At 40.2% G+C, this 70,205-nt stretch overlaps 6 protein-coding genes across 11 annotated transcripts in view; 3 read left to right on the top strand and 3 right to left on the bottom strand.

Annotated features, from left to right (window-relative positions):
* Positions 1–9,636: 9,636 nt before the first annotated feature.
* Positions 9,637–13,375, top strand: LOC111219404 (cysteine and glycine-rich protein 1-like). Of its 2 annotated transcripts, none has more exons than XM_022742067.1 (6): positions 9,637–9,752; positions 10,538–10,839; positions 11,307–11,475; positions 11,672–11,801; positions 11,911–12,004; positions 12,779–13,375. In XM_022742067.1, the coding sequence occupies exons 2-6, from the start codon at positions 10,731–10,733 to the stop codon at positions 12,853–12,855; spliced, it is 579 nt and encodes a 192-aa protein (XP_022597788.1). In that variant the 5' UTR covers positions 9,637–9,752; positions 10,538–10,730; the 3' UTR covers positions 12,856–13,375. The 2 variants fall into 2 exon arrangements, with proteins under 2 accessions (XP_022597788.1, XP_022597787.1); XM_022742066.1 differs by having other exon boundaries at positions 9,638–9,752; positions 10,730–10,839.
* A 3,642-nt stretch (positions 13,376–17,017) lies between these two features.
* Positions 17,018–20,131, top strand: tnni1 (troponin I1, slow skeletal type). Its single transcript, XM_022742090.1, has 8 exons — positions 17,018–17,039; positions 18,510–18,543; positions 18,760–18,766; positions 18,884–18,925; positions 19,021–19,152; positions 19,290–19,379; positions 19,575–19,751; positions 20,026–20,131. Exons 2-8 carry the CDS (start codon positions 18,530–18,532, stop codon positions 20,128–20,130), a joined length of 567 nt encoding a protein of 188 aa, XP_022597811.1. The 5' UTR covers positions 17,018–17,039; positions 18,510–18,529; the 3' UTR covers position 20,131.
* Positions 20,132–24,978: 4,847 nt separating this feature from the next.
* Positions 24,979–35,113, top strand: LOC111219408 (plakophilin-1-like). The gene is made up of 13 exons (XM_022742073.1): positions 24,979–25,268; positions 26,213–26,307; positions 27,390–27,808; positions 27,943–28,087; positions 28,304–28,511; positions 28,638–28,797; positions 30,009–30,126; positions 30,699–30,875; positions 32,800–32,970; positions 33,087–33,240; positions 33,590–33,776; positions 33,937–34,021; positions 34,386–35,113. The coding sequence occupies exons 1-13, from the start codon at positions 25,079–25,081 to the stop codon at positions 34,458–34,460; spliced, it is 2,184 nt and encodes a 727-aa protein (XP_022597794.1). The 5' UTR covers positions 24,979–25,078; the 3' UTR covers positions 34,461–35,113.
* Positions 35,114–35,951: 838 nt separating this feature from the next.
* On the bottom strand, positions 35,952–42,958 carry LOC111219356 (troponin T, cardiac muscle isoforms-like). Its single transcript, XM_022741989.1, has 13 exons — positions 42,927–42,958; positions 42,809–42,816; positions 41,178–41,246; positions 40,520–40,537; positions 39,996–40,017; positions 39,829–39,892; positions 39,606–39,722; positions 39,389–39,466; positions 39,012–39,113; positions 38,796–38,905; positions 38,578–38,668; positions 37,410–37,450; positions 35,952–36,230 (listed from the first exon to the last, which is right to left on the bottom strand). The coding sequence occupies exons 1-13, from the start codon at positions 42,956–42,958 to the stop codon at positions 36,191–36,193; spliced, it is 792 nt and encodes a 263-aa protein (XP_022597710.1). The 3' UTR covers positions 35,952–36,190.
* Positions 42,959–50,041: 7,083 nt separating this feature from the next.
* smpd2 (sphingomyelin phosphodiesterase 2) lies at positions 50,042–58,816 on the bottom strand. The gene is made up of 11 exons (XM_022742236.1): positions 58,523–58,816; positions 56,414–56,534; positions 56,213–56,309; positions 55,962–56,038; positions 55,358–55,451; positions 54,218–54,307; positions 54,038–54,120; positions 53,690–53,822; positions 53,082–53,186; positions 52,773–52,950; positions 50,042–51,664 (listed from the first exon to the last, which is right to left on the bottom strand). The coding sequence occupies exons 2-11, from the start codon at positions 56,455–56,457 to the stop codon at positions 51,240–51,242; spliced, it is 1,326 nt and encodes a 441-aa protein (XP_022597957.1). The 5' UTR covers positions 56,458–56,534; positions 58,523–58,816; the 3' UTR covers positions 50,042–51,239.
* Positions 58,817–62,322: 3,506 nt separating this feature from the next.
* tead3 (TEA domain transcription factor 3) overlaps positions 62,323–70,205 on the bottom strand; it is a 34,298-nt gene continuing 26,415 nt past the window's right edge. For 2 of the 5 annotated variants that reach the window (XM_022742137.1, XM_022742135.1), the window contains exons 4-15: positions 69,834–69,898; positions 69,201–69,263; positions 66,787–66,798; positions 65,625–65,750; positions 65,472–65,515; positions 65,245–65,301; positions 64,727–64,791; positions 64,460–64,605; positions 64,071–64,244; positions 63,304–63,447; positions 63,026–63,178; positions 62,323–62,618 (exon numbers count right to left, since the gene is read on the bottom strand). In XM_022742137.1, the coding sequence (XP_022597858.1) occupies positions 62,505–62,618; positions 63,026–63,178; positions 63,304–63,447; positions 64,071–64,244; positions 64,460–64,605; positions 64,727–64,791; positions 65,245–65,301; positions 65,472–65,515; positions 65,625–65,750; positions 66,787–66,798; positions 69,201–69,263; positions 69,834–69,898 (1,163 nt within the window). In that variant the 3' untranslated portion in view covers positions 62,323–62,504. Of the gene's footprint in view, positions 62,619–63,025; positions 63,179–63,303; positions 63,448–64,070; positions 64,245–64,459; positions 64,606–64,726; positions 64,792–65,244; positions 65,302–65,471; positions 65,516–65,624; positions 65,751–66,786; positions 66,799–68,993; positions 69,057–69,200; positions 69,264–69,833; positions 69,899–70,205 lie in introns of all 5 variants that reach the window. The other 3 variants (XM_022742139.1, XM_022742138.1, XM_022742140.1) reach the window with 3 other exon arrangements.

Here is a 70,205-nt window from a genome sequence, read left to right as displayed (position 1 = left end):
GGCCAGGATGTAACTCTGGATAAGAATCACCTGCTGTGATCTTAATCTTCAAATAAACCCTCACTCAGCATTTTCCCTGCCTCCTGGAGGTTTGAGCGAGTGCACTGGGTTTACACTAAAAAAAAAGTTGGATTTAATTCAACAGAGCACAAGTCAAGACTAAGACACAGTTCAGACTAAATGGCCTGGAAACTTGGAACTTGGTGAAACAGCCATTAAAGCCAGTGAAATGTTGGTATCATGGCTTAAACTACAAAAAGACCAGACTTACTGGAGTTTTCACCGGCAACTAAACGTTTCACATTAAGCGCAACAAAAGGAAATAGGTGCGTCAGTTAAATGTTGGAGGTTTCGTGTGAGCGCTACTGTCCACATCTGGGTTTCAGAGTTTACGTTCATCTCCTGGAAACTGGTGAGACTGTTTAACTTAAAACACAGTGAGCTGTCTCAGCCACATGTCCGACAGCAGAGCTCACACCATCTGCTGGGCGAGATCTATAAAAAAAAAAAAAATCTCTGAAACAACATATTGTCAATCTGTGGGGCTCAACAGCTTCTCTAAAAGGATTCAAATACAGTTCATCTACACTGCATTATCACCAACAGCTTCCTGTGCTCCTCCATCAGTGTCAGCTCAGCGTCTCTTCACTGGCGGGCAAGCTCCACTGAAGTGTCAGTTCTCCGGGGAGACGCAGTGGTTGCGACATGTCACTCAACAACTGACAAGATGTTCACAGTGACAGAATCTGTCACCTGCAGACTGAAGAAACACACTTCATTAGGTTTCTGAAGTTCAAGTCAAATGATTTATGTAATTTTATCTGACTCTACTCCAAGCAAATACTAATTTTTATATATAAATCAAAGAAGACACACAACACCTTACGCCACATTTCATTTGTGTCTGAACTGGACAACTGGACCAGAGACAAGCCACAGTGTAAAGACCAGCCCCCGACATTCTCACCCAACACTGTTCATGTTTGACATCCTTGCCTCTGGCAGCCATCACAGACTCTGCATCAAAGATAGAAGAAGTCAGACATCTTCTCCTCTTGTCGCATCTTGTATCAGATCTCTGACGAAGCTTTAATCTGAACACTCTGATATTGTATAACAGGTCTATATGGAACAACTAAAATATGTATCAGGTTTTCCAGGGGCCGGCACATGTGTCATTTTGGGTTAGCTAAGGTGGAACATGTCTGCCACTGGAGCGTGTCTGTAGACAAGACTTTCCAAACCACACACACACACGCACACACACACACACAGTTGGATTCAGGACACACTGAGACGTGGCATTTACGGGGGAACAAAAATCCCCCTTTGAACATGACGCTCTCCAGTATTTGAAACATCCTATCATAACATCACTGTGCATGCATGCGCTGCAATATTATAATCACGGTAATTATTTTGATGATATGTGTAATTTGAAATCAGCTATGGGTTTACTGTGCAGTAGCTCAATGTGACCACAATGCTTGCAGTGCACTGATGAAAACGACGCAACAGAGAAGCTGCTGTAGCTACGAATGCAGCGGCTCTGAAAGTGTCTTGGACATGAAGCCGGCTGTTGGGAAGAGACTAAATTATGCCCTTTGCAGCATTTTTCACCACCGTAATAGACGCTGTCTTACCACAGGACACTATTTCTGTGTTGTTATACCATAATCCAGAGTGACACTGAAATTAGTAAAGTTCAAAAGTGCAGCAAGTTGCACACACATGATAGATCTGTTTTATTGGCAGTGACATCACCCACCATTAGTGGTATTCCCAGGGCCATGCATGGACTCCCTATGTAGAATTGAATTACTTCATGGTCTGTGTTGTGTGCATTAGTGCATGCTCAGGGTGGTATGGAGCCTCGTTTTTTTTTTTTTTTGGTACTGACCAGAACGTGTCAGTAAGGACGCACAGAGTAAATGACAGCGAACGCCTGATCAGGTTCCGACTCTTCTTTACGTATTAATCCTGTGAAATGTCCAGTGAATATCTCAACATCTGTTACACGGATTGGCAGACATGCACGGTTCCCAGAGGATACACCCTACTGACTTTGATGATCCTCTCACTCGTCCTCTAGTATTTTAAGTACTGCATAAACTGATGACATTCCCACCGGACTCAGCTGTACTGCTAATGTGAACATTGGCATTGTGACTATGTTGCATGTTGATGTTAGCATTTAGCACAATCCACTGCGGTGTTTAAGTACGGCCACATAGAGCCATTAGCAAGGCTGTGTCTTAGTCTTGTCTGAGCTGACAATGTTTTTGTGTGGCTGCATGTGTTTAGATAAAATTTAACATTTGAAAACATTTTCTGAAATCCGCAGTAAAGTTGTAAGGGGAAACTGTGTTAGCAGACATTTGTTTAGTCATGCATGCAGCAGCATTAGCACTGATCTGGAGCCATGTGTCTAGCTATGAATGTTCATCTCTCCTTTTAGCTCGCTTTTTTGGTCTCCACCAACTCCTAAGAGAAACGTTTGGCTCTTTAACTGCTAAATGCTCATGAACTGTGTCCGTGAGGTAGTCGCTACGTAGGGCGGGTAGCATACAGTCAGTTTATCACAGGTTTTTATCTAAAAGGACAAACACAAAAAAAGAGTAAGAATGAACTAAAACAGTAAAGTCGTGTGCTATAAAACTAAAACACTAAGCTGAAAGACACTAAAATGCTCTGTAGAGCTGGTTGATATAAAAATAATGATTAGTGCAGCTTTAAATTGGGGGAAAAATGTTTTAGAGAAAAATGGGTTTAAAGTTAGTTATCAAAAGAAAAGTATTTTTTTGTATCAGCGCTGAAACTCAGGTATCATATTTGAATTAGTATCGAAATATTTCAAACGATATCCAAACATTTTTAAGAACAAACGTCACTGAAACTTCATATTTCAAAGGATTTCATTGCTCCGAGCGCTGATAGAAAAACTCATGTTGATTCAGTCTTTGATCAGGACATCAAACACCAGTGCATGAACGACCGCACTACTGCGTGTCAGTCTCAATGTACATGAGTAGTGTGAGTGTGAGCCTGATGCAGTGGTAGCCTGTAGCACACACTGGTATGAGTCAGCAGCACATCTCAGACAATTAGTGGGCACATGACTCCCCGTCCCAGGCAGGATAATAAAAGTCTAGCGCGGGACCACTAAGTCTTTGCAGGAATTAGTTCAGCAGCCTGACTGTGTGCTGTTCCCTTTAGGCCTTTTCTGTGCAGACGTTCACATGATAGAAATATCTCACTCAACCACAAGACACTGTTGCTGTTGTTGTTGTTGTTGTACAGGACAGTGTCTGCCAGCTGCTCACATGCTCAACAAATACTACAGTGTAACGCGCTTATAGTGCTATAGTTGTTTATCTGAGCTGTTTCGAAAAAACAAGGTCACCGGGGAGAATGGAAAGTTAAGATCAATAAAATGATTTCAAATCCAGTTCAACTGGAAAACAAACTGCAGTAGGGAACTCAAACTTACCTAGAAGAAACTTACAGGCGCAAGGGAAGCTGAGACCATTTAGAGATGAGTGCCAAGCTGAGTGATGAGCTTTTTCTTCAGGTGTCCATCACTCCATCCCTCTTATGATCTAACTCTGCAGAGCGGCTGCTCCGAGCCCTGTGCTACTCTACTGTCCGATGGGACAGCAAACAGCCGCCTCCAGCTCAAACAGCACTGAGGACCGAAGCATCCCTGCCTCCGTCCGACGCCTGGATCAAAGTGGGAATGCTCCGTTCCTGCTTGCATAACAATACTCTAGACAGATCCTCTGCTGCAGTTGGTGCCTGTGGATCCGACTACTTAGCCGACAGGCGCTCGCTCTGACTTGCAAATGGACCTGGCGCCGTTCCAGTCTGAGTCTCTCTGAACAAAAGTGCTGAGCTAAAACCAGGCCGTACACCTGGTGAAATACTCATAACCTGCCTCTTTCCTCGTCTCTATCTCTCTTTATCTGTCACAGCCCAGCGTGGCAGGTTGCGTATGCATCTTTTCCGCCTGGCGCTCAATGTCCTGAGTCACAGCCAGAGCCAGTGGACTGGACTGATTTGAATTGTCACTGCATGTTTGTAGTTGGCTGCCTACAGGGCACAGGCTCCCTCAGCACGACCCTCAGTGGGAAATCTGGGCCAAAGGAACTCGAGAGGTGTCAGCTCAGGAGAAAAAGAATGACAGCAGCGATGATATGGTGACAGCATGGGCTCACGCACACTTTTTCTCATATAATCCCCAACATTTACAAACTGTGACCAAGACAACCCCCCTTTGTGATGTGGGGCCAAATATCGGAAAAATGACTCACACAATCATCTTACGAGGCAGAATATGTGCTGGCCAAGGACATGTGCCGGATCCTGACCAAATTTAGTGTTCGCCCGGAGCAATGAAACAACAGGAATACTGGTGTGAAGACACAAGGCAACGGGTGGCGGGATGGTGGGTTATGTTATATTCCCTCCCTCTTGCACATTTGAGAAAACTGCCTCCTCATGAAGTCAAAGCTCACTGCAGGAAGACTAAAGTTCACGAGGAGAGATTATAGACTTGAGGCAGTTTGGAAATTAGAGCCCTACATCCTCTGTGTTGAGGCGCAGACAGGAGATAAGTGAGGATTACAGTCAAAGATGAGGGGGGGGGGGACTGCTCAGAAATGTGTAATTAATCTGCATACACACAGAGAGGCACTGTACACATACACCAGCTGACCTTGAGAGATACAAATTGCTATCTACATTATTAGATCGCTTGCACGAGGCTGAACGTAATCGCAGCTTAATTAAAAGGTGCCTAGATAAAGAAGCAGAGGGTTCACAGGCAGGTACAAACAGCCTGAGTGACACGAACTGATAGCAAAGTCCTTCATCCCTCACCCTACTCTCACAGCTTATTAATTGTGCACTTCACACTCCATTGCGTTCACATTCTGCTAAGATGATAAACCGTGTCACCTCTTTTTTTTTTTCTTTTTTTTTGCCTCAGTTCGGCTGACGGGCGAGTGGTCCACACCAAAAAAAGACAGCAAGAGAGAGGAATCAGGGTGTGTCTCTCAACCTCACTCGAATATAATCTTTGCCTATATGTGACCTCTGCTGACTAATTTATGAAACTGCATCTCTTCGCCTCTCATTATGGCCACAGTGCGTGCCGCAGAGCAGGAGTCAGCAGAGAGCACATTAGACTCAGCCTAACTGCTGCTTGTTGAATCAGACTGAGGGTCGTCCAGCTCAGACATCCAGCCAAACCCCCACCGACCTAAACACAATTATTCCATTTCCCCGGCTCAAATGTACCGAATCATGTTTACTGAATGAATGAGGGCTTTATTTTTGTATCCTTAACCATACTAATGACATTATATGAAAAATTACCAACACTTTTGGCTGCTCATGTTTGAACAGCTTGCTTTTGATTCCCCATACAGGCTTGGAAAGGACTCCAGTGTTTATAGCTAAAAAGTTAATTTTAGGCGGATTAGTCTCTTGATTACTTACGTCCCTGAATACTGTGGAGAAAAAGGCATTTAGTTAAATTAAACTAAATTAAAGTTTAATTTGGGTCACCGTTGACTAAATAATACAATAATGAAATCAGTAAAACGGTAGTGTTGCATTTAAAGGTGCAAGATAATCTACAGATCTTTCTGTAGGTTATTTTCTCAATTCATCGGTTCATCCTTTAGTCTGTAAAATACACACATTAAACGTCTTGTTTTGTCAGACCATGAGTCTAAAACCCAAATATATATGATTTCATATCAGAGTAGATCAAGAAAACAAACCAATATTCACATCACAGAAGCTGGAACCTGTAAATTCTTGGCAATTTTGCCTTGAACGATTAAGCAGTTATTTAAAATAGCTGCCAAGTAATTAATAGTTAATAGACTGATCTTTCAGCTCCACAGTAAAGTTAAAACACATTTACAAAAACATGCACTTGGAAACAGCAAGAATGAGGCTGCATGAGATTTATTTTTTTGCACAACAACAACAACATGCACCAAGGCATGGACAACCGCCACAGTGGATTCAACACTAAACACCAGCGCGCACAAAAGCCAAACACACTAAACACACTGGCGGCTAGTTGCTATGCAAACACATTCTCAGTCGTCTCACCTCCTCCAGCTCTTCTTCCTCACCTGACAACTTGGCAAAGCTTCTGTGGAAAACGCTGCCAAAAGGAGACCATTACCATGGGAGGAGTCCTGGCTTCAAGTCAGGTCAAATGCAAAAAGAGACTGTGCTGAATTCCTCCATGAGACTCCAGTGAGCGATCACCACTCCTCCGTACAGTGATGGATGGACTACAGCCCAGCCCAGTCCCTGCCTCTTATCTTGCTTTGCCTCTTATCCTCTCCTCTGCCTCTGGATTAAATCCATTGAGTCTCTGTCACTCCACTCCCCTCTTCCTCTCTTCTCCCTCCCTGTCATGAGCATAATCACATGTACACATACTACACACCCATCCAAGGCGGATGTCCACAGAGCAGAAACAGAGGGCTAGTGTTGGCCAATCGCCGGCTATAAATAGGCTTCCTGAGTTCATCATTGTCTCTTCCTATGATGGTGAAGAGCCTAGAGGGCTTGGAGAGAGGGAGGAAGGCAGACCAAGCAGCATCACTCTCTTCTGGCTTTTACTTCCCCTCCTTGTATCGACTACCGGCTCCGTATCAGTTTCACCTTTCCTGATCCTCCTCTTCTGTAGGGAGATAAGTGAGCCATGCTGGGAGTGCTAACGTCCGTGTTTTTCACTGAATGGTGAAACACAATAAGGAATACATGAGATTGCGCCTTATTTTGGTGAACAGCAGGATGACTTTATAGCTACACTGACCATCCGTCCGTCTACAGTAATGGAAAGGTCACATGTGTGATGTGCTCTAATAAAGTGTGAGAGACAGGGAGCCCGGACCTGCGTTATTGTTGAATGTCACAGGGCACAAGATCACCAGAAAAATGCCAACTGTGCCCTTAATGTTAGCAGTAGTATAAGTAGCTGTCGTAGTAAAGTGCCAACAAAAATACTGTCACAGTGGAAAAAGAACTTAACTTCTATAACAACATCACACTGAAGAACAAAATTGTGAAAATGAACCAATAAAATACCATGCACATACATTCACACATATTCACATTCACATAACATTCTCATTTTATAATCATCCAACTACAAGCTGTAGCCCATAAAAATCATACAGAGAGCGCAATAAAACCTCCTAGATCGCATAAACACAAAGTCTTTCCAATTTAGGGAGAAGGTTAAAACTACCTGTTTCCATATAGAACGTAGAACCTTATGAGGCCTCACAGGCCTCTGTGTGCACGGATAACTTTGCCTTTCTGTTCAATTCTGCTAAAAAAAAAAAAAAAAAAAAGTGCTCAGACATTATACTGACAGCTGTATTGAAAAACATTAAATAAAAATCATTCAAAATCACTAGTCCAGGTGTCCATGCAAAATGTCCCAATCAGAGGTCATGTATTATAGTAGTGTGTAGTGTATGTGAAGTATATTCTGGTGCAGTATATGAAAACGTATTATCTATCAACTATTCAAATGTTGACTTTAGTATTGTCAGAATCTGTTACCTGATTACCACTAGGTCAGGCACATGCAAAATGTGTGTCAGGTAAACAGTTTCCGGTTGACCCGCTGCTCTCTGAGTCACACACCTCAATTAAACGCACCAGCAATTCCCAGAGCAAGACAGGACATCCAAGTCTTTCAGTAGAAACACCTTGTAAGGCAGCGGCCACAGAGGTTCTCCTTAGGCTGGACAGATTTATCAGCAGGAAATTCGAGATATCAATGCTCATACTTTCTCCTTTATTTATGGTTGCTGGAGACAGAGGAGCATCAGCAGGGAGCGAATGCACCATACACACAAAGTCAGGGAGTCATTTCATGAGGACATGAAGTACCTATCCCCCCCCACCCCCACCCCCGGAGACAAACAGAGAATACACTGCAGGAAATATCATGAGAAAATGTCATATGTGGTTGAGAGCGGACATCACTCACAAACACTTATCAGGCTCATTGGCGTCTAGCTTAACAAAACATGGTGATTAATGTTTCTATAGTCTCACGTTCAGCTACAGCCATAAATACAAGGACGACTCCAGAACGCTAGGTTTGAAATGAAACAATAACTTTGAAGTTCGAGTGCCACATTTCAGCTTCAAGAGTGTTTGCAGCCATATTTGGTGAACTGTGTCGGAGTCAATTTGTCTTCACAGATGCCCAATTTCACAAACATACCATCACCAAACATACAGAGCAGCAAAGGAGGGTTTTTAATGGCAGACCGTGGAACGCTCCTGAACAGTCAAATCAGTCATCCGACCTCAGTCCAACAGATCATGTTTCACTTGCTAAAGACCAGACAGGTGGAGAAAAGAAAAGAAAACTCCCCGAAAACAAAAGGAAAGATGGCTGCAGTACAGGTCTGCCAGAGCAACACCTGGCGCCTGTTGACAGCTGTGGATCATAGGATTTGCATTCAAACCGGCATTAACTGATTTTTTTTTTTTTTGGCCACATGGGGGCAGCACAAAAAAAAACAGCTTTCAACATGACACCTTTTGGGTTGATAGAATTCATGTGGAGTAGTGTTTTCACCCATTTGATGAATTTAAATCCAATATTTACTTTCCTCTTTGCTCTGATTTGATCTCCACCAACTCCTGAGGGAATTGTCCGGCTCTTTAGCTGCTAAATGTGCCACTGTGTTCACCAGGTAGTCGCTAACCAACCAACACCCCTTTACGTGACACTAAGTCATGTGATCTCGTTAATATAAAAGTTTTGATTAGAGCAGCTTCAAGTTCTATTAACTTGCAGAATTCATTTGTTTTCCCTAAAATCAGACGACTACTTTTGGTATAGTTCCTACACTGTTCATGTAATGTGGATGTATACACCTTCAAATAAAGATAAAAGTCAATGCTTAAACCACATCATCATGGTTACATCTCAAATCCAGTGTACTAGATTACAGAGGCAACACAAAAAAGTACTGCTTTCCTAATACTTTCTCATTTCACTGTAACATGAAGCTGCATGTGGTGATGAAGTCTTCATTTTCCAAACTGCTGCAAAGGAGAAAGACTGTTGCATTGTTGTTTCCAGAACTAATTCATAATTTAAATGAAACATGAAACTTTAAAACATAATGGAAGACTCCTCAGCACAAAGAAAATCCTGACACCCTCACATTTACTATGCACTTTCCCTGCACTTCTTTGCCTGATCTCCTTGCACTTATTGAATAGAGGTAGTACTTGTACTTGTACTATAAATGGATTAATCATTCGAGGATTCACTGCTCTTATTCTTGGCATTATAACGTCCTCAAAACTCTAAACAGTTACCTCTTGTTACCATTCAGGGTCGCCGGCGTGCAGAACTTCAACAGTGTGGGCTCCTCTACAGCACTGACAAGTTACTGTTCATCTGCTGCTCACATTTAATTCTGGCAGGTTGTTTTGTTATTTCACCAAGTAGGGCAGTTTCAGATACATGAAGGGCAAAATAATAGCTCATAATATCCGTCTCTTTCAGTCTCCTGCCCTCCCACTCTCACCATCTTCCTCCTTTTCCTCCCGACTCCTCCCTCACTTCTCCACTCAGCCTCCCTCACTTCTCTTCATCAGACAAGTGTCTCCTCTCGACTCACTCGTCTCCCCCGTTATCACTGAACGGCCAAAAGAGAGAGGAGCAGCTCTTCATCTCAGTTCAGGTAAGAGACGGGTTTAAATTGTAGTTTGCGAGGACACAGGAAACCATGACGTAAAACATTGATCACATTGGTCTTTTCCAAAGTGAAATAACATAAAAAAAAAAACAAACAAAAAAAAAAAAAACAGCAGTTTGTGCTGAAGTTCTGGGTTTGACAGTCAGAAACAAAGTTACTTTCAGTCTATTACCTGAACTGTGTTGCTGGTTAACATGCAGTTAAGAGGCCTTTTCTTCAAAGTTGGAAAATATCCTGTTATTGTCTTGGATCGCAGGAAAGGAGTCAGATAGGAAACAACACTGCTCTGCCAAGAATATGTTTTGTATAAAAAAAATTAAAAAAAACACCTTCAAGTAAACTTTTCTGTCACCACGCTCCACACTGTCACCACAGTCCTGAAAACAAGCTTATTTTAGGACTGTTTAAGGACCCACAGTCATAAAACTTTTTCGGATCTGCCCCACAGCCTGTTGGTTTATCTGAGGTCAGGACTGTTCAAATGTGATTACAAAATAAAATGCAGGGAATTTCCTGTTTATCCAGAGCGATCTAGTAGATTACTAACTGTGTGTGTTTGTGTGTGTGTTTTTGTGTGTGTGTGTGTGTGTGGATGACAGCTACCAGCTGACGTATCTCAAACATTACATGAGCTGTTGCCATAAAAAGTCATTTAACTTTAGAAACGCAGACACTAGTGTGGTGTCCATACAGAGTGTATTCTGATGTCATTTTCCCTGTGTGAGGTGGTTCAGTCATATCTAAGCAGGTACTTTGCATTTTATAATCAGGTCCTTCAGATATCCACTGATGCCAGCGCACTGGGACAAGAGGAGGCAAAGGAATAGCAGTGTGTCACAGCAAACTGGTGCCTCTCCTTTTATAGGTTTTGTTGTTCGTAGCCTCAAGTGCTGCAGATGGTCTCTGTCCACGGAGCAACACTGAACGTTATATACACAAGTCGCTCTCCTGTATGCTCACAGGATGCCTTTCGGAGGAGGAAACAAGTGCGGCTGCTGCCAGAAAACCGTCTACTTCGCTGAGGAAGTGCAGTGCGAGGGGAAGAGCTGGCATAAATCCTGTTTTCTGTGCAGTAAGTATTTCAGTTCTCAGGTAATCTGCTTCATTTGTCCACTGACTCCTGCAATAACTCGTAAAATCACGAGAAGTGCCAGCGAGGAATGCGGAGTATTTGGCATCAGGGAAGGAAAGTAAGCATCCGCAGGTTTTCGCTCAGACATCTTAGCCCTTATTTGGATCCAGCAGAAACGTGACAAAGGCTTGGTCTTCCTTATATGGCAGAGGAAGGTAGACACCCCCCCCCCAGCACAGAAAAGTACTTATCTGAACCAGCTAAGCGCACAGTGAGCAAGCCGTTTTCCTAAACCGTCATGCATAGTTTGTGGTAAAGTCAAAGCTAAACATCTGTGAGGAAATGTCCAGGATTATTTCTGAGTGTCTGTTTTGTTTATTTTGCAGCACTGTAGATACTGATGGCCTAAATAGGAAAAGGGATTAACCATATTTGTACATTTTTTTCTCCCTTCTCTCTGTTGTAAGTGGTCTGCAAGAAGAACTTAGACAGCACAACAGTGGCTGTTCATGTGGATGAGATCTACTGTAAATCGTGTTATGGCAAGAAATACGGGCCAAAAGGCTACGGCTTCGGAGGAGGAGCCGGCACTCTGAGTATGGATACGGGAGAGGGCCTTGGAATCAAGCCTGAAATGTGAGCAACACATCTCTTCCTCCTGTTAAATTAACTGTTGTGAACAGTATAAAGACATACACTGTTGATCCAGGTCAAATGTACATTCTTTATAATGTTTGCATTTACAAAACCGCTTTAAATGAAGGATGAAACGTGGGGATCCACATATCTCTATTACCGCCATATTAAAAAGCTCTGATTTTTTTGCGTACAGACAAGCTCCTCATCGCCCCACAAACAATCCCAACGCCTCCAAGTTTGCCCAGCAAGCAGGGGGCTCCGATGTGTGTCCTCGATGTGGCAGAACAGTATACGCAGCGGAGAAGGTTATCGGAGGAGGCAACGTAAGAAAGGGCCAACTCATTTTCCTCTAAATTAAGAATAAACGTGGGTGATTTATCAGTTCTTTGTATACTTTTGAACTGAACCTAACTCTTTGCTCTCTCTCCTCAGTCCTGGCATAAGGGATGCTTTCGTTGTGCCAAATGTGGCAAAGGACTTGAGTCCACGACCGTCGCTGATCGAGACGGGGAGATCTACTGTAAAGGTCTGTGTCAATCAACCAGGGCTGATACGATTAACGGATTAGATGATGGACAGAAAATGAAGTATTTTGATAATCGGTTATTCATTCTTCCTGCAAAAATGCCAAACCTTCCCTAAATCCAACTTCTAACATTCGAGGATGTGTTCATTTTCTTTTGTCTTATATGACAGTAAATTCAATATCTTTGGGTTTTGGACTGTAAATAACAGCAGTTTGAGCTTTATGAAACTGTAATGAGTATTTTTCACTAGTGATATGTCCGAAGTTCACTCATGCATTAAATCATTAGTTGCAAACCTCATATCAAAACTAGACAAAACAGCCTCCTCATAAAACACATGCATCCTGTTGAATTAAACTGAATTATTGCAATAATGCAATATTTAGCAGTGCAGTACTCACAGTAGCTGTGCCACATGCAGCTTTATTTACTTGCATGATACATTTCAGAAGTCGCTGGTTGAGCATTACCTCAGTTGGCAGAGCAGAACCAGCTCTAAATTACTGAAGACAGAGGCCAACAGCTCAGAAGCCGCTCTGACCTTCTGCCAATTCCTTTATTTGAATTTGAACATCACAGAGTAGAAGCACACATCAAAGTAAACACAAAAGTCTTCTCTATGTACGAGTCGTGTTTCAATGAGCCTACTGGCAACAGTCACTCTCCTGATTCTGTGGATCTGCGACTGAAGGTTAACCTCTGCACAAACTCTTTTTCTCTCTCAGGATTGACTTATCCACAGTGTTTCTCATTTGCTGTCATTTCATGCACAGGTTGCTACGCAAAGAACTTTGGTCCCAAGGGGTTTGGCTTCGGTCAGGGTGCAGGAGCTCTGGCTCACTCCCAGTAAAGCCCGAAGCCTCGGCCCACGTGAGACCGATATCTGGTGCGCTCCGATAACATCGCTTCCAGGATCCTTCAGTCACTATCTTATTTTACTCTGCTCTCTCACTTCAGCTACAGGCGACGAGGAACGACAGAAGCACACAGCTTTTTGTTTTTTAATGTGTTGCATTAGAATCTAGTGTATAATTTTCTAGGTTCAAAAAGATTTCATGCTAAACATTTAAAACATACCGAAAGCTAACTCTGTTTGGATGTGCATATTGTGTATCTTTAAACCCAGTAGTTCACAGCGAGCATTTTAGAGGAAAAGGGTAAAGAATAAAACACTCAAATTGTAATAACAGAACTGAGCAAGTGCTGAAACAGTCCGTGTCGGTGAGTGGGAACAAAATAAGATCAACGTGTTTCAAGACTGACAGCTATGAAGCCCTCCTTACCTCCTTACATGCCAAATGTTGTAAATACCGTCTTAAAATATGCATTATCGCTGAGACACACAATAAATATCACAACAACAAAAAACAGTGGAATTTTTCTTCTTATGCCCCTGTGATGCAACACTTGGCACGCTTTAAACAACTGTGATTGTTCCTTTTTTGTCCCTCTGATCTGATGAAATCAGTTTGAGTGTGTTCATGTGGTCTTGGGTGTGTTTGTTATTGCTTCTAATCATCCTCGCGCAGAGCAAAGTGCCAGCTGTTGTGGTGAACAACGGAGTCGCAGTGCTCGGCCCCGTCTCCGCCTGAGCCCAGGAGTTGGCACACTGACCGGAGTGTCAGGCAGCTGTGGTGGTGGTGGTGGTGTGGGGGTGGGGGTGGTGTGTGTGTGTGGTGGGTGGGGGGGGGCAGCTGTTTGCTTTGGCGCTGACTAAAACATGTGAGAGTCACATCAGCAGCACAACGAGGTCTGAAATCCAGGATGAAAAGATGAAAGTATTACTACACTAAAGACCTCGGATCTTGTTCCAGAGCTTTCAAGTGGTTAGACTGATTAATGTGTTTCATCTCTGACCTTGTAGACATCCTCAACTGGACGTAATGTTTGACTCTTTATGTCCTGCTATTTACAGTATGTGAAAACACCCAGCACAGATTACTGCAAGTCTTTTAAGCTCTTTACCCACCAGAGGGCAGCAGAGAGGCCTGATTGTTGAGGACATGATGATTTTCCAAAACAATAAAAAATACATTGTGTTTGACCTATCTAACATAAGCTGTAAACGCTGACATGTCCGGCTCCCTGTCTTACTCCCCGACAGTCGCAACCCAGCGTTACTTCCAATAAGCATTTCATACTACCACATCATGAACATCCACTGTGTAGCATTACCCCACTGTGTGGACACATGTCCTGGATGCTGCTGCGTCAGGGTCGATGGTAATGTAAGCAGCTCTGACCTGCCAGTAATGGTTTTGAAGATTGTTAGCTGTAATAGCTTTATTAGCGCTATAGCTACAGCTAATACAAGAGGCACTTAATCAATTATGTCCTGCCATGATATCCATGACAAAACAACATGTATGTTCACAGTACAAGTAGTTTCTATTAAAATAAAAACTCATTAATATGCAAATAGATGCAGCAAGACAAAATAATCAGATCATCTGCATATGTTTTATCTGTGGTGTCAGTATCAGGTTTTCTACTATGCAGGCCTACTGTTCTTATGTTGACAAGACAAATCTGTTCCTCCTAATTAAGCCAATTCGCTCATTAATTAGCAAAGATATTTTTAATACTACCATGTTTGTATTCACATGCTACATATCTGACATGAATTCGAACTTGTTACCTTAAAGTGTCGAGGAAATCAGTGTCTCCTGATTCATATGCAAATGTATGCAGACAAACTGATCAGACCTCCCTCCTCCATATGGAGCAGGCTATCTGTGGTGCAAGTATGAAGTTTCTGCTGTGTGGCGTTCTTTAAGTATCCTGAATGCGTCTACAGAGACACAGGCGGCAGCGAGACGACATCATGTCCCACACACCAGGTGCTATACATCTACGAGAAGCCTGCTTTTGTCTGAAATCAGGGACACGACGCTTCTGATGTTGCTACGTATTTCGGGTGTCACATATGAACAAGTACACAATTTACTTTTTTTGTGACTTCCATAATTCACTTTACAGCAAAGTCTCACATGTGAAAACTACTGTACTGCAAACTGCTATATAATCCCCTGGCATCTGTATGTACGAGTCAGCGCTCAGTTTCCTAGAGACAGTCCAGCAAACACCCGCAGCACTTTGTTAATCCTGCTGCCATATATACTGTGGAATTATAACCAGCTGCCGTTAGCCAACAGCCTGGATCTCAGAGTCATAAATCGAATCAGCAGCACAGAGTTTAAAGTCCTGACTCAGCGAGAGCAAAAAGAACAGTCCTGCAAAATTTAACAATCTAACTCCACTAATAAAAAAAAAGAAACAAGAAAAAAAGAATAATCACTTTTGCTCAAACGGTGCAGCAGTGATTATCTTAGACATCCACAGATTGATTTCACTACAGAGACTGATTCTTCAGCAGCAGTATTTCCCACGGTAGAGTCCCATTCTTGATGCAAAGCTGAATAGTGACTCTCGATAAATATGAACCTGTAATAAATAGCAGGGTTGGTGGCCCTGAGTCACTATGCTCTCATGAGGCTGATAGCTCGCTAGTTATCCCACTGTCCACTGACAGCAGGAGACGCTGCAGCAGCCACACACGTTACCAATATAATGCATGTGTTTAATATGAGTTAATGATATTGTAATTTTCACTTAGTGTGCAATATACAGAGGAGTGACAGCTTAGAGTAAAACCATGAAACTGGACTCACGTAGCGCTTTTCTAGTCTTATCAGCCACTGAAAGCACTTTCACCTTCACACATACTTTTCCCCTACACAGCAGTATAGCGCTTTTTTTTAACCACACACGCACATTCACACAGCCATGATACATCATTGGGGCAATTTTGGGGTTCAATATCTTGTCCAGTCCAAGGACACTTCGAAATCAAACCAGAGACTTTCCGGTTAGTGGACGACCCCCTCCGTCTCCTGAGCCACAGTGGTGGCAGGTTGGTTTTCTCTGCCCCCCGGGTTTCAACCCAATCAAACATCTATGGGAGATTTTAGACTGATGTCTCTGTCAGATAGCCACCATTATCAAAAACACCCGGTCGGGCAACTGCTTTTGTTACCTTGGAGATCAAAGCTGCTGTGTCATTAAGAAGTGTTTCTATGTATATGAGCGACTTTCAAACTCGGCTTCTAAGTCCATGCCACTGCTGCAAAAAACTAAATCTGTAAGACAAACACAGGCCAGACACACAAGTGACTTCATGGATTAATTTAAGGATTTATTGTCTTTGCATGAGTGAACTGAGCACTTAGGCGTGTTCACACAGACCGGCGCATGCATGTGTTTACATCTTATTCCACAGACACAAGCGAAAACAAACCCCGATATGAAGGGAGCGCGCACACATCCAAGCCGCTATCAAAGAGTGGCAGCATCACATGTTGCTGCAATTTGTCTAAGTTTAGTTGTGAGGCCTTAGACAAATGTACACTGGAAACTGCATTCCTGCCTTAAAACCACGGCTTAACATTGTCTGCAGCTATTATCCTAATCAGACCAAGGGGGCCCTGCAGTCTCGGTGTGGGGTGGGTGGGGGGGTTTCCAGCATAGCTCTCGGTAGCCAAGAGAAAATCTCAGAAAATCATCCACAGTGACAGGACTAACTATTTGGCTGTGGGAAAAACAAAAGGGGGCTTTAGCAGTCCGTGAGAAAGGAGAAGCGATCCTACCAAGGGTTTTAAATAATTCAGCCACGCAAGAGAGGAAGAACAGATTAACAACTGACTGAAAACTGGTGAAGTGAGAGTTGACAAGGATGATGTTCATCCCGTCCTGGCACACATCAGACTTCACTAACTTTATTATAAAAGAAGCAGAGAGCAGCGATCTGTCAACACAACACGAGCATCACAATCACTGCTATCCTAAGACCACCCCCCTCTCGTGTGCGTGTGTGTGTGTATATGTGTGTGTGTGTGTGTGTGTGTGTGTGTGTGTCTATTTAAGTCTCCTTGTGATAGAGAGGAGGGACAAAGGGGAACAGGAGATAAATATCCTGCTGTGTTCTTCTCTGCATCACTTTGTGTCTGTCTGCATCCACAGCATCATCACAGACAGGTAAGACCAGACATCTGCTGCTCTACATCTACAAAACTCTGGTTATTTCTTCTGAGACATGAAGTTACAATAAGTCTCCTGTGTGCTTTAGTACTTACAGCTGCTCTGGTCTAAGAACTGGATTTTATTTTTGTAATTTAATTAGTTTGTTTAGACTTTAAATAAAATATTCATGTTATTTTCTAGATGATTTGAAAACAACATCTGAAACAGCAAATAGTCACATTTCTGCAGCATTTCACACCTTTTGCTTAAAATAGCGGAAATGAGCCTATTAATCATCATAATCATCATAATAGCTGCAAGTTAATTTTCTGTCAATTAACTAACTGATTATTCTTTGCGATTCTAATTACATTATAAAAGGTTTAAAGATTCTTACAGCCATGACGACTCTAAATCAGTTTCCTGGATTTAATGTCACATGATCAGGTCATTTAACTGCAGAGCAATGAATGGGCAACATGGATCAAATCTTATCACAGTACATCTACTTTTCTATTGCAACATTGTGAAAACAGTTGCATTTCTGAAAAACTAATAAATAACCAGACAGAAAAATATATGTATATAAAAATACAATAGTGTTGATTTGCCTAATGAAGAAATCCCCGCAGAGACATGGCATGCTCAAATCTAGAGCTGTAAGGATTAGTCAATTAAATGATGAATAGAAAAATAACTGGCCACTAGTTTGATAAATTGATTAATCATTAACAACAATTTTTCAAGTATAAAATCCAGTTCCAGCTTCGACACTGTTTTGATTTGCTGTTTTTCTATGTCTAATGTTATAAACTGAATCATTCGGTTGGAAAATGTCGGCCAGACTAAACAAGCAGTTTGATCTTGTAGACTAAATGATTAATCAAGAAAATAATCAGAAGATTGATCAGTAATTTTTCCTTTTTCATCTTTCTGATATTTATCAAGGCGCCAGTTTCTTGATGAAGTCAGCTCTGCATCCTTAAAAACAAATATTAGTTCAGCTTTGTTCCGAGAATTGGGGACCCTGCCTGTATCTGTGTCTTTATCCAGGGGAAAAGTGGGGGTGAAAGTGGGAAATGTTATCTATCTGGAATAGCTGTCGTGTTAGGGGGGGTCTTGCATGTGTCTCCCTGTCTGCCATCACTTTGCTCTCTGGCAGGCGAGAGTGCTATCTGCACTGGGAGGTGACCGGCTGACTCTGTCCGGCTGGCTCTGTGTGTAAAGACGTAACGATGACTGATAAACGAAACTAAACAAAAACAAAACACGAGAAAAGTCCCGTCCATTCATTTCAAGATCAATCTATGTCTATATATACTGTGCGTTTCCATTCTGGTAACACTATACGGTCGACTGTGTGGTGGAATGTATGTATAGTGGAGCTAAAATGGAAACCATAGTAAAGACCCCTGGGGCTCTGAACCCAAGTGGTCCCCACTGTCGAGCACTTCAGAGGCAAAAGGTTTTATTTTTGTCTTGCAGGGGGAATTGAAATAGCCAAGATGCCTGAGAAAGCGTAAGTGTATTGTGTTTCTGTTATTTTTTCCATTTCCAAATGAGTGTATCAGTTTCACAGAGCAAATGGGATTTATCCACAGAAACACTTGATTAATTAAAGATAACATGGCCATTATCAATTATCAGATACAATTCATTAAGTTTTTATCTACGACTGAATGCTAATGCTTAATTTCTGTGTCTATTATGTTCTTTCTTTATTTTACACCCACAGACCGGAGGTAAGATTTCTAATAATCTATTCATTTAATACAGGCATTAATAGCAACATTATCACCAGGCTGATAAAATGTCACACAAAATAAATAAATAAATAAATAAAACCCGTCTTTTTGCAGAGGAAATCTAAAATCTCAGCTTCTCGCAAGCTCATGCTGAAGGTGAGTTTTTCGGGTCACGTGTGCACGGACAGAATCCAGAGTCAGAATAAGATTGAATCTAACAGTTTGAATTTACGTTGTGCGTGGTGTTTCAGAGCCTGATGGTAGCCAAGGCTAAGGAGGAGCTGGAGCAGGAGATGGAAGAAAAAGAGGAAGAAAAGACAAAGTACCTGGAAGAAAAATCTCCTCCGATACAGACCAGAAGCATGTCCTTAGCAGAGCTGAGGGTATGGTTTTACTCCTACTGTACCACTATTTGCAAAGTAAAACTCTGTAAATGATTCATGTTTACCAAAATAATGTTGCCATGGAGCTCTGTTACTTCAGTCAAATTAACTTCTAACCCCTCCTGTTTTCTATGCAGACGTTATGTGAAGAGCTGCACGCCAAGATAGATGTGGTGGATGAGGAGCGGTACGATATTGAGGCCAAAGTCTTGCACAACACCAGAGAGGTAACAGAAGGCCAGTTAAGAAAGACTGTAATAGAAAAAAAAGCACAGACAAACATATTGCGAAGCCGCAGCCGTACAATGATGCAGTCCAACAAGTGCCGTGTGTCGTAACCTCTAAAAAGTTCAGCTTCAGACTGACTCCACAAGAGCACTGAGTGTTAAACTGAGTCACTTCACGCTCGACTTTCTCCACAGATCAAAGACCTCAACATCAAGGTACTTGACCTGCGAGGGAAGTTTAAGAGACCCAGCCTTAGAAGAGTGAGGGTTTCAGCTGACGCCATACTGCGCTCACTGCTGGGCTCAAAACACAAGGTCTCTTTGGATCTGCGGGCCAACCTCAAATCAGTCAAGAAGGAGGACACAGAGAAGGTGGGTGTGCTTTTGCTGATGTTCTTACTGAGGGTGACTGACATGGTGTAAAACAGATTAATAAAACTTTCTTAAATTGCAAAAATAAAAAAGAAACCACTGGTGCAAAGGGTCAAAATATGAGATTGTGTTTAGCTGTAGTTAAACCAAACATCTGATTGAGTTAGATGCTTTTAAGTGTGCAAAGGATCCTTTTCTCTGAAGACGACTACCAGCACAGCAGAGACTCTCCAAGGTGAACACTAAACTAAACTGTGTACTGTGTGTGCTGCAGGAGAAGACTGTGGAGGTGAGCGACTGGAGGAAGAATGTGGAAGCCATGTCGGGCATGGAGGGCCGCAAGAAGATGTTTGATGCAGCAAAGGGCCCCAGCCAGTGAATGAAAGAGCTGCCCTTAATCATCAAATACCATCACCTGCAGTCCAAAGAGCCGAATACAGCACAAAACAGAAACACTAATGCTTCACAAGGTCACGCTTTTTTTGGCGTTTCATATTCAGTATCTTTTCCATGTAACACTCACATTTTCTGTGAGTTTTGTTTCATTATTACTGAAATAAAGCAGTAAATGAAGACTCTTTTTTTTTATGTTGCAAGAGAGACCGCTTTGCATTCACACTCATCAATCAGCTGTGACATTGATTACATGCTTAAGTGCAGTTTTATGCATTGCTTGTCCTGCAGCACAAACCACAAGCCTTTCAGGATAATGTATGCAAAATGTAATCCAAGTCAGATAACTCAAAAACTGCAAATAATGCTGAAATAGCAACATACTGTATCAACACAGTCTTCACAAAAATAGATGGATGTTACAACTGAAGCCTCATTTCACCTCTGTATACAAAACAAGTCTCTACAAGGACATGCAAACATGGACAGCCGCACGTGAACAGAAATCAGCAGCGAGCAGATGCCAATACATCAGCAGCAGGAGAGCTAGCACGGGTTAGCACAAACAGTAGGCTAGGCTACATACCTGCTGTAGCCTGGTGAGGAGGAGCAGCCATACCTGGCATCTCAGTGGGGAGTAAATCCTGTGGTTGAAGTCTGTCTGTCAGGGGCAGCAGCAGCAGGGACCCGGGGTATTAGGAATCTGCAGCTCGAAGCTCACGGTGAGTCTCTGAGCAGCAGCAGCAGCAGCAGCAGCAGCAGCAGCGGGGAGCCACTGATCCACAAATCTGAACTGAAACACCGTGACTGGGCTGTTACTGAGTCAGTCTCACCGTTACATGTTAAAGAGCCTCAGCAGGTAGACGGGGGTCCGCAATTTAAAGAGTCCGCCTCACTGCGAACAGTGCGTTTGATTTGTGCTGCAACAAGTGGAAGTTTGTCACGTGTGAGTGCAGCAGGGAAACTTGGTCCTCTGCCCAAATGTTCATATATTTAACAACTGTATTTGAATGAATAATAAAATTTACAAAGCAAACTAAGATACCAAAAAATAAATTAATATATGAAAATAGAAAATTACATTTTGTGGTATGTGTCCTGAATTATACAATTACATTCATGTTTATACAATATTCATAATATATTGGAAATATTTCCATGATAAAATTAAATCCAACTTGCTCAGATAAATGGTGTTTGTATCTGTAACAGGGATGCAGGGGCGGAGCCTGACATTGTAAACAAAAGCGGAAGTGGCGTCGTCAGCAGACGATCACATGTTTTCCATAAGTGGCCGAGGGATATAAGTCGGTTTTCGTTCAGAGCTGCGGAAAGTTTGTCAATGTGTGTAAAATGCAAATCCACACGTGTAGAATTGATATCCTCAAATGCAAATAAGCATGAATAATAACTGTTAGGTATATATTCACAAATGCTTTTCATTTATTTGTAAATTAATTGAATGTAACCACAGACTTTATTTATTTTATTATATATGTATTATTTATTTGTTTGTCTATTTGCATCTGTTTTATATTTGCAAGATAATTTGTGAATTTGCAAATGTATTATTTGTATTTGTGGAAGGTGTTTTATATTTACAGATTACACATTTACTCACTGATGGTCAATCTGTTCACAAAAATAATATTGAGGCAAATCTACCTCCATACCTGTCCCTCTTCCTCCACACCTGCTTTTCCCACAAGTTTTCACATGTCATTTCCTTTTCTCTCCTACATACTTTCCTCTCTTTCTCTCTCACTCCTCCCTTCCTACTCTCTCCTTCACTCTTTAAATCCAGACTTTCTTTTCTGCCCTCTTCTCACGCGTTCTCCAACCCTCTCCTCCCAGTTTTTCATAACATATTTTCCTTCTCTCTGCTCCTAACTTTAGCTTTTCACTCCTTTCTCACTCCCTTCATCATCTGTTAACCATTTCCTGCTTCCTCTCCTGGTCTTCAGGTTGCCCTGTCCTTTCCCTTGCTCTCTTGCTCTTTATCCCTCATGGCTGGCCTAGTGATACGCACCAGGTGCACACATTCACCACTAGAGGGCAACCTAAGCACATCTGACAGGTGAACTGTCCAAACTGTTCCTGTCAACAATTAAACACCTAACTGATTCCTTACCAGCAATTGCAAGACAAAGATGACAAGGCATCAGGGAGGAGATGCCAAATTCACAGTTTGCCAGCTGGCACATGTACACCCTCAGGGCAAGAGCACCCATGGGAGTGGTACATTTCAATTTTTATTTTTTTTCCCAGTGCAGATAAAAATAACACATGTACTTCACACCAAGTAAAAATTTCAGAAATCACTGCATTCAGTGTTACCCTCATTTATATAACAAATTATGTCTGTCAAAGAGAAACATTTAAATTGGCTCCAAAGCTCAACTCAACAGTATTGAGAGGGATTGGTTGGCACGACCAGTTAAAATACTAAAGCTACAGTACATGCATCACTTCTCTTGCGCAAACTTGGCTTTTAGTGAGAATTTCAGGAGGCTGCTTTTGTGTTTTTATCAGTGCTTTTTCAGTTCAAGTCATGTTTGTTTTATTTGTCTGATATTTAATTCAGATTCCCATGAGTCAAAAGCTGATTTAACTTATTTCTCTGTTTTGCACATTATGTAAATATCTTTGTAAATATCTCTGCAAATCTCGACAAATGCAAATACTTGTACATACCCTCTTATTCATGGTTGAGCTGTTATTTTCTACTTTATTCTATTGTATATTATATATTTGTTTTTGTTTTTCTTCTATCTAATTTTTTCTATGCTGCTGTAACAAGTGAATTTCCCTGGTGTGGGATCAATAGAGGCTTATCTTATCTTATCTCATCCGCAATTAATTTATGGGTATTACCAAAAACATAATCTCCAGTAGTGTTAGCCACATCCTATCTCCTCTCTTCTACTATCCTGTATTGTTGTTGAAACTAATTCCCTACTCTTAAGACATATATTTTGTCCTGCAGTGTACTGTGCTATACAGCAGTGATCATTTTCCCTCTCTTCCAGTGGTGGCAGGTGAGGAGGAATAACATGGACTCTGATCAGGTCTGGACAGGAGGTCTGTAGTGGAGGGTAAACTTATTTTAATCTAGTCTATATTATGTGGTTTGTGTTGTTCATGCATCATTTTGTTTGACATGAATGGTTCTGGGCAACAGTATATTTAGTTTGCCTAATTCATAATTTACCTTATTTCAATGTCGTGTTTGTAGTTCCCAGACTTTGCAGACCATTGCTGTACCAGGTGTTTCCCTACGGCAGTGAAGTTGTTCTACTTAGATCCTTTACTTCAGTTAAAGTACCAGTAAAACAATATAGAATGACTTGATTACAAAAGGTGCTGCACTGAAAATTTTACTTAAGTAAAGTTACAGAAGTATCAATAACAAAATACTTAAAGTTATGCAGATTGGCCCTCTTCAAAGTGTTATTGTATAATATGCAGAAATGAAGAGTATTTACATTTACTCAAGTACTGTTCTTAAGTATAATTTTGAAGCACTCTAAGTATTTCCATACTACTTTATCCTTCTACTCCATCGCAGTTCTGTTCATTTTTACTGCAGTACATTCAGTTTACAGCTGTAGTTGCAAGTTCCTTTTTAGGTCAAGAAAAGATGATAACACACTTGATAACAATATAAATACAATATAAATAAATAACAACATAAAACTACAAAATATGAGATTAAGGAGTAATTCCCAACCTTTTTTTGGCTTTTTGGCTTGTGATGCCTCACAAAAAAGCAGCGTATACTTGGGGCCCCTTGTCATGTTTCAGACGTCTATTAGTTGTTAGCAGCTTCACCAAAGAGACGTTTACCCTCTAAACCTCTCAGACAGTTTCATTTGAACTGTTTGAGGCCCAAAGCAGCAAAATTATTACTTTATTATACAAACAAAATCTAAGATTAGTCAAGTTAGAATAGTCAAAAGAAAAAACAATCAAACAAAAAAAACCCCTCAGATTTATCTTGTGACCCAGTGAACCACTGGACCCTAAAGTCCACTTGCATATTAAGTAATTAAAAGTAGTTTCACTTCAACCAGCTTTGACACTAAAGTGATATTCAGCACTGATGCATCAGGATCAAAAGTCCAATAATGTCATATATAATAATAAATCAGTCACAGAAGACATTAGTCTGCAGGATAAATACTTTTACTTTACATACTTTAAAGGTATGTTGCTGATAATACGTCTGTGCTTTTATTTTGGTAGGATTTTAAATGCACGACTTTTTTTACATTGTTGTATTTGGACTTTTACTTAAGTGAATCATGTTATTATTTCTTCCATCTCTGATATTATATTAAATTACCATTTCTGACATAACATAATGTTTAGGCAGTTTTTTATGCTGTAGCTGGTGGGGGTGGAGTTATCTTATTTATAGACTGTAGTTTAAATGATGCATTAGCTCATCAAAGGGTTTGGATGAGTTTTTCATCTTAAATGCACCTAGTAGGAGTCAACTAACTGTGGTGGAGTAAGTCCAGTATTTACCTCTGCAAATACAGTGAAGGAGAAATAAAAAAATACACACATTGTGTAGAAATGCACCAGTAAACAGTAGTTGCTTTCAATTACTACTGTTAGCGGTAGTTATCGTGGGGAGTACTTGAACCAGCTGCACATACACCAAAAAAAGCGAGCGGTATTTGTCAAGACAAGTAAGGGAAAGTGCAAAGACTGCGGGTTGATAGTAGACTACGGTTGAGTCTGGCAGGTCTATTGTGGCTGTATGGGTGCGGTCTCACTGGGCAGGGCAGGGCAAGGTGCGCTTTTATTACTTCACACAGCACCGACTCTCCGCAGCTGACGGGCGTTGGAGGTTGTTGGGCTTCACGGACGGTTTACAAAAACAACAAAAAAAAAAAACACAAAACAGAAAAAAAAAACAAAAAAACATGACGAGTTTGGATCCGCTGAAATCAGTCATTTCCATCGGGAATGTGGACGACACTTCGCTGGCGGTGCCGTCCGTTAACCAGTACGGAACAGGGCAGCAGCGCGTCCTGGAACAAGTGCAAACTATCAGGAGGACCAAGTCGAGGCAGTTCAGCAGCAGGAGCGGATCCGCTTCTTTATCTCCAACAAGTAAGAGCACAAGGGCCGTGGATACGACCCAGGACACAGAGGGTTTTGGAGGTTTTAGAAATTCGAAGAGATTTATTTATTTATTTTATTTTTTAGCTTAAAAACTTTTTAGGCTTGTTCCTGTAAGGATCAGTATTTCTCCTGCAGCTGGAGAGAGCTCTGAAACACCATTATTTTGAGACATAAACCTGTAATGCTTCAGACAAAGTTGTGGTTGTTTTAGTTGGAGTTTACAGTTTTGGTTGTGTTGTGTTACAAGGTTGACTTATGAAATCTGCAAAAAATAGAATTAAAACACTGAGGTTATGTCATTTGGTTTCCTGGATTTGTATATACTTACTTATATACTGTTAATGTTTGATGAATTTAGTTTACTACCATTTTGTAAACCTAAACCTACACATGCTGGGTGCTTGGGAAATGGGAAAACTTTTATGTTGGTGAATAAAAATTTAAAAGTTTTAAAAAAAGAGATCTTTTTGATTTGTGGTCAGTTTTTTTTTTCTGAGAGTGGTTAGTGAAAATAAGGAAAAAGAAGAAGACACCTTTAATTTAAAATTCAGAACAAAACCTTTTAAAATCAGAATAGCAACAGTGGATTATTTTTATTTTATCTTAATATCCGGAAGTCAGATTTGAAAAAAAAGAAAAGAAAAAAAAATCAAATGGAGTTATAGTTCATCATAGGATACAAGTGTTTATTGTTTAAACATGATAAATAGAATGTGCTAATTAAAAAATAAGGGCATGAAGTGTGACATTTACATATATATTAAACACGAATACATCCATTTCAGATCCTACTATTTACAGTTAGGTCAGACTTGCCGGGAGGTAACTGAATACATAACAAATTTTCCTTTTTCCTTAGACAGAGGCAATACATTAGCAGCAATGGTCTGTTGATATGATAACAGCTGATGACCCTGCACATTTCTCCTCAGGCCCTGTGCATGACTCTGTGTTCGGGGATGCTTTCAAGTTACAGTCCAGCACATCTACTGGCACTGTTTTCATTGGGAATGGCTTCTCTAAAGCTGTAAGTTATAGGGTTTATTTGTATTTTGTTTTTTGTTTTGTTTTTTTCACTGTAAGAATGACTTATTGTAATATCAGTGTTGTTGTAGAGAAAATAATGTGACTCTGAGGCAGAGCTGCAGCCACAGCTCAGGACTGTACCTTGGATTTTTAAAAACCTGATTAGGAATTAATATTCTACAACTTTGCACAAGTTACAGATGGTGTTTTGTGAACCAGATGTTGGTCTTATTTAATATTTAAACTAGCACTTCAGCATTTTAACCACATTTCAACAGATTGATCTTCTTTTTTCTCAATTGAATCATTGTTTTATCTATTAAGTGTCAGGAAATTGCCAATTATAGTGTCCAACAGCCCAGGGCTTTGTCTGATTATCTGTCCAAAACCCAAACAGATTTAATTGACTGTCACAGGATAAAGAAAATTATATTATCCTGACATTTGAAAAGCTGGAACCAATCAATCAATCAAATAATTGTTGTAAATGTTGTAAAATATTTATTTTATTTATAATAAAATAAAATACAATGTATAAGATTTTATGCATTTTTTTGGTGGCCAGTCAAAAATGTCATGCGGGGGAACTTTTTACTCCAGACCTAAATCCCGCCTATAGCCCTGGTCTGAAGGGAGTACTGAGAACTAACTTGTAACTCCCAGTAAATCAAAGTGATACATTTCACCACTATTTGTGTGAATTTTACAGAAATACACAAGAAAAGATGATTGATAACACGATTTGATGAATTTTCTATTAGTTTAGTATAGTAGGTATTGTATACCATAGCGTATAGTGGCGGCCTAATACCGATAATAAGAAACAGGGGCTCAAAAATGAGTTGTCCCCAGTTGACTTTCCTCCTGTTTCTTTCTCAGAAATCCATTTCCAGATACTTCCAGAGTCTCTCTGTCTCTTCACACAAAAATCTGTTTACCAGCCTCTGCCTTAGAAGCAGCCAGTCATTCATATAACCACCCGCAGGGTTCCTCACCAAAAAGATTGCCAGCTCAGATGTCAGTCACTCTGTCTCCTTGCTTTGCTGCTTTCATTACAAACACATGTATTCTTTGGCTCTGCAGCTCAGCCTAGAGAAAAGCATGAACCGACAACCAGTCAACTTTTCCAAGGGATCCAGTGTGAAGATGAACAGAGCAGCTTCTACCTATCATTATGAGAGGAGTTACGCTCCTGTCAGCTCCATAGCCGTCGGTCAAACCAACACCACCCGCAGTGAGCCTGACCTGGCCTGGCAGCACTCTGTGCCAAAACGCTCTGTTCCTCTGCAGAGGTTCCTCTCCAGCAGGGGCACCCACAGGACAGACAGGTCCACTAGTCAGTATATAACCACCAACATGGGCCAGCTTCCATCCTTTATGAATGGCACAAGTCAGATCAAAACAAACAACCAGTTCATTTATGGCCAAATTGACTCATCTAAACAGCTTCCAAAGCTTTCAGTCCCTGACGGTACAATCAAGGGGAAAGGAGAGTCTGGGGGGTGAGTGGGAACCAACTAGCTTCATTTTCTTAATTGTGCATGATATAAATACAGTTTTGTGTATAAACAAATTGAGCTTGCATACTCACAGTGTGTATAAATAGGATTTGGATTGTAATTTTTTATTTCTACAGCTACACGACTGGGATCAAAGAAGTTGCTGATATCACTATGAAGGAGGCTGTGGAGTGTCTTTCCAGTGACGATGAGACCTTTCAGCACTGTGGCGCTTCCTACATTCAGCACAACACTTTCATTGATGACAAGGCTAAAGATGAGGTGGTTTGTCTTGTTATGTTATCATGCTGTCAGACTGCAGTTGTGCCGCTGACATTTTTTTTACCTGCCATTTCTCAAAGTCAGCCATGATACAATTCATTGAAATCCGTTCTAGGAAACATAGGCCTCATATGGAACCAGTCATTTAAAATAATTGTTTAAAATAACTCTTTGTCACTTAGCTGTGCTAAATCCTGAAGCCTTCTTGTCTCGCAGGTGCTACAGTTCGATGGGATCCCCCCTCTGGTGGGTCTGCTGCAGAGCCCCAATTCACAAGTGAGCCAGACAGCCTCGGCTGCCCTTCGTAACCTGTCCTTTAAAAACAACAGCGCCAAGGAGGCAATACATCGCAGCGGTGGCATCACAGAGGCTGCGGCTCTGCTCAGAGATACAGACTCTGTAGAGATACAGAAACAGCTGACAGGTACCACTTGGCTCTGAAACATGGAAACCTGTTCATGTACTGGACATATACTGCAGACACACACGTAACCATGCAACCATGTAATTTAATATTTGATTGACACGCTGCTTCCTATTTTCTTCCCAGGTCTGTTGTGGAATTTGTCCTCTACAGACGACCTGAAGCCAGACCTGCTGAAGAGTGCTTTGCCTGTCCTAATGGAGCGTGTAATCCTGCCTTACACTACAGGTCCTAACCGCGCCACCCAAGACCCTGAGCTTTTCTTCAACGCCACTGGATGTCTAAGGTAAGCAATGAAATACAACTGAGCACTTGATATAATTAGGATCTCATTGTAGACCAAGTAGTAAATACACTGCTTTATATTTATACCATGTTTGCTATGCGTCAGGGACCTGAGTATCACTCTCCTCTAGAGATGTATGTAGTTTGAATATGACATTATGTATGACAAAAGATTTGTGATAAGCCAAGGTCCCAGTACAAAACTGGTTAGGTTTGCTCTCTTAACATATTTGAACAGTCAGTATTAGTCATAGAGGAAGTGAATGTTTGGAAGGGATGATGTAAGTCTGCCTCAAACACTGTAGTGGTTTTGCTACTTCGACTCTTGGACACACACTTTTTTTTTTCTCTTGACGTCTTTACAAATTACAACACCAAACTTTGACACTACCGACAGTAGATTTGTGCATTTACATCTGTATTTTTTTTTGGTGTATAAGTTAGAGTTACATGATTATCTCTATAAAAATTCCAATAACCACCACTGCATTGAACATTATCCACCAGGACCAAAATAAATGACAAATGGATCTATTTGATCGAGCCCTCCACTTTGAGCAACATCTTTTTTTATTTTATTTTGTAACCCGTATGAGACATATACACAGATTTTGAGTCTAATCTAAATTGAGTCTAATATAGCAGCCCTGCAATAAAGCCTATCTTCAAAGCGGTTACACTGTTGTAAAAGTTTTTTGTTGAAACTCTTACAGAGGTGTTAATTCACCTTTATAGGTAGGTATATTGTAGGTTTTCTGTCAAGCTCATTGCTTTTGAAAAAGCCCCCTCAGGCGCTTGGAGCTCTGACATTATAATTGTGAGTTTTAATTTTCGGCGGCACCATCAATCAAACCATAGTTACAGGGAGTAAACGTAATCTTATCTGGTGTATCAGCAAACATGGAAACATCTGCAATGTAAAACTTGTCACTGACTTCCTGAATCATTCAGAGAAAGCTGTAATTGTTGTTTTATTCGTGTCCCTGACAACACAAGATTACTGTTCTTTAGTTTTTAGGTAAAGCGTAATAAATTATTAACGTTTCATCAAATGAAATAAACCCAGTACGATAATAATGGTAGTAGAACTTTGTATTTTACATTAATAGCCATGATTCAAATCTTAATAAAAATGCATTGTGTGTGTCTCTAATAGTATTGTTGTCTATTCTGTAACATATCCAAACATTGTTGTATTTTTATTTTCAACAGAAACCTCAGCAGTGCAAAGCAGAACAACAGACAGGCGATGAGGAAATGTCGTGGGTTGGTCGACTCTTTGGTCAGTTACATTAAAGACTGTGTGGAAGCAGGAAAACCAGACGATAAGGTGAAACAAACAAACAAAAGATATTTACTTACAATGTCTACTAATCCTGCCGTCTGTGTGTTCCTCTTTCTCTCTCGTTGTCTCTGTCACCCACATGTCACACGAGAAAAAGATCTAAGCGCTGAGGGCCAATGAATAAGGTCTGTGAAATAGGGTGGGGCTTGGTCATTAAGAGCCTTAAAAGTAATCAGCAAGGTCTTAAATTGAATTCTGGAGTGAACGGGGAGCCAGTGAAGATCAGCTAAGACTGGAGTGATGTGCCAGTCAACATCCTTGCTGCTGCATTTTGGACCAACTGCAAGGGAGATAATGAAGATTGGGGAAGGCCTAAATACAAGGAATTACAACAGTGCAGCACCCTTCACACCAGCCCACTGTTCACATTACCAAAACACTGAACACATTACCAGATTGCATTACATTGTACAGCTGTTGCTCCTCTTGTGTTTAATCATGTCGTTATTTAATTGAATGTATTTGTCAGGATGCATCTAGTCAAGTTACAAAACACACAGGACTCTTTGGTGTTACATGTGCCCTTACGTTATGTATTGTTCTTCCTGTTGAAACAGTCTGTAGAAAACTGTGTGTGCATCCTGCACAACCTGACATTCCAGCTGGAGGCAGAGGCTCCGACTCTGTTCAGCAGGATCACAGCTTTGGCCAAGACTGTCAACAGGAGGAACAGTGAGGGCGAGACGGGCCCCATCGGCTGCTTCAATCCGCAGAGCAAATCACCTGATCAAGAGGTGAGAAGAGCCAGGTGTTCACCAAAGACGATTAAGCAGCATACTGGTGCTTTAGGCTCTGTCCAGCCAATTCTCAGTAATTTAGGTGTTGTTTTTGATTTGGCAATGTCCTTGGAGCATCTCGCCAAACAATTAATTAGAAACTGCTTCTTCCAACTGAGGAACATCTCCAAACTAAGAAATCTGGCGTCAAAGGCCAAATTGGAAATGATCATTCATGCTTTTATTTCGTCTCGTTTGGATTATTGTGACAGTCTACTTGTTTGAATAAGAAAGAGCTTGACCATCTCCAGATTGTTCAGAACTCTGCTGTAAGGTTTTTAACACGCACAAGCAAAAGAGCACACATCACACTTGTTTTAGCATCACTTCACTGGTTACCAGTTCATTTTAGAATTCATTTTAAAATTCTGGTCCTTACTTTTAGAGCCTTGCACGGACAAATTCCTTCTTACATCTCTGACTTGATACAACTTCACACTCCTGCCCGCAGTCTTAGGTCATCAGGTCAGAGGCTGCTAGTGGTTCCCTCTAACCACTGTAAGACCCGGGGGGGCCGATCCTTTCAAGCAGTGGCACCCAGACTGTGGAATGCACCCATTATATTTCTGTCTTTTACTATTTATTTTGAAGCACTTTGTGATTTTTATCTGTGAAAGGTGCTAAATAAATAAACTTTACTTACTTACTTACAAACACACGCACTGATGTATGAGGGGTGATTGGTAAGTTTGTAGTCTAAGGTAAAAAGATGATTATACAGCTCTTAAATGCACATGCAGTTCAACTCTTTGAGTGATTATGTGGAAGGTTTAAAGTTCTGAAGTTCTCTACTACGACTGAATTCAGCAGCCCTCTTTACCATGCTGTAAGAAGGGGAACCCTCCCCGAGTGCTGCCAATACCTCCTTGGGTGATCATCCCTTGAGACTGAGGTAGTGGATGACTGCACGAAAGCCGATATTGTCCATTCTCAGAAGGTGCTGCAGCAGATAAAGCCTGGAAGATGACCCCCGTCCTGCAAGGCCGGTGTCTTGCCATTTTCAGTTACCTGAAACAGAAATACCACAAAAGTTACCAACTACAAACTCTTTCTGCATAATCACTCAAAGAGTTGAACTGCAGTTCATATCTCATCTCTAATCTTCCTCTGCCTTAAGCCACAAACTTGTCAATCTCCCCTCATATACCAGGCCCCTAGTGTTACTTTTAATTATGACAGCTCATTTTACCTGTCAGTTTGTCTAGACGGTAACTGTCAGTGTGTCTTGCTAATCCTTTTACTCAGTTGAACTCATTTATTAAGTTATGGCATTATAGCAATTATAATTACATTCTAGCGTGTCAAAGGCTTGTTGAATCATTACCACCTGTTTCCTGCACATTAAACAAGCAAATTTAACAATAAAATGGAAAATGAAACACACAGGATAGGCTTTGACTTTATCACACACCATCTGAATTCATTCAGTCACTGCAAAAATCCCATGGTGCAATTCTGCATTGCATTAAAAGAATCAGCTACAATCAAAAATTGAAAGGTTTTACTGCTCATACAATTTGTGCTGTGAAATGCAGAGTATTGAGGCTATGCTCTGAAGGTTTGTGTGTAATAAAAAGTAATAATTAAGAAATATAAAGTTTAAAAATCAAAAGATAAGAATGCTAAATATATGTAATATAGATAATTCTTCGGGGTATATTGAGTTGGTGTGCATGTTTTACGCACATAAAAATGTAAAATGTACATATGTCACAGTTATAGGCAGTAGACTGTACAGTGAAACTTTATATATGCTTGACTGTAAATATGCAAAAGTATGGGACAGTGCAAAGGTTTCACAATATGCTAGACAAGGCCAAGAATACACAGAGATCAGAGGACAGCTAAGGGTTGATGATGACCTGTTCTCTCTCTCATCCAGCGTCACTTTGACTTCCCGGTGGTTGAGGATCCACAGCCGACCGGGGCAGGCTGGCTGTTCCACTCCAAAACTCTGCAGAGTTACCTGAATCTGCTGGAGTCTAGCAAGCGAGAGGAAACACAGGAAGCCTGTTGTGGAGCGCTGCAGAACCTCACCGCACAAGAAGGCATTGTAAGATAAGAAATGTTGTGCTGTTACACACCGACCAGTTTTCTATACATGATATTCATACACTCAACATGATGTTTCCCGATTTGAGGAGCTGATCTGTTTTTCTGTATTTACAGGTCTCCTGTGTAATGAGCCAGGCTATTGTGCAGAAACTGAATGGCCTGCAGGTTATCAGTCCCCTTTTGAAGTCTAACAAAGTCAGCTTGCAGAGGAACACAGTGGCTTTGGTTGGAAATTTGACCAAGAACCCAAACCTGCACAACGCCTTAGGTAAGAAGTAGGTGAACGACAAAGTAGCATGTTGCTTTATCAAACAGTTCTCTTTCATAGCACGTTTCGTTTTGAATGTTTTCCCTTCATTAAAAAAAAAAGTCACTTCCTTGCAAACATAAATATGATTAAGCATCTAAAATACTAAGAGACTGTATATGAAGTAAGAGAATCCTTCCAACGATGTTTGTTAAAACTTACAGTTAGATTTGCTTCAGAGTAAAGATGTTACATTTGAGTTATCACCTAAAATCCATTATCTTAAACAATTATTTGCAGTTGTACAAGTGCTTGCTTGTGTTAAACAACCAGTGGGTTTTTCTTCTTTTTGTTTACCTTGTTACTAAAGCTCGTAAGGCCCTGCCAGAGCTGCTGAACATCATCAGTGCAGGCACCAAGCAAGGGAATGAGTCTGATGACACACTGGCTATGGCCTGCCAGGCCGGCAACTGCCTGCTTTTGAAGGAACCTGAGATGGGCAAACGCCTGTTAAACAGTGGCGTGATAAACTCACTGAGCTCTCTCAGTCAAAACAAGTAAGTTTGCATGTGTGCAGTGAGGCACATGTACCTATAAGGATAGATAAGATTATCCCAGGTATGGGGAAACACCTATCAACAGGGACTGCATTTTGCACACCTGTACGATTTCCACGATTCCAAACTGATCTCTTACTATTGTTTTCCTTCTTTTCAGGTATTTCCCTAAAGCCAGTAAAGTTGCATCCCTGTTTCTCTACAACCTGTGGTCAGAAAAAGATTTGCAAAGCTTCCTGAAAAAGGTGAGTCGAGGTTTAACCCTGTGTGCCAAGATCTGTCAGGTTTTGGGTGTGTCCTCTCTGTTTCTGGAGTCCACACCTTTCTCAGGTATTTGTGAGAAACAGAGGGAGAAAGGTTGAAGGATTGGGTAGTGTTCTCAGAAAATGTGAATCAGACACTAAAATGATATGCCTGAGGAATCTAGCAGCTCAGGTTTAAGGAAACATGCATTATAACACTGTAACTCCCACTCAAGATGCATTGTTGAGAATTTGCCATGAGTACAGATCAGTTCAGTTTTTGGGTTTGGCAATCTGACACTTACTTTGAATTTGGCATAATTGCTGAGGTGGAACACTGATTAATACTTAACGATCTGTCCTGCAGCAAGGGATGAGTAAGGCCTCGTTTGTAAATGACATCACCACGACGGCACTCAAGTCGGTCCAAGTTGTCCACTAACGCGAGAGCTTTAACTGATCTCTGAAGGTCTTTTACCGAAGCAACTCGCCTGCAAGTTCTCTGCACAGCCAGGACAGGATGTAAACGCACTGAGGCGGAGCAGCATCCTTTCTTATTTCACAAAGACTTACAGATTTTTAATCTACTGCATGTATCCATATAACAAATCTTGCAGCGAATGATTACACAGGCCTGTATATGCTGTAAGGTGAAGGTCGAGATATGTTAGCAGCTGCAAGTTTTTATTAGCTTTTTTGGTTTTCACTGCTGTCGAATGTCTTTTAATGTAAATTTTGTCTGTGCCTGCATTCTGCAATATGGTACAATTCGCTTGCTTATTAGATAATAACATAAGGCTTCTGCATTTTTTTGCACTGATATTGCTGTTGATATGACAAAATGAATTTGACTCTGTATGAATGATGAACATAGATAAACAGAGCATCTTTTCTGTTGTTAGAGTTTATGCAGTTGCTATAGGAGCTATGATATTGTCTTATGCATTGAGGTGTCTTTACATTTTGTAAAGCCAACTCCTGTTGGTGGTGTATCCATCTTTTTTTTTTTTTTTCATATGTACATGTGCAATCACATAATGATCTACTTGTATTGTTGCCAAAATTAGCTGGAAATCTGACAAATAAAGACTTCATGTGGGAATTTGACTTCATCATCAGTCATTTGTCTTAGTCACATCGAGTTTTGTGAACTTGCTCAAATCTTGTCACACCCATCCAGGTTTGGGCTGCAACGCTTCTGGGCAGATGAGCAACACATCTTTCAAATTCTGTTTACTCCACCCTTGTAATTTCTTTTCTGCAGCTTAAGAACAAGCTATTCAAGCCAGACGCTGCAGCGGTTGTTGCAATCAGGGTAGTTGTTTGTTGATCAGATTTGAACATTGGTCTTCCACCGTTCACATCACATAACCCACCCAACATCCATGAGGGATTAATGAGGTCATTGGTGATCTTGCATTTTACGAGGTCTCTGACAGGGCTGATCTTTCTTTATAATCACTTCATTTTACACTGACAGATTTATATAGTCATATGTGATCATTTCTAGAGGACTGGTAATACCATGGGTACGTCTCCAGCTCGTCTAAGTGGCTCAGTAGAGGGAAATCTGCCAAACTAATCTGACCCGAAACTGTCAATCATCATAATTGGTTCCTCAAAGTAAACTACACATGAACAGTTTCGGCAAATACAATCCGACCATATTAAAAGAAGCTGTGGATTATATAATTAGCATGGTGCTCATCGTAAGGTTCCCACAGGTGAAGACTTAAGAGAAAAGACACACAATATCTGGTTTGTTAAGTAAAGTTTTTTTTTTTTTTTAAATTCATTGCAATCACAAAATCCTACACACAAGGTTCAATTAATTAGTTTCTGCTTCACTTTGAGTATTCCAAGTGACACATTCAGTGGTTTCCTTTCAGACATTAAAGCCATCACAATAGCTTAGACACTTCAAATCCCTGTTTAAAAAAAAAACATGAGCTGCACCACATCGCCTGATCAGTCTGCAATCAGAGACTCGGTTATACTGCTGCACTTCATTTCACAGCTAACTTATTTAAGAACATCTTTTGGTGTTTTCATAGTTATAATTATGTTCTAGCATTTTTCAAGTATTTAGAAAACATTATAATTCAGTATCTGCCACTCAATGATTTCACTGATGTCAGATGTAGCCAGTTTTCCTCCGGTTGATGTCAGAGGTCACTTCCTCAGACCACGCTTGCTCCTGCTCCCCTTTGAACTGAGAATAAAGGGAAAAGAAAGCTCAAACATATCAGCCAGCAGATAACCTGCCTGACCTGTGATGCATACTGAACCTTGTATATTTTCTTACATTGAAAATGCATTTGTGTTTAACACTAGAACATGAGGTACATGGCTGCAATCCTTGTGCTCGTACCTGCAGTGGCTTTGGCTTTCAGTGTTAGCTCCTCAGAATTAATTGTAATTAATTCTACTAATGAAGTCTTTTGCATTTGAAATGTAAATTATTTTAGGGAAATTCCTATCACAGAAAGGGAATTGTAGACACATCAACATGCCATTATAAGAGAGCTCAAATTAACCTTACGCAACGGGATTAGCTACCAAATAGATGACTGCTATCTTTATCTACTGTTGCTGCCGTGGTGCCTGACACCTGCAGCTTATCTGTGAATACATAAAGTTATCAATTAATGGTCAAATTGTGACAAATTATGTTTTTATGTATGTCTGAAGATTTAGTTCTGTAAGCTCCATTTTCTAAAAATACTTAATAGTTGTTTTACCTGAAAACAAAAAAATAAAATATAAATAAAGGCTCTATTTCAAAGGGATATTTGTTTAAAATGATCAATCACTAAAGCCAATGCCAGATCGTGCAGGAAAACCAATGTCTGAGCTTGTTAAAGTTTTGCTTCGAGCCTGAGCCCTTGCTGTAACACAGCTTACCAAAGATCAGGAGACAGGATTCACATGATTTGGATGGCAGCGGGGGCCAGTCACTGTTTTATTGTGAGCCACATCAACACAGATGATATCACATAGCAGTTATGAGATCTCTCAGCTGTTGCACCTCCATTACAGCCCATCTCTCCATTGAGACTGAGGGCATGGATGTAGTTACGCCTGTCCTTTAAAAACACCTCTCATGTGTGTTCGCCTCTTTTTGTTTTCTCAGTCTTGGGTGTACTCAGGACACTTTAGTCCTTTAGGCAGCTGGCACAAATAGCTGTTTTAAATAAGAGAAGCTGAGGGGAAGTTGAAATGGGAGGAGATGGAAACTTGATGAGGTCACTAGGTGAACCTTTACATCAGGGCAGAATTGCAGTATGGGTCTAAGCAGGGAACTATTTTATTGCTTATTTGAATGTTGCTTTTGGCTTTTATGCAGCATATGTATTCAAAAGCACTGAAAAAAATCTTAACGTGCACTTACATTTTCTGATGATCAGTGACCCGGTTTCTCAGCACGGTGATCTGTACAAAGATGTGTTTTAAGAAAAAAAAAAGAAAGAAAAAAAGGTATTCACATCTGTAATGCCCTACAACACCAAAATACAGTATTGTTACTACATATTTGGTCAAATCATATTTAGTTTTACCAACCTATATAAAATCAGGAATGTGCAATTCCCAAGGAAAACGGGAGGTAAAAATTTGCTAACAGCAGTTATAATACTTTTAATCTAATTTAAACTTTTATACAGGCGTGTACAATTCAAAGTGTTTTACAGATGACCGACAAGCTGATAGTAAGACAGTTATCAGATAAAAAGGAGTGAAAATGTAAAAATAGAGCCAATAAAAAAGATTTTAAAGCTCTAAAACCGAGCAAGAGTTCTCTTAAGGTAAAGCTAGCATGGCGAGATAGCCAAGCCACAGCTAGCCTTAGCTGAAGCTAAATCTATCTAATGTTTCCAAACTGTTCCCTGTATTGAAAAATGTGTTTTGTTGATTTTATATGTCAGTAATCCAATTTGGTATCCCACATACATTAGAGAGCAGGTAAACCCCATCATGTTGGAGAAATAAATATAGGTTAACACAGTAAACCAGCTAGTAGAAGGCAACTTGCTTAGCTAAATAGAGTAGCAATAATTGTTGCTTCAGCCTTTGAATTGTGATTTGATGTAGTTGCTGCCTTTAAACCACATATTTAAACATCTTAAATTATAAAAATATATTTATTGTACTCCTTCAAAAGTTCAAATGGAGCCGAAAAAAAAAACAAAACAAAAAAAAACACATTTTGTTTATAGATGCTGCATTTTCCATTCATCCTTTACATTGTCTATGGGGAGAGAGCAGTTCATCACATTTATTTTTAAATAACCTTAAAATTTAAGTATTACAACTTATCTATTTAACGCTACCTTCAAAACAACTCTTTTTCTACTTTTTACTTCATCTGTTTCCAACCCACAAGTGATCTCTGGCTGACTTCCACTTATAACTGACAAGTTAGCGTGTATTTAAACGTCTTAATCTCTTTATTTAAATCATTTATTTTGGCCTGCGTCCTAGAATCTGTTCATTCTGCTGATATGTATCATGCAGTATGATTGTCATTTAATATGATTGTAAGTAAATGTATGACGTCTTACCTCATACTTCTGCTTCGTGCACTTGTACTGAAGCTCAAATTTCTCTGCCTCTAGCTCACGCATCCAGTCCCACAGCTCCTTGGCTTTTTCCCTGTGTCAGCACAGACAAGAATGTTAAAGCCTTTCACAGAGTTCAGCTGTTGAATAACACCAACTGATTGAATTCTGTTTAGCTAAAATTGATCCCCGAGAGGGAACTCATTGTGCTCGTCTTTAACCTGAGTTTGTCATCTTTCAAGTGATCAATGTTTAACTCCTTGCGTCGGTCATTTAGGATCTTCCTCTTCTTTTCTCTCTCCGTTTGTCTTTTTCCCCCAGTCTGTGTCTGCTGGAAAGGAAGAGGGCACATGTGGTGACATGCTATACGTAGTGCAGTATTCCTCTATCAGTTTATGAGTCTATCAGTCTATTTTATGGATTAACAAAATCATCACCTTGTATCCAGTGAAACTCAAGTTTGATAGAATCATCTTCTTCCTTGCATCATCGTCTGCTTTCTTCTTGGCCTCCTCCTCTTCTTTCCTTGCTTTCTCTTCCTGGTGGAGAAAAAAAAAATACAATATCATTGACCACTCATTTACAGTTGCACAGTGACATTGTCTGAACTTGGTTAAGTAAATATAATTATTACGTACATGTACTGGCCCAAGGCAATACATCAAAATGATGAATATCTATTCCAATATTGAAAAGCCAGTTTGGGATGGTTTGGCTAGCTGTGGCTGAGGCTTGCAAGAACTTGTAAGATCTAGGAAACACCTGTTTTACAGTTATGAACCATCAATTTAAATAGACTTAGAGTGCTACTCACAGCCATTTTGTTCTGCCGCTCTCTTTCTCTCTCTGCTCTGATCTTCATCTGCTCTGCTCTCTCTGATCTGCGTTTCTCCTGAAGCAGGAAACAAATGGACCAAAACAAATCCAGTAAACTCAAAATGTGACTTGCAGTCTTAGGTTTGTTAGAGAATTGGCTGATATTGGAAGCTAAACGTGCGATTTTGCAGCAGAAAAGCGAGATATCAACATACAATGCGATCTGTGAGGTTGACAAGCTCCTCTTCCTCCTTCTTACGCTTCTCAAAGTGAGCTTCAATCAGAGTCTGGAGCTCTGTCAGGTCCTTTTCCATTCGTTTTCGATGAATGTCCTGAAATTACAGCAATAGATTGAAATGTGAGCTGGAGCATTATCTAACGTTCTGCTCAAAGAACAGCTTGCAGGTGTAACTTTGATCTGTCCTGAGATGAACTCACATCAAAGTCCACTTTTTCTCCATCTGGGATCTTCGGAGCTGCCAGGCCGGGCATGAAACCAGACCTGTTGAGAATGGAAAAAGTTCAGTCTTCTCATTTGAGTATGCGTCTCACTGTGAATTGTGTTTCACTTTGTATAAGATACATATTTTAAATCATGTTCTTACTTTAACTTAGGCTTTGCATCGTCTGTGTATCCAGGAAAAGAAAAAGCAAAGTAAAATCTTTAGTTTATGATGCAACGTATTAAAAAAAACATACAAAAAAAACCCACATTTCTCTGTCACACACACATAACCTCTGTACTTCTTACACAACCAGTCCATACCTCCTTCATTTTCCTCTCCAGTATCTGCCGACAGATGAGAGGGTCAGTGCAATGTCAACATTTAGAGAAGCAGAAAAGGTGCAGAGAGCTGACTCTGACATGCGGACAATGAGACACTCCTGACAGGCCCGAGGGACAGGACTGACCAAAGGCCATGACCCTCCTAAACCCCCCTGCAGACAGTCCTGCGAACGTAAGTATCGCCTGAAGAGTATGTTTCTAAACAGGTTTGTGGAGTAATTCTCAGTAAGATTGACAATAATGAGAAAAAAGCTTTTTTTTTTCTTTTTTCTTTTTTTTTAAGTTTCTGGTTCAGTTCAGGTTGTAATACAAATAAATCATGTATCATTGTTGACACTTTACCCTCATGTTTATCTTTATCTCTACGGAAGAATGACCTCAGACAAATAGCCGTTGACTGAGGCAGCGTGGCTGACCATCTCCTGTCAGCGCTGCTGGACTTGAAAGGTATGTGGGTGTGTTTCTCTCTGAGAGTCACACAAGGCTGCTTTACTCAACATTTCCCCACCTGAGTCCCCACTAAAAAATAACATGGTCCACCAGTCTGTCACAGTAAATGTCTTTAAAATGTTCATCACAATTTAATTTTTTGTCATCAATTATTAATCTTTTTATGTTAAAAAGGCTTTCACAGTAACATACCACGCAACACAAGACACAGAAATAAACTAGTTGAAATGGAAAAATCCAGCAGTAACTGCATTTTCAGCAAGTATACAGGTACACTGATGGTATCAGAGTTAGTATCACATTTCTTTCCCAGGCCTCCATGTTGTCACAGTGCCAATGAAAACTGCAATTGGTGAGTATGAACTGAAGCATTAAGTTTATGGGGCATAATACTTAAACAAACCATATAGACACACCTTGGATTCTCTGAAAAGTAAATCTTCATGGAGCTGGAAACAGATTACATGGTTGCTAACAGTGTGTTAAGAATAAATCATATCTATTTATAGCTGGCATGCAGACAAACATATATTAGCATAAGCAGTACTACCTTCCTCCTCCTCCTCCTCCTCCTCCTCCTCCTCCTCCGCTACCTCTTCTACCTCCTCCTCCTCCTCTTCTGTGCAAAGCAAGTATGTAGTTAGTAAGCAAACAATGTGACAATCATTATTTTTGCCATCTTGTATTTTTGACAATGCCTTTTGAAAAGAGAAAGACAATCTTTTATTTAAAGATTTCACTTGCATGGCATTTGCTTACACTCTAGATGCCCTGCTCAGCCTCCTGCTATTGCATTTTAACCTTTTATCAGTACATTTGTTATCTACTTATTCATCAATGCAAATAGTTATTAGCAGTTGACGATATGTAGATTCGTTCACATGGTACAATTGCATCTAAATATATTTTTTAATGAATTTGTGCATCTAAAGTCTTTCCAATTTACATTTCTTAAAAAAAAAAAAAAAAAAAGGGGTTACCAAAAAAGTAGTAATGCTTAATATACATTGCAGTAGAATCAACTTCACTCAGCAAGGAAGTGATTTTTTTTTTGTTGCCATTTTTGCCACCAGCTTTCCCACAGTTGCATTTAGCTTTTGCATTATTTGCTAAGCTTTTTGTCCCAAACATTGCTTTCCTCACTGGGCCTCCGTGTGAAAAAGTGACACCGATCGCGTCTTTAGTCCCTTTGGCCACAGAGGGAAACTCAATCTCTTTCCACTGCAAAGAGGGTAAGCCAACCTGCATTTAGAAGACCTCTTACAGGCATAAAAATGAAAGTGGGCATTGTGCTTGCACCACTATCTTCCCTAAGGTCCCTCTATCGAGAACATACTGACCTACATTAACAGTGGCTCTATACTCCGCACAGAGGGAGACAGGTGCTGCTTAGTTTAAGGAACAGTGTGGCTGTATAGAGACCCATACAGACAGCCTCACATGAGGAGACAGAAATAGAGGTACGGCTCTTTATCTCCTTGATGGCAACCCAATGCAGCATTTGAACTGAAAGGACAGATCCACTGGGATGTTGAGTCAAGGTGAACTATCTCCAGCCTCACACAGAGAGGACTGAGTGAGAGGACAAAGGTCAATCTGGCAGAAAAGCTGAACAACAGCAGCTGCCTCTGCAGTGGCACCAACATGCCAAAAATACAGTGTGCTGTGTGGTGAAGCCAGCGGCTTAGCAGATGCAGCGTGTTAAGTAACCGACAACGTTTCAATGCCAGGCTCAAGTGGGTAAAGCAGGTAACAAAGTGGCAGAAATAAAAACGCAACCAGCCGCTTAACGTTGATGCATTTGGATTATTAGATATAGATATTGTTCGTATTAAAGTGCATACCAACAATATCCCGCTCCGTCACACCATTCACCCAGAGAGCGGTAAACAGCAGAAGTCAGCTATTGCAATGCACTTCACAAGTATATTAAACATAGGCATGAATATGTATCTGATATACATTCATGCAGCATAATCACAATATCCATGCATTTGTTTTTCATCTTTTTCTATTGTCTAGTGGTTGAGGCAGCTGTGTAGCATCCAACCAGTCACAATCTCTCCCTGGCAACATGCAGCTGTTTCAACCTGCAGCCTATATACTACACTGTACGTACAAACTGTGTGTGTGTGTGTGTGTGTGTGTGTGTATGTTCAGTGAGCAGATAAACTGACTTACCTTGTCCCCTGAAAGAAGAAAAAGACACCAAAAAGATGTTGTTACCTGTTTGTTATCTGTGCCGGCATCACTTTGTCATTCTCAATCTCTGCTCTACAGAAATGTTGCATTTACTCACTCATCATATGTGGCATCCTCCGTGTCTGACATGTTTAGGATGCAGCACCTGTGCAAATAAATGCAATCCACTGCATCATGATGATATTATAATATTTGCTGTTATCAACATACAGAGAAAAGAAATACACAGACTTACCCAGATAGTGCGCCGTGTGCTTCTGACGGGGGTTCAGTGGGGAATTGTATACTGTGCCCTTCTCTGTTGGCCATAAGCTTTTAAACCCAGTGCTGGATCACATGGCGGCAAGCTGCTCATGTCTACAATTGGTGGGCACATACCTGCAAACAGATGGCAGATGGCATTAACTAGCATGGGAAAACATGCATTCTCCATGGACTTGCATTGTCTATTTTTACACGGCAAAAACCTAGACTGAACACCACAGGATTACTGTTCTCAAAAGGTTTCAGTATCCAGGTCTGGCAGACACGGGGAAGGTTAGAAATAATCTGTGTAAAGTAAACCTACTCTTATGTGCACACAAATACACAACTAGAGCTCCTCTGATTTCAAAGCATTTACTATAACTTTATGATTCTGTTGATCAGTAACACATTTATCACACAAGCTTTTACACTATACTGCATTATGTAACAGCATGTTTTCCTAAGATGGAAGTGTTACACGGTCAAGTAATTGTACATAATTCCTGTATCAGGTTGTTAAACGGAAGGTCAAAGTAACACTCGCTCCTTTGACTGGCTCCATCTCCTGCAGCTCACCTTCAATCTTGCATCCGTGCCCTCTGTCCTCACACGCAATAACCAGTTATCAACAACACCCTTTGGGAGCTGCCAAGTCTTTTGATACTCCCAGTGTTTGTTGTTAATACTGTTTCTGACCCCAGAGTCTGGATTGTGACTCAGCCATAGACTGTACTCAACAGATGTCTCTTATGAACTGCAGCCAGAATGTAATTGAATAGTTTTTCCTTCCCTTTTTTAAAATAGAGGGGGATGATGTTGTTTTGTGGTCTTCTAGGGGCAAGTTAAAGCAAGGTCTCAAGTCAGTCGAGACAAGCTCAAGTCAAGTCAATTCATTTCAATCCAAATATATTTATATAGTGCAGAATCATAACAGAAGTTATCTCAGTGCACTTTTCATACAGAGCAAGTTGAGACCGCACTGTTTATAAAATGATTTACAGAGACCCAACATTCCCCCATGAGAAAAATGGTGACTGTGGCAAGGAAAAACTTCCTCTCAACAGGTAGAAACCTTGAACAAAACCAGGCTCATGGTAATAGTTTTAGTAATAAAAAGACTGACAGGACAAGTTATAAAATTAATAATAGCCTAATGATAATAATATTACTAAAGCGACTAATAAGGAACTAATAATAATTGTAGCAGTAGGTGTTGAGCAGGCTCATGGAGGCATGCGGCTTACAAGTCAAGTCAAGTCAAGTCACATGATTCAAATCTTCAGAAGCAAAATGCAAATCAATGTCAAAGTGGTCTCAAAATGGCCACACTGTTCACAGAGTATTTGAATGTTTTTCCATTCATCACTTTGTCATTAGTGTTGTTTTTAATAACTGAGCCAATAATCTGTCACAGTAATCAAACATATTAGGCGTGTTATGTTGTTGACATTTTCTTATTTCTTTGAGTTTGTTTATTAGATGTAAGACAAGTTCATAAGATAAAAATAGCCTATTTATTAATCTACTTCTGGAAGCTAGACAACTGAAACACTAGTTCATTGGTGACTGATGGTCTACAAGGCAAATAATAAAGGAAGCCTCTGGAATTTAAGTGTGTGTGTATATATATCCGTTAGTTTTTGTGTTATTCACTCATGGATTCCCTTTGTTAGACCCTCTACATTGTAGTCCATGCTTTGTAGGCAGGGTTGAAGGTAGATGTCATTGATGTCATAGTTTCAATGTTGCCACACATTAGCTGAAGGCATTGAGTATGTACAGGTTGTACACCAATCAGCGACATTAAAACCAGTTACCACTTGTAATGTTGAGGCTGATCGGTGTTTGTTATGTATGGGTTCAAGATCAAATGTGACATTTTGATGCAAAAGTTGAGTTTATGTTGACATGCAGGGATAAAACGTGTTTAGCATAGTAAATGATTATAACACTACGTCAACGCTTCATTCTCACCTCTCTGAGAAGAAATATGTGTGTGTGTGTGTGTGTACTTGAAACATCAGTAATTGCTCAGTTGTGTCAAATATTTGGACTGTCTTTTGTCATGTGGTTGTTTACATATGAGAGGAAAGTGAAATGTTTGTTTACTCCATGAAGACGGCAGTATTGGAACGCAAATAGTCAATGTATCTATTTTCTATATGTAAGAATAGAGGGAAAAGTCACACACTCACAACCCAGATAAAACCCATCAGTTCTTTTATGCAACATTTTGGCCCAGAACCAGATCTGATAATCACCGGAATGACACATACTGTAGTTTACAGAACAGATTATTCAAATCAGTGAGCTCACAGAGCAATCACATCCATAAAAACGCACTCCACACAAAGGTCTAACATCACTATGTAATTCAGACAGTCTTACTACTTGAAGGTTCAGTCACTAGATAATCAATTAAAATAAATTTAAAAATAATTTTGTGTTTGAATGTTTAGAGTTTGTGTTACTTTACTAATATCCTTCAAGTGGGCTGCAACAAAGCTGTAATACACAATCACAGGATTAAGTTTCAAGTACTTTACTTTCACTAAACAGCCCAGCCTCATGACTCTATTGTTGCAAACCCCACCCAGCTGCTATCTGAGTCAACTAAAAATGAACAACAGAAGGTTTGCTATGCTGAAACTTGTTAGTGGGAAGATTTCAGTCATTAGCTCAGTGAACTGACTGTGAGCAGATCCTGCCCCCTTGTGACAGAAATTAAAACTGTAGGGGATGCACCAAAGCATCTGCCTGAATTGTCATACTCATTTGTATGTCATCTCTGTGGATATTTCTTTATGCAGGATTGCAAAGTAAACTAGAAAATTCCTGGAAACACTTTGAATGAACCTGCTGCATGTACTTCACACCTCACATTTCAATCTGTCCCTCAAAAAGCCATTTGAAACCGTCACGACTGGCCAAAATAACCTCACACTGATGGTTTCAAACACAAATGTGTCCCCACCAGTGGCAGCTGGTGCATTTTTCCCCAATCTCTTCAACATAAGCACAATTTTTCACATGCACAAACTTGAATTTCTCATGCAGATTTATTTTAAAGGTTTTCAAATGTTGATTTACAACTACAAACACTGGAATCATTTTATCATACATCATTTTACAAGCTCAAAATCATTTTGAGCCCACTTTGAGCCTATATATGTATGGGGTGGAGTCATACTTACCTTTTCTAATTGGACTCTGGCATCCCAATGAAAATCGTATTAAATTAAATGACTTTCCTTTGCAGGGCAAATAAAGGACATTTTAAACAGCTCTTCTTTAGACTATTAAATGGTTTTGAAGCATTGTAAGGACATACAAGATTTAATAATCATTAATTTAAGCATCGTTTAGCATTTACTAGAAGTACAAAAGTAAGAAAATTGACCAATATAAATTTGCTAGTTCAAGCACAACCAGCAAAGGTGGCATCTGCTGCTAAATTAACATACATATATTGACACCACATTTCTCTCATAAAGCAGGCTATGTTAAACCTTCCATTACTTGGTTGTGGTTTAATTGGTAGTTCAGTTTGTAGAGTTTGCGTTAGCCTAGCATCAGGGAACTTGTTTAGAACTTGATGTTAATTAAAACATTTCGGCGATTCTGTTGACATCAGCCATCGTAGTCTTCGGCAAGTTGTGGATTGACTCGTCGAAAATAATTTTGTCCATCGTTTAGGGGTTTTATCGACTGGCTGCAGGCACTGAGGGCAACCGGATGTAAACGCCCATGGCGTTTGACTACTTCCGCTTTCGTGACGCAACGCATGAAAAGGGCCTATGGCGGCGAGCAGACAAACATCGGAAAATAGCGTCTAAGAGGCGGAAAGATACAAATCACAGAATCCGGTCAGGGCCACAATAAAATCAGAGCGGAAACATAATGCAGATAGTGATGTGTAATGCAAAACCAGCACAAATACCGACAATACAGTGTAACAAAACAAAGTCAGTAAATGGACTATTCTCCCAGCTTAATGAAGAATTTGTTGATCAGAAATGCATAAACAGGTTTTCAACTGGACACACAACAACAACAACCAACACTTCACGGCAGTCCTATGTCAATTCCCACGGGACACACCTCAAAAAGCATAACGCCTATTTCACCCTATGCCTAATTCTAGCTGACATCGAAACGGCGCCAACACTGCCCAAACACCGCAAGGAAGTGTATAATAGTGAAGAGTTCCCCTCTACTTGGTTTCTTCTTCTCCCCTTCCTGCTGCTCCACCGTTTGTTACAGGTATTTGTTTGTTCCCCACCGTGGTTGTATGATTTCAACCTAATATGTCTTATAATAGAGGCCTACATCCATGTTCCCTACATCGATGTTTCCACGGTTTACTTTTCTAATGCTGTTATTCATATGACTCGGTCGAGATACCTGGTGTTGTGAGTAGTTTTACCGCTTTGTGTCATGGACACAGGAAAGAGTGAACCAGCAAACATGAAGTCCAGCTGCAAGTGACACAAACTCCATAAAGGAACGTTCAAAATTCATAAGCAGCTAAATGCCATGAACTGCAGCGGGAAATGAAGGTAGAGGTCCAATAGCAGCTGTGTATGAAGTTCAAAATACTAATAAATAATAATCACGAAATTCATAAACATACAGTTAATTCATTTGAAAGCAATTTTAACTAAATAAAAGGCTTGAATATCACAAATGTTATTCCCGTACCCAAGGACAATTAAGCCTGTATTATCTGTCTTAAAGCAAGAGAATCCCCAAATCCTGCATAGACAACACAAGGGCACTGACTTTGTTTTGTGTCAACAGTTGTGTATTCCATTTAAATATTGATCAAATGTCATACATGATGATTTAAAATGTTGAATGCACTTTTTAATTGAACCCCCCACATTAAGAGCTAATGAGTGCAAACGATGAATTAATACAGTAGAAAAACTGACTGGAAGTATAAACTTGCAAAAATGTCATTCTAAAAAAGCCAATGGCTTGTTTTCATCAGTCAGGCTACTGCAGTTATATGGCTAAAATTATTTTGAGCCACTGTGAGAAATGTGTTACCTCACTAACCCCATAAGTGTGCAGTGTGCCTCCTAACAGGTCCCATCCAGGTTTTAAATTTGACATAAGGTTTAAGATATAAAACAATCATTTTGGTGTGAGAAATTAGACAAACATTTTAAGGCCTCACAGCATCAGAGCCCCATTCACTGTTATAGAGCAAACTGGGATGGCATTGCACATTTTAAGGTTCAAATATTCACCAATCTGTTCTTGGGCACAGGAACAAGAAAGGTCAATTAAAAGCAAAGAAGATATAACAGCCCTGGAAATTTTACTCACCAAGTATTCACTTACTGACTACTCACAGAGCCAGGTTCAGTTCACTGCAACCATGATGGCTTTTGGTGTCTGTATGTGGGCAGTCTTTAGGTTATGACCTGAAATACAAACAAGGCGAGAGGACAACTAGAGGAACAGGGGCCAACAAAGAGCCTAACTATGTGATTCTAACCAACCCAAAACACAAGAAGCAGCACCCCTTTTCCTAATGTATCCAATAGTCTTTTTCTAAGGGTGTGATGCACAATCAGAATTTTACACCTTGCCCAGTCCCCAACAATCACTACCAGCATCTCAAACCAAATCACAAATTACAGACAAACGTTCACAAAGGAGGTACAGACGCGAGCTGCCTGTCTCTTCATCTTAATGCTAGAATGGCTGCAGCTGTGATGTGGACTGGCAGGCTCCTTGCCCCATCAATAGGAGAAGCCGGTGGTGAAGTTGGAGGCTCCTCTTCTCTGCTCCAACCAATCTCGTCGCGGAGTCTGTGCAGCATGATTAGCATACAGACAAAATACAGTTTAAAATCCAGGTGACTGTGCTGCGCTTAGTTGAACTTATTTTTATATCATTCATAAAGTTGAACAAGAAAGAGCAGAACTGATGACACCATTACAGAAGATTGCGCCGGTAGAGGATAACATTAAAAGTACTAGAAAATTCCTGGAGAAATTTTGATTGTTCCTGATGCTTGGTGCATGTACTTCACTCCTCATGTTTTAATCTGTACAAAGAGGCTGTCGTAGAGACTTATCCTGACACTGACCTCAGTCACTGCACGTCCCTCAAAAAGCCTTTTGAAGCTGTAACGACAGGCCAAAATAACCTCACACTGATGGTTTCAAAAACAAACGTGTCCCCACAACCACAGCAAGACATGTATACACACATGTACATGCCCTTACAGAAGTTGATCTGGATCTAAGTCCACTTGCATGGTGGGACAGCTCCAGAACGAATGAGGATTACACATCCAGGCCACATCCGTATCCGCTCATGAAGCAGCTCATTCGGCACCCATCATGGATTCCTTATTCAAAATGGCTCATCTGGTTAAAAGTAGCTGCATAAATGTAAAATCTAGGTGACCAACACCTAGATTGCACTATAAAAGCTTGAAAATGTGATCTGTCAGAGCAGTTGAACAGCTTTTCCCCACTCTGTTTTGATGCCACTCACTCTAGCTGTGAACATTCAGCCATATACACACTAATGTAAAAATCTGGACTAGGTTCAGAAACATTCACGAAACTTGAACTGTCACTGTGTAAAAACTATGAATGGGATTTCTATGGAGGTAGATATGTCTCAATGTTATTTGTGCGAACAGATGAACATTGCGTGTGTAAATTGTGTGATTTTTTTTCCTGGGCAACTATCATGTTTTCCCAAAATGATGTACAAATGACTTCATACAGTAAATAATGCATATAGCTGTTGTGAATGGGGAAAGAAAATTCTCCAGGGGAACATGTCCCCTGACTATAGACTTAAGTTGGGGCTAAGCACCAAATGTTTACAATGTCTGGCTCCACCCCTGTCAGTGAATACTGTCTGCAGTTTAAATTATCAGAAACCACTTTCTGCTGACTTGACACTTTCATGCAGAGACACAGTAGTCAAGAAGCATGAATATAATGTCTTTATTATTGCTTTCATAATCATGCCCATCACAATTTTCAATTGGAATGAACGTCAGGTATCATCTGAAATTCTATGAAACTTAATAAAATTAAGAACTACACAGTACTTTTCTAACACTGAGGTGACAGTTAAGAATTAAATTTAAAAACAATCAGCCATTAGGCTCCATCTGAGTCTTAACACCGTTTTACAGTGATAATTTCCCAGCATACATAAATGAAAGTGGTTTATCTGGTTAGTCAACTAAGTGCGCTGCTCACTAAAGATGTATTAGTAGCGATTTTAATTTACTGCAGTACAAGATGCTGTGATTCATGTAATTTAAGTTAAGAGCATATATGACAGAATATCTTCAGTGCATCCTCACTGCTATAGTTTGGGAAAGAGGATTGTAGATTGTTTCTAACATAAAGGTACTTTCCAGTGCAAGACTGTGAACATGAGAACTGAGACATGCAGATAAAATTTGTCCCTTTTCCTACAGTATACTATGCTGAGAAGACTAAACCAGTGCCTAAGGATCCTTGTCTTCAGGTGCTACCTCCAGTTCTCAGTGATCTGTCCTGCAGAGAAAAAATGTTACTGACCTACATATGTTACTGACCTACATGTAAACCTAAAACCTCCGGAGTGTCTGTGTCCTGTGTGCAGCACGGTCCACTGCTGTAAGTGTTGACGCATATCAAGTAATTCTGCAAACACAGTCTGGACCCGCTAAGATTGTGTGGTGGACTCTCCAAATCACAAAAGGGATTGAAATTAAAAACAGAAACAACTGGTCCCAATGAAACTACTGGTTGGTTGGAATGCAAGTCGGACCTCAGGCTTACAAAAACACAAATGGCCACATTTACAACCTTTAAGCACAGCAGTAGCACAGAAGTATCTTATGGTCAAATAGGAAGTATATTTGTGGAGGTGCATAGAGGGAAACCTAGAGGTAATAAAAGGCTAAAGACGAGTATATAAAAAGTATAAAAATGTCAAAGCATGATTGTGTCCGGCACTGCTATCAGAAACTTCCTTCAATACACTTTAACTCCATCATTGCGCAGTACAAATCTAAATCTCTAAAGCATAAAACACATTCAGAGGAGCAATAACTCCCTCAAACATCCATTTTAAAGCTCACTTCAAAAGGTTTCATTTCACTGAGCCTGCTTCGACCCAGTTGGCTCTGACTTTATTCCTCTGGGTCAAAGGCACTGGGCTCCTGACCCTCTGGGGACTTCCGCTGGGCGTTGTGAGGCTGAGCCAGAGGAAAACCCCTGAGCTTCTCTTGCAGACTTCCTAAAGCCAGTCTCATCTGGTCTTCAGCCCCCTGGAGAGATTTCAGTTCCATGGTGTAGAAGATGTACAGCAGAGAGGTGGTGAGCAGGATGGCGAAGCACAGCACAGCCAGCAGGTAGAAGGAGGTACGAGGGAAAGGTTGTTCAGCTCCCAGAGCCAACCACGGTACAGCAGCGATGAACAGCTCCAGGAACAGCAGGGCTAACCCCATTGCTGCGGTGCGTGTTGCTGTGTAGCGCATGCTCTCTGCACAGTGCAAACCTACTTTGACTTCGGTGCGGGCCTCTGTTACAATGTCGACCAACTCAGCTACCTTTTCTGAGGAACATGAAAGAAAGTAAGAGAGAAAGAGCGAGTAAGAAACTGTTCAAGAGTTGATGCCTGACACAAGCAGCACGGGTGTGTTTAATTCAACGGAACAGTGAAGTGCCATACAAAAAGACTAAGAGCCTACAGCCAGGCTAATGGCTCTGTGAGGTTGTACCTCGGCCCCATCGGACAGGATTAACATTACAACATTAAACATTCACCGTCTTCCTGGTTAATTTAACTAATTGTTCTGGATGGCAGTTTAACCATCATGAAATTTCAGGATGTAGTCTGGAGCAGACATGGACATTCTGCAGCACTAGCCAGAATACACTAGTACCTACCAGTAGCTGTCTTTACAACAGTCTATTTGATTAGCTGTTATTGGGTCTAGCTCTCCTAATGACTTCAGTTTTTTTCCTTTGTTGTATTGGTTCCCAGATGTTGATATTATCATATTTCTGTCTATCAGACTGGTAAAAAAAAAATCTCTGACTTCTTCCATTTTCAAAAGGTCAAATTTCATAAGAATTGATTTAAAAAATTAAAAAAAAAAGTATAAAGATAAACAGTAGAATGACACTTGGACAGAAATTAAATTACAAGGCCAGTGAGTTCATCAAGAAACAGTAGGTGAACAGTAGGTGTAAGGGTTGTAATTACTACTGGGTTGAGTTGAAAAATTACTCACATATGCCCTGGGGACAGCATTAAAATCACTGGCCAGCACAGGTAATGTTTAAATCACCTCCCATAGAAAAATAAATCCAGTCTAAAATGGGCTGGCATAGACATAGCAATAGACATACCAGTGCTTTGAGCTAAATGCTAACACCAGTATGCTAAAATGCTCATAATAACTGTGTAAACATACTGATGTTTAGCCATTTTACCAGTTCAGTGTATTAGCATGCTATCATCTTATTAGCATGAAACGCAGTGAAGGGATCACAAAAATCACGAGGATTCACCCTGAATGTGAATCTTGACCATGAATGTCTGAACTAAATTTTATTACATATCCATTAAAATAACTGTTGAGATATTTGGACCAAAATGCTTTCGAGAGACACTGGCATTCCTAGAGCCACCTTGATAACACGGCAAGTAAAAATACCTGCAGCAGAGTCCTGATCTTTTGACTGCTTGCCACCTCCAATCTCAGCTAGAGTGTGTGACTCCAGCCTCAGTTCAGCAGTCAGAGCCTCGTGGTCGGAGTACGGGAAAGGATGGTCAGGGACGGAGCCTTTGGTGGTGGACATGGAATCACAAAAAATGTCCATTTTGGGAGAACCCTGCAAATAACAGAGGAAATGTGTATACGAGTTAAATGACATTACAAAACAATCTGATGACTCTGACGCCTTGCTATGAACATGAAGTGAAGAACCCACAGTAGGTGTGACGAGACTAAGCTTTCACCCACCTTGAACAGGATGTAGTCAATTCGGATTCCTTCCTCAAAGGGACCGAGCTCCTTTTTACTGATAAAAGCGTTGTCAGCTATTAGAGTCAAACCATTCTCACATCCCTGCAACAGAAAATAACTTAACATTTATAATCACAAGGAAAAATTATTTTTATCTTTAAAACTGGGATCCTAATTTTGTAGTATTGACCATTAGTAACGTCAGTTATGATGACATTTTTCTTGTGGTACGGTGCCACAATGACAGGACTGGATACAGCTTTACAATACTCATCAAGTGTGCTTATTGAAATGGTGCATGCAAGAAAGTTTAAAGTGCCTTGGATGATACGGGACTCTTTGGACATGGTCAACCTTGCTTTTTTATCCAAAAAAAGGTTCAAGGAATGTGGTAAAAAAAAACTTTGTGACTGCTTGCATTATTGCCCAGTCTGTGCAGTTGTAGAGCTGTCTACAAGTAAGTAAAATATCATCAGAACCAATATGAATTAAGGCCATCACTAAAGGCAAAAGATCCATGCTAAAAACGGACTTGTTTTATTTAATTACTGTATCTTAGCAGATGTATTATGATATTATTGTGTTGCATTCTTTTCACCACCTACATCAAATTTATCAGTCTCTAAATAAGAGTCCCGGAGTCCAGTGTAAGACATCAGCAGCCTGTTGCCGAGGTCCTGAGGGTGCATGTTGAGGTCACCACCTAAAATCACCACATCTGCTCCAGCAGAGGTGTGCCTGATGGACACAGAGAAACACATTATTACCACTGAAACAAAACAAGATGAACCCTGGTTAAAAAGTGTTTACTTATTAGGAATATTGCCAGGCACTGTAGTGTTGCTTTACACACCAACTCTAAATGGCGAGAGGCGGGATTCACCTGAGAAAAATATGCAAATGTACACCAGAGTAAACAAATAGTGGCTCATAACAAAACAGACACACACTACCGAACAAACTGCTGCAGCTCCCAGGCCTGAACCACTCTGTGAGGCAGGTAAGAGTCCTTCTCTCTGCAGTACTCCGCATGCAGCTAAAATCAATACACAGAGAAGGAATCCATTGATCACTGATCAATAACAGCATTTTACATTGAGGTAGGGCTGAGAACTGATGTTATGAAACCTTACATGAGTCACGTAGACATTCGCAGTAAGGCTGCCAATGCTTAAAATGGCCATCCCAACGGCTTTACCTCCAAACCAGTCTCCATGGTGGGCCTAAATATCACAGGAAATACAAAGAGTGAATTAAGGGGAAAGGCGATAAACAATGCTGCAAGGAGCTGCAGGAAAAAAGAAAATAACAGTGCAATCCGAATCACAATGAGGGGATGTTTTCATGATGCATTGTGATCATTTCCACATTTGAACTAAGGAAAAGGAAGAAGTGCTGAATGCAATACGCTCATCTTGTGTAATGTGCTAAAACAATCTTCTTTTTCCTCGTGACATTATCTGACAGACAGTACATGTCACTTTGTGAGAATCACCTTTGCTCAGTAATATGATAATTTTATAACTGTTAACATCACCAAGTTGTATTTGGATAATAAAGCTATGGACATTAACTCAAGTACTGCACACACAGTTTTGAGGGTGCTTGTTTCCATTTCATGCTACTCTACGTTTCAGAGGGAAATATTGTACTTTTCACTCCACTACATTTATTTAACAACTGCATTCACTAGTTTTTTTTGTATATTTTGCTTTTAAAATATGATGTATTGTTTAGTGAAAGAAATCTCTGTCTTATTAAGTAATTGTAGTCTAAATTTGAGTGCTTAAAGTTTTATTTTCTCATGAAAACTGAAAAAAAAAATCTACCAGCGTAGTAGGAATATTTGAAGAATTCTCGAAAATCTCGTTTTTTAGAATTCTAGTGCTGCAACGGTGTCTTTGTCTTTCTTGTTTCAGGATATAGACACTTGGGTTGAACAGGCTGAAATATTTGCATACTGCAGAGTAATGTTCTTAGGACTCGATTATTGACAGACATGTCTTTATCAGATTGAGGTTTTGCAGATTAAACAGCTCAACACTTTACAAAGTAGTAAAAATCAACTCCACCTCAACTACAACAAAAATGGTGCTCACACATTAATAAATCTGTGATAATGCTAACAATGCTTCTGTGTTTTCACTTAAAGAATGAATGCAGGTCTTTTAGTTGTACTTTTACACTGTGGTACTACTTTTTACTGAAGTAAAAGATCAGAATACTTCTTCCACCTGTGTACAAAACCCCACTTGCAGCCTCTCCAAACTTACCATGTATGGATAACCGTTCAGTGAGTAGCGATAAAGAAACGTGTCATGGATTCTGTGCTTGGAGAAAATGGCCAGTCCACTTCCTATGACTCCACTGCAGAATGAGAGTAAAAAAACAACATGTGAGCAGAAGTTATATGTTCCACCAGTAACACCAGCTTCAGCAGCATATGGTTATTATTGTGGTTACTTTAAAACACAAGTCACATTCAGTCTCCATGCATGCAGATGTCTATTATGCTATCATAAGTAGGTGTTATCTGTAGGAGATGTGAGAACGTATCTACTCGAGTTGACATTTTTGTGAGCTGCAGAGGGGATTAGGAGGGTAAGGCCTTTGATTAATCTCGGTTTTGTGCCTTGGTATGGAGGTCAAGAAAGAATTAAGCTGCAAAAGTTAATCCTTCAGGTAACGCCTAAGCTTCATATAAATTTTGCAGATGGATCAATGCCATGCAAGTAAATTTTTCTGACGGCACTTCAGGACCCTTTTGAAGATATGACAACTTATTCATGAATTTGAATCACAGACTGAAAGACGTTCAAAGGCAACAAGTTGAGAAATGATTGCACAGCAACCTTGGGATGAGAATGAAAACATTACCTTTTGAAGTAATGAGAGTGAGGATGACTACAGGCAAGTTTCTTTTTTAAGAACAGGTAGTCCCTCTCACTCCACACCTTAAAAAAACAGGCATATTAGCATATTAATATTGTTCATACACATCTACAAGTGGATTTGAGACTTAAAGTTGGTCTTTAGTGCAGAATACGTCACGTGTGACAATGTGCATAAGATGAAATCAGTTTAGTGGCTTAGCAGCTATATAACTTTGGAAGATAGCCTCCACCAACCTCTTGCAGTAAGACAATATCATGCTCTTCCTTGCACAACATATCTCCAATCATGGCATAGCGCTGACGACAGTGTTTGCTGAGGTAGCGGATCCCCCTGAAAAAAGAAAGTAGAGTATGGACAGAGAGCATGGACAGTGGGTTTTTGCATACGCGTACAAAACGACGCACTAGGAGTCAATAAAAACCACAGCCACTGACCAGCAGTTCAGAGAGAAGACCCTGACAGAGTCTCTGGTCACCATGCTGACAGATCTGTGGATGTGATGATGGGAGTGTCAGATCAGGAATGTGAGATCAGGTGAGATGACTGGCACAACACCTGGTGAGACACATGAAAGTGATTGTCGACAGTTGATTTTTGTTATCTAATCCTAAATGGTCACATTAGGTGGTTCCACTACATGTCTAGGTACACAAACACATCCAGCATGTACACATAAGCACTTTAATAAAAAGGGAAGCAATTCAGCAAAGGAGAGCAATTTTAGAGTTGGTCAACTGGAACTAGTGGGCAAAGAGTATATGCATGCATGTGTATAAAATAAAATCTTTAAACATGATAAAGCAAACAGTCACGAGGAAGGTCTAAGGGAGAGAAAGACACAAAAATACACATTTAAAAACTGCACAGTAAGTGCCAAAAGTGCAAACAAAGCAGATATCAGCATGACTATACTTTCAGTTCTTGGATGTCAACTGTTTTAAGGATTCAGCAAATTTTCTGTTTTTAACTGATAAACGTGACAAAAGTGATGTTTAAAGATGTAAACAACTGGTATACGTAATGCTAAAGACAAGTATAAAGATTAATGAGGTGTTTTAACTGAGCTGGCACAGTGTCATAGTGTCACACAGTGAGAAATGTTGTTGATTTTTAAAAAGGAGACAAAGTCAAAGGCGGCTGCATTCCCTCCTGTCTCCTGTGAGTGCAACAATACACTGGCCCCAAACAGAGTGCTGACATAGCTTTGCTCTGTCTGGAGAGAAAACAGAGAAGCAGCAATGTAGTGAAAAGCATCAGGGGGTTCTGGTGTCAGAGGTAATGGTTGTTTTGAACACCCAACACTAGCTATTCATTGTGTGTCAATACAGAGGAAGCAAACAGGATAAATACAATACACAATTCCCTCACAATTCTAAGACTTAACTTAAGGTTGTAGAGTGTGTGTGAGTGTGTATCCAAAATACTGAGGGATACTGCATCAAACACAAAGGAGTATACAGGTAATAAATGTTATAGGCAGATAACAGTGGGTATGCCAGACATTAGACCTTAACCCAAAACCAAGATGAACTCACTAACTTTCCTTAAAAAAGATGGTGATATTTAGTCGCATCAATGGACTGCATGTGCTTGAATCTTGCAGTGAAATTACTCCAGATTTGTCTTATATGAAACATCATAATAACTAAATCTCCAGAGATACTTTAGAAGAAACCTGTTGTTCTTTTCACACTGATATCACATCATTATTTAGAAAGACAGGTCATCTTGTGTTGTGGGCTATTCTAACGAGCATGTTTAATTACTTTCTGCCATTCTACAGACGTTTATATTAAGAAATAATTGAGAAATTAATCGCTAGTTTAACATCAAAAATGAAAATAATAATTAGTTGCAGAGAGCCGAAATGTTTGGTCACTAAATCGATTAGTCGAACAGCAGAAAAAAAGAATTGGGAACTCTTTTGACACTAAATCAATCATTTGTCATTTTTCAAGCAATAATTGCCACATATTTGCAGGTTCCTGCCTCTCAAAGAAGATTTGCTGCTTTTCTTTTCAATATATGACTGTAATCTGAGTATTGGTTGTTTTTATACCTTGGGAGGAACAAAACATCTGAAGACATCACCTAAAATTTACTTTTTTCTTTCTTTCTTTTTTAACTTTTATTTCATAGACTAAACAACTAACCAATAATCTTTAATTGCAGCCCTATAAACCCTGTGACCCAAAATAATGCTCATCTGTTGGATTTTGGGCAACAAAGGTAAGTTAGGTAAGGTAAGGTAAAGTTAGCTTGTACAGGTTTAGCTAACGACAGTTAGCTACTGTTGCAGTAGCCTTCTGGACACTCTCTTAGTTTATAGGAGATATCGATGAACCCACTGGAAAACAGTTGGCTTTCCAGTGGTTATTATACAGTTAGCTATAATATTAACCAGTTAATCCCTGGCATGTCGTTAGATATAACGCTACCAATAGCTAAACAGCTCGAGATGACCACTTGGCTAGTCTCAGTAACCGTGAAGCTGGCTCTGGTTACTGACTCAAATCATTTAGTTACTAACTAATTTAACTCACCTCATGAACCTGTTGTCGTCGGCTGAAGTTAACTGGACCGTTGGATGTATGGTGTCGTAACGTTAGCTTTCGCTTTGGACCCAGAAATACTTCCCTTTACGTTGCCGGTCAGCTGTTAATGTAATCCTAGTTAATTATTATCAAAAAAGACATAGTGGGTTGGTCAGCATCTCAGATAACTAACACTGACTTAGCGGTGTTTAGCCACTTCTTCCTACGTGCTTTTCCTGTCGGCGTAGAGTCGGCTGGGATAAAAATAATTGTTATGACCTCCGGTTGCAATTTTCCCTCAAAATAAAACAGAAACTTGAGCTATGTCCGTGTTTCAATGATAGAAAACCTGACGAACATGTGTAGATGACAGATAATGAGATAGTGATTATGAATACCTTATTGCAAAAAGTCGATTTCAAATAGCCTCAACAAGCACTTCTTTTTATGGAAGATTTTTATTTTGAAGACTCCGTTTCCGACTTGATTCCGCTTGAGTCGCAAGTAATCCTGGGAAGTGAAGTTCTTTCGGCCAAACGCTTGCTGCACAGAAGAACTCAGGTCCTTTAGGTGGAAATTAAGTAAATACATTTACTCAAGTACTGTTCTTAAATGCAGTTTCGAGGTACTGCAGTATTTCCATTTGATGCTACTTTATATTTCTAATCCATTTAATTTCAGACATAAATACTGTACTTTTTACTGCATGTTTGAGAGCTGTACATACTGTTACTTTCCAGATTTTAGATTTAAAAATATGTCAATCTTATAAATTACAATGCACTGTATTCAAACCAGTGGTTCCCAACCTTTTCACATTGGTGACCCTTTTAGAGGGACCTGAACTCTAGTTTGGGACTAAACTAACTAACTAACTGTGTGAAGTAACTAAAACTAGCTTCCCCTTGAGCAGCTACAACATTAAAATGCTGCTTACACTTCAGTGTTAACAATTTAATGTTGGCTAATACTGTATGAGATAATATATCACTCAGAGGGAGATTTTCCATCATAATGTTTACTTTTATTTTTGTTACTTTATGGAGGCTACATCCTGATTTTTGCAAAAATATTTGGTAGTTTTACTCAAGTAAATGAAGACTTATACTTGTAATGCCATACTGTTACATTCTTGTCTTGATACTTTTACTCAAATAAAGGATATCAATACTTCTTTCACCATGCAGGTAAAAAGTACCTGTGAAAGAACGTATGAGTACTCCATGAATTAGTGTGCAAGTAGTATTTTAGCAGGCATGTAGTTTAGATACCTTCAGATGTATTCCCACTTCAAACATTTTGCCATATTTTTATCACAAAGGCTACTTTATTTTGATTTCAGTCTACCAAAATCTGTGATGCTTGAGGATCAACCACATGACAAAGACTTAAAGGTAGACCAGATTATTGACAGGTGAGATGTCAACAACTTACAGTACGCACAGACCTGTATACAAACATTTCCGCTATCACAGCTATCCCTCTGAATATATATGAGGTCAGTTTAGTTTTGCAGTCATCAAACCCAATGTGGCCATTTCAACAATACTTTGCAGGCAAAAGTTTGGTCACAACTAATAACGTTTGATAAAACAGTTGGAGTGATACAGCTGGGTCACAGAATCTAACTGGTTACAGAATTTGGTGCAACACCTGGAGCTCCATGGGGACCCTGAAATAAATGCTATGCTGCATTTCGCTGCGAGATCCTGTAGCTAACTTGTGGAAGACAACACTAACACATGTGGTGTCATATTCCTCTGTAACATCAGTACAGAAAGAACCAGTGTGGACAAAACAAATTTACAATCATGTTTAATAAGTTTTCTGGGGGAAAATGGCCCCAAAGGCACCATGCGTCTTTTATTGTTAGATACATTTGTTTGATTATATAGTCCAACCTCTACTTTGAAGTATAAAATTGCAATGCACAATGGTAACAAATAAGAAACCACCTTAAACCAAAATAAAAGAAACAACAACAACAAAAAACAAAACAAAAAAAAACCTGCCCACACCATTCAGAATATGATACATTAGATATCTCATTATTAATTATCAGCACAGTCACACATTATTTTCAGTGAAGCATATGGCCGACACTGAAAGTCAAAAGACAACAGAATCAAAACAAAACATTAATCTTGATAATGGCAAAAAAAAAAAAAAAAAGTCTGTATAAAAGATAAAATGAGAAACCTGCTAGAGGAGGAGTGTTATTGTATCTAGCTTGTGAAATATGACATTCAAAGCCAGGTGCAATTATTCCACCGTACAATATCTTAATTTTTGAACTTTTATAGCAAAATTGTCCAGTGAACCACACAGAGTAGACACTTGTCCAGCAGGACCCGTGGGATGACAGTTAATCCTGTCTCGAGTGTGAGTCCTGCAATACTTTGTAACATCTCCATCACAATGGAAAATGATCAACACATCTCCTGTACCCCACCCTGCCCTCCCGCTATTTGTTTGCCAACCCTATAAATAACAATCAATGGTCATACTCCACAGCACAGAGACAATAGCTCTCATTCAAGACAATTATTTAGTTTGATTTCAAAATTATTTCATGTGTAATGTCAGTAAAAAAAAAAAAAAAAGTCTTAAATATCAAAACTGAACTTTTATCAACGAATGCAGCCTCTCCACACATTACACAGAGAAGAGTGAAGCAAATGAGCCGACTTCACAGCATACAATCTCTTTTTTAAACAAAAGAAACAGTGATTAACTTCTCTCCACTTTAGCCATGGTCTGAGTTGAGTGCTAAGTTAACTGATCACAAATATGAACATGAAGTCCTCCCCCCGCCCCCGCCCTCCCCCTCCAAAAAAAAAAAAAAAAATACTCCTATGTAACACATATTCCTTTAGAATCCACTGACTCACAGTACAGAAACAATTCATTTTTCAATTAGGCTACATAACTCAAGGCAGAAAATAAGCACTGCTGTTGCTTTACCCCCCTTCTTGATCTTTTAAGTGCAACCGAGCACACGTCTTCAAACAGAGAGAAACAACAGGGGATCTCGTAAGGATGGTAAAGCCTTAGCTTTTTTTTGTCAGGCTAGTAATGGTACAAGGCATCCTTAGTGTCAAAAGTCAGTTATAGATAGAGGCTTGTAAGACCTGATTTTTTTTATTAATTGTGTAATAAAACATAAAAAAAGCAGAGCCTTAATAATACGGTAACACAATAAACCTTCTCCCGGTACATTTAGTCTGTAAAACTTGGGACGATTTGTTTGTAAAACAACAGGCTACATGAAAATTAGTTTTCCCATCCCATTCCTCTTTGTGCCCGGATACAAAAACTGCCTCAAAAAGATGTGAATCTGAGAGATTTCATTCCAAATCTTTTTTTTTCTTTTTTTTTTTGACAAAATACACCTTTCTGACTATTTCATTTAAAAACAAGAGGTAGTAAAAAAAAAAGGCAATCCAAAGTGGCAGGCAATGATATCATCTTTGGAGAAAAGGCACTTGCTTTCGTAACACACCTACTGAAACAACACCACTTGGCTCTGGTTTTCCCCTTCTGTGGTCCTGTTCTCTCTACTTTTTCAATCTCACATACACGTCTCTTATTGCTCAGAGTGTGTTCCCTTGGATACCATGAGAGTCTTTTCAACCCTAAACACTTTCTCGTTCCCTCAGTAAAAACATTTCAAGCTCCATCAATTACCTCGGCAAAAGTGACCCACTTCATCTAAAGCATGTTTAAACACATGGAAAAATAGCTAGTTGTTTGAAAAATCCGTAATTCTTCAAAAATTTCTTTGCGTGTCGGCTTGTTGAGATTAACTCTTTTTTTTTTCCTTGTGTATGAGACTTTTTTTTTTTTAAAAAGCATAAATTCTGTCCTTGTTAGTTCGTTCTAGCATTGTTTGAATGTTTTTATTCTAGTTTTTCCTGGATGGTTGAGCTGGTTGAAGAGAGATTGTGTCACGCTTTAGTCTGGCTTTTCCAAAAACCTCCCTGAAGAGCTGTTAGTCTTTGACAAGTCTGTAGACATGATACTGAGCTCCGTGTTCACTTGTGGAAACCTCAAAAACAAAGGCTATACAGAGCAAGGTCTCCTGGGTGTCGCGGTTTGTCACCACCTGAAGGGCAAAAAGAACACGTCAAGGGGGAACCAGGAAGAAGTACTAGAAACACTATTGGTAATCACTTGATAATTTCTTAATTTGTTAAAGGAATTGTTTTGGGTATTTTGGGAAAGTGCTTATTGGCTTTCAGGCCGAGAGTTAGTTGAACAGATCGAAACCACTCTCATGTCACAGTTTGGCAAAATCCGCCTACCAGCCCCTCTAAAGCTGTTCACAAACCAACATTTAAAAACAATACGCTATGATTTAACCGGGGTGCAGGGCTAACTGTTTGCATTCTTGAAGCTAAGCTAAGCTAAGAACATGCTAGCTCTCACTCGTGGAAAAAAAGTGAATATGCTCTTTTTCCCAAAATATCAAACTATTCCTTTAAGAACCCCACATAATCGACTGCACGTTACCTGTAGGATAGTGAAGTTTTCGAGAACACTGTTCATCATGTACTTTTCAGGCAAGTGTTTGAGTTTGTGGATAAAGTTGATCATGTACTCGCACATAGGAGAGCGGTGGATCCTGTAAACACACTTTCCTCCCTCCAGGCGAGCGTACTCCGTCTGCAACACGCACAGGATAGGTGAGTCAAGAATCAAGTTTGAATGTGGACAGCCGTCACCTAAAATCTGACAGGTCCTGTATCAGCTGTGTTTGAGAGGAGAACAGTCATCAATGCAAGTCTTACCTCTACTTTCTCGACAACCTGCTTCCCAAACGAGCAGACTTTGGTTGAAACGGTGATCGTCATGTTCTCGATGCTGCTGTACTGGCTGCTGACACCGTAGAAAGAACCAGGGCCATCCTGCATGCCGCTGCTGTTCAGGTCCGCCTGCAGAGGGCACAGATTTCATTATATTAGGGACCATCATTATATGTGGTGAAACATCATTAAAAAAAAAAGGCACCTCAGAGCAACACAAACTGTCAAGTCACAAGAAAATTTTACGGTATTTGTTTTGTTTTGTTTGTGTGAAACAACACAATTCAAACAAAGAGGGGATCGACAGTTCAAAAACAGAAATTCAAAAGCAGTGCACACGATGAAGCAATGCACTGTAAAATGCTGTCTACAATCTTAAGATAAGGTCTTTCACTAATACAAGCACCATGGAGTCACAGGAAAAGGAAGCGGTTTGCAAAAGCTATAACACGCTACCACAAGTCACTGTGACAGTGTGAAGTAATAGCTGCAGTGATCTTAATGAATCTTGAAAGTGTTGATACATTTTCATTTTCATTTACATTAACATTAATGTGATCTAAAACAGGGGTGTTTGAAATGATTCAAAACTCTACATACAGTAAAGCATAAACCAGACAATGGAATACAAATGCACAGTAACAACTAATAACTGGCAGATGATGATGATGATGATGATGATGATGATGATGATGATGATGATGATGATGATGATGATGATGATGATGATGACGATGATGACAACGACTTACCCAGAATTTCACTAGGAAGAAAGCGTTTTGAGGGCCTTTCTCATAAAGCTCTTTGAGCCCGCCCTTCTTCTCGGGGAACTTGTCGTAGATCTGCCGGATGTCCACGGCCTCGAGGAGCGGGTCGCTGTAGGAGGGGTTGGTCTGTCCAATGTGGACAAACAGATGTTTGCTGTACTGCAGTGGACAAAGACAAAAGAGACATGACTTCTGTGCGGACTTCTGAGCGGAAGGAGAGAATGAAGTTTTCTCCTGTTTCTGACATCAAGTCCACACCAAACAGAAAGTTACAGATCCATCCATCCCCAAAGTCAGCTTTTAAACGATCTCCTGTGACTAAAGAGCTTTATAACATTTGTTTTGGTTCCCAAACACAGGAAACTGTAACTCACATTGTCTGGGTCTCTCTGGACCTCCATGAAGGCCGAGTACTCCAGCATCCGCAGCTTAGAGGAGGCGATGGTCCGGTCCTGCCACACTGGTACCGCGGTCGCAGTTGGTGCAGGGGGAGGCGCCAAGGGCTCATAACCTGGACAGCCCACGCACACACATACACACACTAATTTATAAAAACTGTCACGGTGACAGTGAGCTGCCATTTCCAGGTCATTCACTAGTTTGGTTTCATTTCTAAATTCAGTTTTTTACTTCATACTCACTTGGTATGGATTGTGGTACAGGACCTGATAGGCTTGGGTATGGTGGCTGTGCAAAAGGTTTGATACTGAAAGACAGTGAATGGTGTGATGAGACAATGACATAAAAACTATATAGTGACAAAAAAAAAAAATCTGAGGCACGTGGGTCTTAATATATTTGTATTTTTGATGGAAGTCTTCCTGTTAGTGTCATAGTGTAAGCATGTGTTGCTGCACCAGCTAGGCGTAAGTCCACCTGCTTCATTGCTTCTTCATGATGCAAAATAGCATCAATTAATTATGATTTTACCAACAACAAAAATATGTAATAAAACATTTGTAGATTTTGGTAATTATTCAGTGAACTCAAGTTATCGAACACTGCCCTATTCATTCTTTAGTCTCCATCAGATTTGAAGCAGTTAATTTGCCCGGTGGTGGTTTACATCAGTGCAGGAAACATACAGTACAATATAGTGTAGAAGAAGAGTTAGTGCTGCTTTGTGCTCACTGTTGGACCTCGGCTAGGGGGAACTTACGCATGGCTGGTGCGACCAAGCCCAGGAGTCCTTCCCGGGTTGAGATCTAGAACCAGCCTGGTGTGCAAAAATGTGACCTGTTAATCATGCCTTGCAATACCCACCTGACATTAAACCTAACCTCCTCATTCTCTCATTTACGCATTTACTCATCTCTAGTGACAGCATCTCTCTACAAACCGTCTCCTAACAGATATCTTGTGGGATCAGCAGAGGGGTTTACTTACTCCTGAGAGGGCCCAGGCTGTCCTGGGATTGGACCAGACCAGAACTGGAGAGTAAATAAAAGCTGTCAATTTGCTGCTTCGAAATTAAATGTTGTGAAATCCAATGTGATATTTCATTACAAAAACTGCAAATTAAACGAATGGAGGTCTCACTCTGGGTGGCTGGTAGGGGGCCGGAGGCAGTGGTGGAAGGTGATTCTTAATCATGCTCGGTGAGACGATCTGTGCAGACGACAGCGCTGCCATGTTCTGCAGGGCTTTGTCTTTAGATGCCTGATCCTGCGGATGCACACACAGAAATGAGGGGAGTCAACCACAAGGTGGAGCCATATCCTAAACCTCTATCTAATGCTGTATCTTATTCTTAAAAGATCACAATCAACACAGAGGCAGTGTTTGTGTATTGGTTTCTAGGTTCAATGCTCAAATCAATAGATTTTACAATCTTGCGGAAAGCTTCTAACTTCTATAACAAGCTTAACAGGAGTTCAGCTTAACAATCAATAAAATCAATAAAAACTGTTCTAATAATCTAATAATAAAAAAAAAAACTGTGAAAATGAAGACAATTTTTGAAAGAACAGCTGGACAGAATGAAGCAGCGAGATGAAGAGGGAAAATGAAGCAGCATTGCCCCACTGGTATTTAAGCTTGGGTCACAAGGCAAATTGAAGGTCTGTTAGGTCTGAAGGTTTGTTATCAGGATCACCACAGGAAGAAGAGAATAAAAAGAGTGCATTGGCTTGGAAAGCAGTTTTGTATTCATGTTGCATCTGAGAGTTAACAACAACAAGTTCAAGTTTTACTCTGCGGATTAAAGTCGTTCTATGTACATGAAATAAATAGCACAAAAGATATGCAAAGCCATGGTGCATGACACACAGTTTATGATTTACAAACACATCAAAGCAGTTTGCTTTCATTTGAATATTTCAAACTTTATTAAAAATGCATCCTCTTGCTCTCTTTTTTTTCATGTTTTCAAAAGAATGCATTTCAGCTCATTTAGCTCTGACTTTGCGATTAAAAAGGAAAGATCCCTAAGAAGCGAGACCCTGAATCAAAGAGTGACACCTTGTGCAAAGCAAGCGAGACTTTGGCTTCTGGCAGAGGCTGAGGGGATTAAACTACATCAGGCAGGAGGCACAGCAGTACTATGTTCAAAGCGTGGCTGTTGCCTAAGCATTGCGTCATTATGGGATAGCAATGGGGTGGGACGCCATGCCAGCAGAGGGCCACAGCAAGGGGACAGTGCACTGGTGTTGCCAAACAAAGGGGATGAGGGAAGCATATTGCACAAGTCAGATTCACTTACCAAATTCATTGCCTGAATCAAAGAAGAGAGAAACCATTAGTGCTATGCAGTTCTAAACGGTGTGTTAAGATGAATAAGGAGTTTAAAAGTTTCTCCTTTTTTTTCTCCATAGTGTAGCCATGGTTTTATCAAAAACTCAAAAATAATTCACACCACGACTGACATTTCAGCTACAAAGTTCAGTGGGGATTGGGGAAAATCAAAGATGGCTTTCAATACAAACGGCTCACAAATTTTGAACTTTTGAATATGGCAATTTTGCCAACTCGTACAATCTATTTAGTCATGTGTCTCTAGTTGGAATAATGCAGCTCATATATATTTAAAAAAATTCTTTAGTCCATTGGACAACAGTAAAATGTTGAAATAATAACAAGCGTTTCAATAAATCTTACACAATATAAAGCAAAGGATAAGGACAGAATTTTAGTGACTTTCTAATAAAAATCAGTATATACTCCAGAACTCATCAGTAGCCTAATTCAACAGAATTCAAATAGACGACTGGCAACAGTGACTGGTACTTGTTGTTCAGATGATGCTACAATTTTACTTTTTTCCTAGGAGCCACCTGAACTTCAAAGAGTGTTTATCTACAACAGATTATCTCCTGGCTTTACAAACACTTGATAAACCCTCCAACAGAGCGATGGCTACAGCTGCATTTACAGTTCACTAGCTGATGTTCAATATTTAAAAGATACGAGAAAAATGTTAACACAGCAGTTAACAGCAGCAGTGACAAAACTATCGGAGTCAAATGACTAAATTACACGCGAGTTTAAGAAGTCTGTGTGAGCATGAAGTGAAAAAATGTGTCCAATTAAATGTGTCATGTTGTGTGAAGGAGGAAAAATAGGGACGGCTGTTTGTGCAAAAAAGTAATGACAGAAATAATAAATAAATCATGATTAACCCCTTCAAGCAGAGAGGATAAAAGTCACCCTTCGGTACACTTGAAGCCCTGAAACGTGAAGAACCTAAAACCTGATTTAAGAACATAATGCTGCTACACACTGGTTCAGTTTTTAGAGCTTTCCTTTCCACAAAATAAAAGAGTGCTGCTCAAACTTAAGTTTAGATTTGATGAGCCCAAAAAATGACAACATGAGGAAAATGTATGTAACATTTAGATCTGCGAACACTGTGGAGGCCACAATGTGAATGTAAAGAGAGCAGGAGGGGGGATGATGTAGCAGCCTTTCTCTGACACAGCGAAGAGAGGAAAGTCATGGCTCACTATGATCAGTCCTCTAGTTTTTATTCAAGCTCAGAAACTTGTATGACTGGATCAACAAGCCGACTCTTGTCACTGTGTGTCACGGATTGCTTGACTGTGATGTGATGTGAGGAATATAGCAGGCTGATGCATCCATTCCCTTAGCGACATGTGACACCATTGAAAAGATGATTAATTTATCTCTGTGTGACAGTTTCATTTAAAAATATGCCAGCTGTGGATGCTGATGTCCACGAGGGCATTAGTCTGCATGAAGGGGTTAAATTCGGTTGAAGTTAGCACTACAGAATGCCACAATGTCTTTAGTATTCACTTGTGTTTATATGTGAATATGGAAAAATAATAAAAAAGAATGAAGAGACCGGAGGGATCGGAAGAAGTACAAGACAAGTCAAATGGAGTAATACGATGGCAACAATCAAAGATGAATCTCTATTCATGTTCAGTTTTACCAAAGACATCACAAAGAGACACATTAGAGGAGCAACTAAAGTAAAGTAGAGGGAGTTTTAGGGAAAGAGAGGCTCAGAGAGGTAGAGTGTGCTGCAGAAGCATGGCTGGCACAGAGGACAGGTACAGAGCCGGAGCATCATGCAGCTAAACAACCATCCACTGGGCTCATCATAACAGCTTGTACAGCATTCCTTTAAAGCAGCTTTAATTACACTTTAATTTGAAGGATGAAATCAGGCTCATACTTAATGCAGCTCAGACCTACAGTAGAAGTTAAAAAGCTTTGTCAGTGTGCGCTGCATGCAGGATATGGAAGCAGGACTGTGGTTATTTTTTTCCAGAGAATCAACTACTAATCGTTTAACAATGGATTTTCCTCGCCAAGCTTGCATCCATTTTATCTAACAAGAACTGGCCTCGCATCAAAGCAAGGACCGATAATATGCACAGATTCACTGGTTAGTGCAAAGCCAAGCCATTACCAGCCCCGCCGAGCCCGCGGTGAAGCGCATACCTTTAGCTTTGACTGGATCTCGCGAGATTTTCTCCGGGCGAGAACCTGCAAGTGGCTAGAAACCTGCACAGAAGAATAGCCAAGAGGAGGGAAGAGGAAAAGAGGAGATAGGGAGAGAAAAGACAAGGGAAGAAAGAGAGAAGCCGTAACCAAAGAGGAAAGAGACGCTCAGTCAGTGTTGCCCGGAGGCAGGCTGGCGGCACCTACCTTTATACCCGCCTGGTATTCGCGAACTTTCTTCCGCGCTAACACCTGTATGTGACTAGACACCTAAAGGAGCGTGAAACAGTTTTTGAGCATAAAAAACGACATTCACTCAGATACACGCACCCGCTCACGCAAGCACAGACGCACACACACTTAACAGTAAAAACACAAAAAGTAGGTGAGCTGGTGATATTCAAAATTTTTCTTAGTATCAGATTCCAAGAAAATACCAAAACTAAAAATGACTTGATACTACTTTCAAGTATTGTCTGTGTAGCCTGATACTCTGCATCTTACTCCTCTGCTCCAGTCCCCCTCCCCCCTACTCTCTGTGTATAATCCACTGATTAAAATAGTTCCCAACCAATACAGTACCCAGCTGTTTTAGGAAATTACTGAGAGACAGACTATCAAATTGTTAGTTTTGGCTCTAAAGAGATTTGTTGACAATCAAACATATGAATGATAAAACCAGACACATTTCCTTAGAACAATTTGTAATCTTCTTGTAATTAAGGATCAGGTTTTATGAGCTTGTGATCTCTTTTTTATGACTTGGACGATCAGTAACTTAAGCCAAACCCATGCGCGATTATTCAAATTCAGTCATCAACGTCAGTGAAACTTGTTTACCTGTTTTCTTGTTCGGGTTTTGCCTGTCCTCAGTTTGATGTATCTCGCTATCAATTCATTGCGACCTGCAACCAAAAACAGAAAACAAGGTCACAGACAAGAACAACAAAACAAAAAACAGAAGGCAGAATACACAAAGACAGGACAGAAACTATAACATTCGTAGATCACTGATAATACCCTAAACTGGACAGAGGGTGGCGCTCTACTCATACCTTGAATACATGTCTCATGTCAAAAGAACAGCAGTGTGACCTTTCCCAGAGCTCCTCAGACCTGGGGCAAACACACTTTTGACATGGGTCACAGGCCACAATAACACCTCTGTTTCCTATAGGAGACGCGCAAGTTTCATTTCTTATTAAAAAAATA

Source organism: Seriola dumerili, unplaced genomic scaffold (assembly GCF_002260705.1).
Source record: "Seriola dumerili isolate Sdu_G_001 unplaced genomic scaffold, Sdu_1.0 BDQW01000066.1, whole genome shotgun sequence".
Taxonomy (NCBI): domain Eukaryota; kingdom Metazoa; phylum Chordata; class Actinopteri; order Carangiformes; family Carangidae; genus Seriola; species Seriola dumerili.
This window is presented reverse-complemented; position numbering and strand designations above follow the sequence as displayed.

Bases quoted from the DNA above. Each gene is read 5' to 3' on its own strand.
- LOC111219404 (XM_022742067.1), top strand. From the start codon at position 10,731: ATGCCTTTCGGAGGAGGAAACAAGTGCGGCTGCTGCCAGAAAACCGTC. The intron at 11,476-11,671 runs GTGAGCAACACA...TTTTGCGTACAG, and splicing joins CTTGGAATCAAGCCTGAAAT to ACAAGCTCCTCATCGCCCCA. The intron at 11,802-11,910 runs GTAAGAAAGGGC...CTCTCTCCTCAG, and splicing joins AGGTTATCGGAGGAGGCAAC to TCCTGGCATAAGGGATGCTT.
- tnni1 (XM_022742090.1), top strand. The intron at 18,926-19,020 runs GTGAGTTTTTCG...GTGGTGTTTCAG, and splicing joins CTCGCAAGCTCATGCTGAAG to AGCCTGATGGTAGCCAAGGC. The intron at 19,752-20,025 runs GTGGGTGTGCTT...TGTGTGCTGCAG, and splicing joins AGAAGGAGGACACAGAGAAG to GAGAAGACTGTGGAGGTGAG.
- LOC111219408 (XM_022742073.1), top strand. From the start codon at position 25,079: ATGACGAGTTTGGATCCGCTGAAATCAGTCATTTCCATCGGGAATGTG. The intron at 30,876-32,799 runs GTGAGAAGAGCC...TCTCTCATCCAG, and splicing joins GCAAATCACCTGATCAAGAG to CGTCACTTTGACTTCCCGGT. The intron at 33,777-33,936 runs GTAAGTTTGCAT...CCTTCTTTTCAG, and splicing joins AGCTCTCTCAGTCAAAACAA to GTATTTCCCTAAAGCCAGTA.
- LOC111219356 (XM_022741989.1), bottom strand. From the start codon at position 42,958: ATGTCAGACACGGAGGATGCCACATATGATGA. The intron at 38,906-39,011 runs GTGATGATTTTG...CTTCCTTTCCAG, and splicing joins TGAGTTTCACTGGATACAAG to CAGACACAGACTGGGGGAAA. The intron at 38,669-38,795 runs GTTAAAGACGAG...GTGCTGACACAG, and splicing joins TTGAAAGATGACAAACTCAG to GGAAAAAGCCAAGGAGCTGT.
- smpd2 (XM_022742236.1), bottom strand. From the start codon at position 56,457: ATGGTGACCAGAGACTCTGTCAGGGTCTTCTCTCTGAACTGCTG. The intron at 54,308-55,357 runs GTAAGTTTGGAG...TGTGATATTTAG, and splicing joins TGAACGGTTATCCATACATG to GCCCACCATGGAGACTGGTT. The intron at 54,121-54,217 runs GTAAGGTTTCAT...TATTGATTTTAG, and splicing joins CGAATGTCTACGTGACTCAT to CTGCATGCGGAGTACTGCAG.